Raw genomic sequence first — 72,089 nt, 5'->3', positions numbered from 1 at the left:
CACACTCGTGTTGATCCTCAGAGTAAAGATAAAACTTCATCCAGTTTTTATGAGTCTAAGTAGTGAAGATTTTCCAATACCACTTTGATGTTAGTTAACCATAACTCCGAGTCTATGAGAACTTCATCTTCTTCTCCCCTAAATTCGGGTACTCCCAGGCTTTTCAACTATTTCAGCATTGACATCTGAGGCACTAGAAGAACAAGGGAAGGTGGAGGAGTCTGATATCGAGCTAAAATTGCATCTAATGCATATAAAAGGATCTCTAATCTTGCACTGGCAGTCCCTGATGTGACAATACACTATCATGTCAAGACTGGGCAGGACAGTCACTGTTGATTTCATTGCTCCCACTGTCAGTATCTTTTCAAACTTTCTGATGTATTTCTCTACGAGAATTATTGGATCCCGACGTCAAATATGGCAAATAGTTTTAACAACTTATGTTAGTAAGGAGTGACATCAATTATATCATACCATATCAGTAACATTTACATCCTAGTGGCATGTACACATTTTCTACATAAAATACACTCATTTATGGTCGAGAATCAGCTAAACATGTACCTCTGATACCGATAAATGTTACACCCATTTACCGTATACGACCCGATACACGAGTTGTATATGACACATAACTTTTAAAACATTTCAGTACTTTAAAATTATTAAAATTTTGTTTCTTTAAAATAAAATAGTTTAATTTTATAAAAATAAAAACATCCAGTAACTACTAATATGTAAAATAGTATTTAAGTCCATCACATAGTAGTTTAAGTTTAAATATAATATAATGCTACAAACTATTTATAAAACACCATACTAGAGCATCATAATATAACTAATACATGCTAACTAGTAATATCAAAATAAACATCTAAAGATGTCATACTGTTACTGATAAGGCAATCCTTCATAGTTAATATCAGCTACACTCTTTAATTTGATCTTACGATATTACCTACGCGTGAAACAATCACACGCTAAGCATTCACATAGCGAGGCATAATAAAGTAAGGCATTTTAAAACATTGGTATATCTATAAAGATCAAATATGATTTGAAATCGTATAATATATAAACACTTAAAACTGACTTGGTAAGCCATGTTTCCGTCAAATAACTTGCGAAATATTATTTCCACATGCATAACATACTGTCAATCGATGTATTCAAAACTCCATTCACAGTCCAATGTATGACAAATGAGAATGCAAGATACCCAATAAGAACCTAAATGAAACAATAACATATAGGTATTGTTGTATACAACAACACTATACTAACCAATTTCGGACTAATAATCCCATACGAATACCATCCTTGCACACAAAGTGCAGAAAGTACGCAAGGTACTAACATGAATATACAAAAATATGCATTAAACAAAATCGATTGATAACCATCATAAAATAAGTATGCCAATTACATACATAGTGCTACAGTACACAAAGTACTACTACAATACTACCTTATTTATGCTATTAAAATTGCACCTATGACTCTCATGTACATACAATCAGCTTTAAAATCCAAATCGTATGTTAAACATTTATTTCAAACCGTGTATAAATGATAAATTGTGTGAAACATATCCATTCTATCTAGGGCAATTCATACCCTAAAATAATTTTCATAAATTTTATGAAAATATTTATATATCAAAATACAATAAAAAACATATTTAATAAAAACACTTGAGGTTGACTCATCGTAAGTTGTCCTCATATCATATAAGTACATAATAAATGCACTCACCTGGTATGCCTCACTATTATGCCTTACTGTTAATATCCAATTACTCTTGAACTTTTCCCATGCCTTTGGTTTTCTTATAACTGGAGTTTGTTCACGATCTACACAAGCATCCATACAAGCACATACAAATATAAAATTACATGTTAGTATTCAAACTAGCATTTTATACATAATAATAATACTCAAAAGTACTATTATTTTTCAATTCTTCTAAAAATTCATCTTAACTTTTTCTTTTTACTCGTAATAAGCCCTTGTTATTGATTTTTCAATTCAAGGCCTAAACAAGCCCAATAAATTCCCAACATTTAAATTCTATCCCAATACCTCTACAATACCATAATTGCCAGTCACATTATAATCTCAATTTCAACACCCAAACAGTAATTTCCAGAATAGTAAATCAACTATTGAGTAATTACACATTCATCCCATAACTTTTCAAAATTGTTAAATAGGTCCCCCAACTTTTTAAAAAATACAAAATAGCCCAATTTGTTTTCTAAGGCTTGTAAAACCTTCCAAATAACATTTCTAGGCCTCATGAATTTATTTATAAATTTTCCCCAACATCACCATAAAGGCTGGACACTTTAGAGGTGTAAATCTCATGATTTTCGCTTGATTCAAGCATGAAATCAACCTCTATTCAACATTTCAAGCCCTCAACAATCAAACCCCTAAATAAATTTCATCAAAACATAACTTTCCTCCTATTATAGGGTTAGGTCGAAACTTTATAAGCTCATATAGTCATGTACAAGTGATTTTAATCATGAATCAGGCTTGAAAATAATTATACAACCTCAAAAACATCAAAATCCTTCAGCAAATCCTTAAACCCTAATATGAAAATAAAACCTAGAATTTTGGATATTTGAACACAAACCAAATTAACATGCAATAATGGTACCAAATGATAGCATTTTTTTAAGAGAATAATTTTTTATTTCACGGCTCGATCCAGAATCCAAAGGAAATTGCTCAAAATTGAAAAATAATTTTTTTGTTACCTCCAAATAGGGTACATGGACATAGGATATGAAAATGAACAAGATTCAAGAAATTTTCCTTTAATTTCATGTTAATTTTGCATTTATTTAAGCTTAAATGAATTTAATATTCGTTTAATTGAGAAATGTCAATTTTTCCATTAATGAATTTTTATATTTGCCATAATACCAAGCCACATAACACTTATCATCTTCATAAAGTCAAAGGTGAACAAAATATTTCATCCTTTACAACTTTCCCCATGCAATATTTCCAAAATTTCAATATGGACATTTTTCATCCAATGGTCCAAATTAAACATGGCAATAATTCCTCAAATCCAATGGTAAATATTATTTTCCATCATTTAAACATGTGAAAATAATATTTTTAAGCTTAATTTATCATTCTTCAAATTTTTACAAAATGTCTATTCGACCTTTTAAAGTGCAAATCAAGGAGAAAATAAAGATAAAATGCAATAAAATATAAATATGCAATAAAATATAAATATGCGATGCATCGATAATTCTATTCTAAATGTAATACATTGAAAATGAATACAGAGACATATGTCATTACATGTTTGACTTAGGGAGAAAAATAAACTTAGAGTATGGACATATTTGTATGTTATTTTCAATACTATCACACCCCCACACTTGAACGTTTTCTTTTCCTCAAGTAAACAGAATATTGCAATCACAAGAGCACGTTTAAAGAGGCTTAATATATCCACATTCTTTCTACCTAGGTTAGAGAAGTTTCAAACAAATAATTCACATGAATCAACCTGACTATTGCATTGACATTTACTAGAGTATATCCTATGATGCGTTTTCATAGAATCGAAGTATTATACTCCATATTTAACTTATTCTTACCCAACACAAATGGCTTATTCTTAGTGCATATATATGGCATATCATGAAACAATGGTGTACCTTTAGTCCTGAGTAGTAATGATGGGCTGCGACAAACCCCCATGAGGTTCTCTTTCGTTACCTCTATTGCAACCACATTGAGTTATTTTTATTTATTTGTATATCATTCAGTCAAATTTCAGAAAATTTCATTTAGAATACATCAACAAGGTTTTTTTGTATTTAATATATTATTATAATGTCATCTGAAACAAGGCATCTCGAACAAAGCATTATACTAATAAAAGTTACTATTGCATTCTTCTAGATTCACTAATTAATTTTCAGTGCAAAAGTTGTTTTGATTTCTATAACTTATTTCCCTAAATTATCATTCAACTTAGGATTTATGTATCAAATACGATTAGCACTTAGTCTTAACTCAATAGATTACACTATCCTATTCTACAACTAAGGTCAAGAACATGCAAGGTGAAGTCTAGATTTCCTTCAATTAGTATACAAGTCCCCTTCACATTTAAAGCTTCCATTGCCCCAATGCAATGATACCTAAATGCACAAACATCACATATATACGACACACAACAAAATAATTTATACATAAAAGAATGTGTTGACAATAGATGCAATGACATACCTATGTAATGACAACATAAATAATGATAAAATAAATGACGCATGGAAAAATAAAATGTAGAAAAATAAAACAAAACATTTTTCTCCTCATTTGCATCCGATATGGATGTCCTCTTCTCTTTCCTTGTTCACCTTCTCACGTGCACTTTTGTGAAGGGCCATCAAACTTTCAACAACATCATGGGCTACTTTCTAAATCATGGAAAAGGCAATAACAAAAAGAAAAGAACGGGTATGTACAATGGCTTTCGCTAACCAAATGTGAGTGTAAAAAGTATTAAAGAACATTGACCAACTGAATTGTCTTCCTTATTAGCATATGTCTACCTAATGTATTACTTAAGCCTTTGTCCGTTAACCTTACAGGTACAATCATCCTTCAAATCTTTGTTCGTAACTATCCTATAGGTAAATACTTCAACTACTTCAAAGGGTTTTGACCATCGTGATCTTATTTTTCCAAGATGCTGCTTTAGTCGTGAGTTATATAGTAGGATAAATTGTCCCACATTGATTTACCGGCATAAGATCATAATATCATTCCATCACTTAGTCTTCTCTTTTTAAATTGCAACTTTCTTGTAGGCGTCTGACAACTCTCCAACAGAGTTATTATGTAGGTTCTTTTAACCTAGGTTTAGTTTGAACTGCATCACTATTAGGAGCATACTAGGATCATTTTTATATGTTTTTACATTATTTGCATCATTGGGATGAGTTTATATCTTTTGGGCTATTTTATGATATTTTGCTGAAAACCGATACATTAATGCTGTGACATTGTTTTATGTTGTACTGGATTACTAAGATGAATCTGCGGCAATTGATTACTCAACAGGGAATTTTGGGAAATTCTAGTAAGGGATAGTTGGCTAGGTATTTGTCATTTTGCCAAATTAACACCTGAAACGTGGAGCATTTCATTTGGTTAAAGGCTTGACTTTTTAGCTATAAAAAGGAGAGTTATTCACATCATTTGGAAAAAGATTTTTTCATCTCCAAAAATTCCTCTCCAAGTAAATCTTTAGTAAGACATGGTGGACTAAGCCCTTCGTTAGGAAGCGCAGTAGTAGTTGGAGCACCAACGCCATTGTAGCATCGGTGACCATTTGGGGTTCAAGCTTTCACAATTTCTTTACTTGAAACATGGAAGAACTTTAAAGTTTTAGAGTAATACCCTAAAATTTTGACAAGTGGCCAAAATGTAAAATTTGAAAGTTTTGTGGCTACAGTAGAAACTTGGGAAATTTCTAGACAAAGTGGTAATTTTCTCAAAATGAATTTTTATTGTATAAATGAATAGTTCATCCTTAAAAATTGAGTTGTTATGGAGTTCATGTTTTTATTCAGAAATTTTGTTAAAAAACTTTTAAGTGATAAAGTTCAATAAAGTATTCGGATAATCATATTAAATCATAAGTTTATGAAAAATTAAAGGAAGATAGTATGGGATTTCTAATATTATATTTATATTTTTAATCGATATAAGTTAACATGGATAAGTGGATTTTCCACGTTAAATTGGGATAGTTGAATTAAAGTGACCAAATAGAAGCTTTTCGAAAAGTGCAAGGTAAAGATGGTAATCAATAAATATGATTTTTACATTAATATAATGGAGTGATGGAATGGCAAGGTGGTAATTATCTTGATTCATTAAGGGTAAAAATGACATTTGGACTAAAATGAATTTTAGATGAATTTTAAATTAGATTTTAAGTCGTGTGCGCTTAGATTTTTATTTTTTGAGAAAATTTAAGAAACTCTTCTTCTTCCTCCTTCCATGTCGTGAGCTCTCCCGTGGCGAGGAGTAATTTTCTTTTTCCATTTTTTGAGGCATTTTATTAGGATTTTGGACTAAGATGTGAAATAAAAAATATTCTACATTGAATTCTCTTTTATCTTGTGTTAATATTTTAATGTTTATTTACTTGAATTGTTGGTGATTATGGCGGATGAAAGGGAAGTTAGAATTCATTGAAATAAGGTTAGATTATGATGTTAGGAGTGTTGTAGAATCATTTCCAAGCTTATCTGATGATTGGAATCACTTGGAATTCTTTATATAAGATTTGAATACCTTGGTTATTCATGAATAAAATGTTGAATTTGATATGGAAATGATTAAGATTATATGGAAATGATGCTATGACATTGAAATCACGCTTGAACTGAAGTGAACATTTTGCTAGAATACTATATATATAGTCAGCCATGATGAAGTTTATTAGGGAAAATATACAAAAATTTTCTAAGTGTTAGAATGGATAGGAGAATGATTCTACATATTTTGGAATATGTTTTGGACCTTTTTGGAACTTAGTTAAGTTGTAAGGACCTTTTCAAAAATTTAGGGAAAATGAAAAATTGAAAAACAATTACTTGAAAGTTGATATACTATGCATAAATTAAATTTTGGAATGTTGAATTGGAGTAATTTGGAAGGTTGTATAAGTTTAGGGGCAAAATTGCAAAGTTTAAAGAAGTTGGGAATTAAATGGTTATTAAGTAAATGTTAGTGTACTACATTGGAAAATATTACTAGAAAGGAATCAAAGTGAAGAATGGACCAATTTGAAAGTTTCAAAACATATGGAGTGATTTTAAAGAAATGTTTATTGTCGGCTAATTATGAAATTGTGAAAAAAGGTTAGATGAATTATGGTTAATAATTTTATTTCAAGGACTTGAAAGGGTGTTTTTAGGAAGATAAGTAGTATTGATTAAGTGAAAGAAATTAATATTGATTAAGTGAAAGAAATTAATATTGATTATGTGCAATAATCATATTTTTAGAATTTTTATACGAATATGAGCTTATTATGTTAGTAAATATACTAACATATGTTTGAAATTTTATATATTGGATAATTAATTTTCGGGTAGATTGTGACCGAAATTGAGACTAAAATGAGCAATAAGGAAATGACAAAGTATGAGAGTGAAAGCAATACTATAAGTAAAGCACACTAGTTAGGCATTAGGTGAGTGCATCACACTTATAACGGTTTGTGATAAGCCAACCTCGAATGTTTTCAAATGAAAAAGATTTGAATTAGTTATGATATATTTTTATACTGATTAATTAATTAATTTTTAAGTGATTTTGGTTATGAAGTACCCAATACATTTTTATATGTTTTTACATGTATGTGACTTAAGAGTTAGTGGTACAATTGGCATGCCACGGGGTGGAGTGTTATTGATCGATCATACAAAGGAACATTCGTGTACAACATAGTTACCAGATATATTTATGTATTTGGGAACATAGGTATAGCGTTGTTGTGCTCTACAGTACTTGTACATTTACAGTGCACCTATGGTGTAATTACAGTTACAAGGCAATAAATGTGACATATAGTTACATGCATATATACTGCATACATTATATAACACTTGATTATAGACTCACGTACCATATATTCTCAGGATTATACATTGGACTATAAAATGAACTGAAAAGGAATAGTATAAGAAAATGAACAGTGCAATAAAAGATACAGTACATGAAAAAGGAACCATACATGTTTGATTTTTATGTTTTACAGTAAAGTTCTATTATTGAAGTTTGATTTAACACAAAATGATTTGAATAAGTCATGTTTATTTTATAAACGATTTTTAGACAATTTTTATACGATGTTTTATACTAACACAAGTGTTATATATTATTATAAAAATATTATATTAGTTATTTTGAATGTTTCACTAACTGAAAATTTATTGTGTGATAGTCTCACACGTAGGTATGATCAGGCGAGAGGAGTAGAGAGCGAGCCATCATCATTTATGAGTAATCAAATCTGCCTCCAGAATCAGTAAGGACACATACAAAGTTACTTTTGATTAATTTAGTAGCATGTATATTAAAACGATTTTAGCTGCTCTAATATCAAAGTTATAAAATTTATTTTGTAACATAAAAGTTAATAATATTTTAAATATGGAAATTTAAAGTATAATAATTAGTATAAATGAATATTATTTTAATAAATCATGTTTTAAAAGCTAATTAATTAAGTTTTAAATTAGACAATTTTAGGTAGTTTTATTTATGATATGAAATAGTATCGAACAACCTAGTTTCTTCCTAGAATCGAATTCGATTTTGATATTAAAAATATTAAATTATGATTTTGACCCATTACAAGATTTAAAATAAAGACATGCTTTGGCATTTTTTTTAAAGAAACAAAATTTCATTGATTTTGAAATAACAAATTTTTTATACGACTGACGTGACATCTTTAACTCATATACGATTATATATATGGGTTAGGGGTGATACATTGAATGATTTATTTTCTTATGGTGTTGTTTGGATTTGAACATAAGGTTTTGTTAAAATGTTTGTTTTATGATTTTTGCTTGAATCGATACTTTTCTGTGCTAGAACTTCATTTGATATTTTTAGAAATGAAAATATCTTTATATATGTTAAACTTTGTTATTTTTATAAATGAAAATTATCAAGGTTGCATGCTACTTATGTACAAGGTTAATATTTACGAAAGTAGGTTTAAGCATGTGGAGATGTATACCATCGATGGCCATTGCTTTGCTAACTGTTTGATTAATGAAATTGGTGAAAATTGATTTTCATTGGTTAAATATTTAATCTTTGAAAGGGGATTAATGTGTTAACCATTGCATGTTGCATAATTTATTTGCCAAAACATAATCTTTGAAAGGGGATTAAGTGTTTAATCTTTGAAAGGGCCTATTTGTTCTCCTGATTGCTACTGCATTACCTTATATTTTTAACATGTTTGTAATATCTCTGCTATATCTCTGTTACAACCCAATCACAACATTTACCCTTTAATATTCAAAGTTAATATCTCTAAGCTGTAATTCTTGCTCTCTATGGATTCAAAATCTAATAAACCTTATGTATCCACTTTATTACTTGATATACTACACATGCACTTATGCTAAAAGCTAGAGTAAAATACGTAGCATCAAGTTTTTGACATCGTTACAGGGAATCAATGGTTTTGAATTAGAGTTGCTTATTTTGTTATTTTATTTTTCTAGGTACTTATTTCCTTTTTAAATAGTATTACTGGTGTATGTCCCACCGAGACTATCGTGACCTAAAGCCTTTTCATCCTCAAGTCGAATGTATATTTTGTCTTCTCCATAAAGAAGAAAACAACAATAAACTAAATATGAACTAACAATATATTGGATATACTTTACCACCGTCTTAAGGTGAAGAAGCATTGTCGAGTGGAAATGGGCTCAATCAGCAATAATTTTATTACATGGATGACTGCAATAGGCTCATCAGAGAACAAGTGGTGCCAACTTTAGACGATTGAAATCATAGCACCGTTAGGCCTGCCATCCTTTTTGCCCACTTTGAGCTGCAGCCTGTGATGTTTCTGATCCTGCATCAATAGGGTAGTATAGCAGCTCATTTACTGAAGATCCTAGAGTACACCATAGAGCATTCATGGAAGTGTAGTACTCTTTTGTTCAACAAGGAGTACATAATGAAGCACTAAAGATGAAGTTGTTTTCTTACTATCTCATTGACAAAGCTAAAGCATGGCTCAACTTGCTATCGCCTGGTGCTATAACATCATGGATGAATTGACACCAACTTTTTGATGCGGTTCAACCCTTCCAACATGAATGTCAATAAGGGGAATGATCTCACATAGTTCAAGTAATTGGAGGATGAGAACTTGTATGAAGCATGGGAACATTTCAAGGATTTACTGTGTAAATACCTAATGCATGGTTTTACACATTGGATGCAAATGGAGATGTTTTACAATGGATTGAATATGTAAAAACATATGGTTATTTATGCTTCTTCAAATGAAGCATTGTTGGATAAACTTAAAATGAAGCTTACGATATTTTGGAGAGGGTATCCAACAACGAATACCAATACGCCAACACGAGGAACATGTTTGGCAGATGTACTGTTGCAATAGTTGATAACAACGCTTTCAATTGAATGGTTTCTCAAATAGAAAAGTTAAAAGACATGGTAAAGAAATTGTAAAAATCGGGATATATGTATGAGGTAAAAGCTAGATCTTTTTTTTATTGAATTTATTGTGGTAGTGATCATAACTTTGAAAATGTCCTCAAAACCACAAATCTATCTACTATGTGAGGAACTACGATAGAAATGAAAATGCAAATGTGTTTGAGAATACTTACAATGAAAACATCCAAAACCATCCCAATCTTTCTTGGAGGGGTCACAATGTTACAAGTACCAACATGGCATTTCCGTTAAATTATGGAAATATGCAGTAGCACTACCAACAATAACAACAATACAATCAACAGTAGATGATACCCCAACATCAGTCACAACAATACGTAGCATAAGCACAAGAACATAAGAATTATCAATGACAACATTTTAATCGACCTACCACTTTAACCTCTCTTTAGTCTCTAATGAAGAAGTACATTTCAAGGGTAAAATCAAATAGGAGAAATGGCAAATACTTTAAGTACGAGACATCAAGGAACACTTCCTAAATATACTGAAGTTCTAAAGACACATGGAAAGGCTCAATATGATGAACATTGAAATGCCATTATAACTTGAAGTGATCTCTATACTAGAAAGTTTGCTGAAGAGTCTAAGATGAATGATAAAGAGAGGCTCAGATAGTAAAATAAGGGTAAAACAACGAAAGTAAATATTGAGACGCCTACTGTGGATGCTACAAAAAAAAAGGACTGGATAGTGTATTAATTCTGGAACATATCCAACAGTAATGTCGATAACACTTTCACTTACACTGCCATCAATGATTTTTAAACAACATATTCTAAGGCCTACCTCAACATTTCCCTAAAGGTTTAAGAAGACCAAAAAGGACCAATAATTCAAGGCACTAATTGATGTGCTTAGATAATTGACAATCAACATTCTACTGATTAAAACCCTAGAGAAAATTTTGAATTACATCAAATTTGTGCGAGAAGTTCTTTTGAAGAGGAGAAGACTTGGAGAATTTGAAATTGTTGCACTCACTTAGAGATGTAGTGCCATTGATACAAATTGATTGCCACCAAAACTCAAGGATCCAGAGATTTTTACTATTCCTTATATTATTGGTGATCAATTTTGTAATACCCCAAAAATTTAGATAATGACCAAAATGTAAATTTTGAAAGTTTGATGGTCAAAGTAGAAAATTAAGAAAAGTTTAGGGAATTAAGTGATCATTTCCTAAAAAGAAATTTTATTCCATTAAAAGATAGTTTACTCTTGAGAGTGGGGTTTTATAGAAATCATATTTTTGGATTTGGAATTTTAGTAAAGAAAAACTAGAAAGGGTTAAAGCCGATAAGGAATCAGTAATTCAGATTGAATTGGAGTCTTACAAAAATTTAAATGATTTTATAAATTGGTTGGAAATATTAGTTTAATAGTTTGGATCAGAGAAATTTGGTTTGGAAATGTGCAATTTTTCAGATTTGACCGAAACAGTGGAATTTAGTGACTAAAACGCAATTTTTGAAAATTCATGGGCAATTTCGTGAGTCAAAGTCAATTCATCTTTGACTTTGAAAGATGATAAGGATGAGTTGTCATGGTTTTATGGTGAATATGAAGATTCACTAATGGAAAAAATGGAATTTCCTATAGAATTGAATAAACAATTCAATTATAATATATTAAGCCATGTGCTAGATTATTTAACATTAGAATATCAATGATGGAGGAGGATTTTCAGCTCATCTTCATCTCCAAGCTGCCGTGGGTGTTCTTTAAAGGTGAGAGAAAACTTCAACTCAATTTTCAATCATATTTACTTAGGATTTTGAGTAAGTTGTAAAAAGAAAATTGTTATATGTGAAAAACGCTTTCTTTTGGTACCAATATTGTATGATAATCTTGTTGGTGTTCAAAGATCCCAAATCTAAGGGTTTGTTTTCATATAAGGGATCACAAAATTGATGATGAATATGGATGTTTGTGAGGTAGTAGATTCATATTCAAGCATGTATGATGATTAGAACATGTTTAATCTTTCTAGAACTTGTTCTTTGAATTTCGGCCATGGATTGTTGAGTGAGAAAAATTATGGAAAAATTATATATGGGCTGGAAATGATAAAGGATATGTTGATTCTTGTATTTTATGGGTTATGAAGAGTTAAGTGATTTTAAAGAATTCGTTTTAAGAATTGATGAATAACCTAAAGATGAGGTGAAAGAAAACAATTTATATTTTGAAATTAGCAATGGGTTTGAAAATTCACCATTAATTATATAAAAATAATTTGGAGGTTATTTTTATATATTTGTGTTCATATATTTATCTAGTTTTGTTCAAAATAAATGGGGATCAATTTCAAGGTGTATACAAAAATATATGAATTTTTAACCAAGGAAGGGTCAGAAAAAAATCGGACAATAGATTCTGCAAAACAGATTATGTTGGTCAACTTTGAAAATTCGCCATAAATTGTACATAATGAATTAGAAGGAGTTCTTTATATGGATAGATTTTTATTCGAGTCTAGTTTTTAATGGAAGAAATGGAATTGAATTCCAGTGTGTATATCAATACAGAATACTGATTCTTTAAAGGTAGTGCGAGTTGTCTGAATATGGAAAATTGATGGGTTGTTGTGTAAGTGTTAAAGTATTTGGTGGTGAATAGTTCAAGTATGATTATGGAGTTATTTTGGGATGTGTTTATGTTAGTACAATACTAACATATGTAATTGTTGTGAATTATGATTTATACAGATTATGATTGAATTGAAAGTGAAGCAAGTCAAGTATAAAAAGGGTTTATTGTGGACAATAGTGAGGCACATATTTTGGAAATTATAAAGTGTCAAGGTGAGTGTCATACAAGCATGACATTATACATGGATGTTTTATACATCATCAGGAAGACTTGCGATAAGTCGACCTTGTTTATGTTGACATGATATTTATATCATTTACCATATATTTGACATATTTTAAAAAAATATCAAAGGTTGAAAATATAATGCATTGTTTATGAAAATTGTGATATTTTACCATGAATATTATTTTGGGTATGAAATGCCCAATGTTAAATTATGATAATATACTTTGCCATGGATGGATTGAATAAAATAGACTATATGGTCAAGTAAGTCATTGAGGGACAGGGTATAGTTGGCATGCCATAGAGTATAGCAGCTGCAGGTTTATAATACACTTTTGTGTATATGGTGGGCACGACCTTATGTGTAATACACTTTGGTGTATATGGTGGACACGACCTTATGTGTAATACACTTTGGTGTATATGGTGGGCACGACCTTATGTGTAATACACTTTGGTGTAAATGGCGGGCACGACCTTATGTGTAGCACTACGGTGCAAATATTACTCGAATACCCAGGGTCCTCAGGGTTGTATATTGGGCTATTGTCTATTGTTTATGGTTATTGTCTATGGTATATGGTTATGGAATAATGGCAAGTGTATTGGTAAAATAAGCTTACGAGCTTATGGTATTAAATGGTAAGTATTTGGTAAAATAAGCTTACGAGCTTATGGGATAAATGGTAAAAGATTTTATATTATTTAGATCATGGTAAAATATTGGATATGAAAATAACATGATTTTATGACATTTTGAATTTGTCATTGAAATTCATGCATGAATTGTATTGCACTGTATATTGTTTTAATTGCTTCACTAAGTTTATACTTAGCGTGTGATGATTTTCACGCGTAGGTAAAAAGCCAGTAATGGAATAAAGAGTTCAAAGTGACATCAAGTATCGAGGAGTATATTTCAATATCAGTAAGACATCCTATGATGGAATTTGACTTAGATAGTGGCATGTAATTTAATAATGTTCAATTTATTTTGTTTAATTAATTTGGAAACAAAATGGAAACTTTATAGTGATGAAAGGTTAATTTTTGTGAATTTTATGTATTTTTCAGAAAATACTGTAGCAGTGCATCAATACACAATTTTAATTCGATGTTTTTGTGCATTAGTACACTGTTCACGTCACTGTAGCAGTGCATCGATACACTGTTCACTATTCATAAAAAAAACTTTTGTTTTAAATTTGTTATAATGAAACACACTTTATATGATATGATACTTTTATAATATCATTTACCATTTTAAGAAAATAAATTTTAAATCACTTTTGAAATTGGAAATGGTTTTATAAATTCGGGTGACATCTATAATCTGTATAGGTATAATTATACGGGTTATTGGTGTTACATTTATTGGCATCAGAGCTACAGGTTTAGCCGAAGGACTAAACCAAGTTTGTTTTGAGTTAAAAAGTATATACATGCCACTAGGATGTCAAATGTTACTGATACTTGTATATATATTGTGATGATGCCTTTTGGAAGTAAATTTATTTATTTTATTAAAGTATGATGATTCTGACTATATTCAGATTTTGTAATTAAAGACAAAGGTAAGAAAGTCAAAATTGTTGAAAAGAATGTTGAGATTGAAAATGAAAAAAAAGGACCCGATATGACCTATGTAAAACACCTTAGAAGGGTGGATGTTATTAGGGATTTTCCTCCAGTTTGTGGAAGAATGCCTAATTTTTAACAAAGTTTCTGAATGGGGTGAATTGATTAAAAATAATTTGAACGACTTACAAGAAAAGTCGAATTGGATGGGGATCCAGAGGAGATTTTTTAATCTAGTGATGATTATGAGGTTCTCTAGGTAAGCTTAAATAAGTGAGAAATATTTAAGCTAAGTATTAAATTGTGTAAATCATTGTTGATTTGAATAAGAAGAAATAAATAAGCGGTAATAAGTTGTTCGCTAAAAGTTTACATAAAGTTGAGTTATTTGTGAATCAAATGATTATTAGTTGGGTTGAGAATAGATATCAAGTCCATAAAACTAGATAAAGTTACCTTGTGAAGGTAAATATGAGAAAATGGATTGTCTAACCTTTCAAGCTACAATGAATTATTGTTTAGATTGAGATGGATTCTCAAGAACTTGAAAAGTGTCAAGTTCATAATGATAAGAAAAATGAGTAAATTTGTTTACTAGTGTTATTTTAGCATTAACTGTTAAGAAGTTATTGCTACAAAATTATCTAGTTTTCTTATTGAACGATGTTGACATTTAGACTTTCATTTGAGATGGAAAATGTATCAACTGCTCAAGAATATTTTCTTTGGATCTGGAAAAGTTATACAGATTTCCTTAAGAGTGAAATAAGGAATTCTAAAGTAGGGATATTCAATTCTACTTGATATCAAGTGATATTATTGTGGAAAACCCATAGGTCACGGTCATGATATAAGCGTTAGTTGGACAAATAGTAAATGTCCAATAAAGATTCAAGAGTTAATGTTTATGTTGAATCCGATGAGATTATCATTAATGAGTTTAAGATCATTTTGATCATGAGTTGGTTGTCTCTGCATTAAGGTTGGGTTAATGGTCGCAAGAAGCGATTAATTTAGAAAAATGCTGAGAAATTAAAAAATTTAATGATTGATGGAAAAGGTGAAATCATAAATAAGTGATATAAAAAAATGGTTGTGATTAAGATTATGTAAAAAGGATGCATAGCTTTTGTAGCTAAAGTGATAGATACTTAAGTATTTGAAGTAAAATCATATGATATTTTCATAACTTGGGAATTTCCATATTTCTTTTTATATTTACTATAAATTGGGTTACCTCCAGATTGAGAGGTGGAATTCAATATTGATGGTTATCAAGGCATTAATCATGTATCTATGGGTTCGTATCGAATGGTTGTGATTAATTTAAGAGAATAAATAACCAATTTCAAGAACAACTAGATTGATAATGCATTAGACCGAATATTTTACCTTGGGGTCAACCAGTGTTGTTAAAAAAAGGGATATATGCAATTATGCATAGATTATCGATAGTTAAACAAAGTAACTATCGAGAACAATTATCTTATTTTGAGGATTGATGACTTGTTAAATCAACTTAAAAGGAAGCAACAATTTTCAATAAAAAAAATTGATATTCGAATGGGATATCATCAGTTAAATATTACAGAGGAAGATGTTCCACAGATAGTTTTCAGAACACGTTATAGACACTATGAGTTCGTGTTAAAGCTGTTTGGTTTGAAAAATACTCTGGCAGAATCATAGACGTGATGAATCAAGTATTTAAATTTTACTTGGATTAATTTGAGGTGGTCTATATCGATGACATTCGGGTATACTCGAATTCAAAGATAGAGCATGATGTTCATATTCGTATTGTGCTTGAGATAATTAAGGGTAAAAAAAGTTATATGCCAAAATGTCAAAGTGTGAGTTTTGGCTATAAGAAGTTGCTTTTCTTGGTTATGTTGTCTTGACAGAAGGTATAAAAAAATTCAAGTAATATTGGAGTAGAAACCTCCAAAGAATGTTCAGAGGTCCGAAGTTTTTGGGACTTGTTGGTTATTATCGAAGGTTTGTGAAAAACTTTTAGATGGTTGTTTCTCCTTTGACCAAGCTTTTGCGAAAGGATGTTTCATTTGCTTGGAATGAGAAATGTCAAGAGAGTTTGAAGCTCTAAGGAAGATTTTTAATAGAAGCACCAGTGTTGGTACAACCAGAATCGGACAAAGAGTATGTGGTGTATAGTGATACATCTCATAATGGTTTGGGTTATGTACTTATGCAAGAAGGTAAGGTGGTAGCCTATGCTTCTCGACAATTAAAGACTCACGAGAGGAACTATCCTACTCATGATCTTGAGTTAGCAGTGGTAGTTTTTGCTCTAAAGATTTGGAGTCATTATTTGTATGGTGAGAGATGCCATATTTAAAAGGATCATAAGAGTTTGAAATATTGTTGACTCAAAAATAGCTCAATTTGAGACAGAGAATATGGATAGAACTTTTAAAGGACTGTGATTTGATCATTGATTATCATCCAGGTAAAGTAAATGTTGTAGCAGATGCACTTAAACAGAAAACTTTTGCAGCTTTGCGAGCTATGGATGTGCGGCTATTGTTGAAAGAAAATGGCACACTATTGGCTAAAAAAATCGATGATTTTAGATCGGATAATAGAGCTATAAAAGAAAGATGACAAATATGAAAAAAAACATTACTAAGTTTGTTGCTTCATGTTTGATATGTCAACAAGTAAAAGTTGAGCATAAAGTGCTTTCGTAATTGTTGCAAATGATATCTAATCCAGAGTGGATATAGTAAAGAGTCACTATGGATTTTGTTACAAGGTTATTTTTGACATCAAATAAAAAGGATTCCATTTGGGTGATAGTGACCGGTTAATTAAATCAACATATTTCATTTTGATGCAAATAGACTATCCATTGGGTAAATATACAAAGTTAAATATTAAGGAGATAATTCGATTACAAGGAGTATCAGTATTCATTATATCTGACATGGATCTAAAGTTCACTTTAAGATTTTGGAAATAATTGCATAAAGTTTTGGGTACTTGATTAAATTTCAGTACAACTTTTATCCATAGACGGATGGTAAGTCAGAAAGTACTATTTAGATATTAGAAGATATGCTGAGTGCATGTGTGATTGATTCCAAGGAATCATGGGAAAAGAAAAGTATTTGTTTGTAGTAGAATTTTTTTCTACAATAACAGTTATCAATTCAGCAATAAGATGGCTCAGTATGAAACTTTATATGAGAGAAAATGTCGAACACCATTGAATTGGTTCAAGTTAAAGGATCGAAAATCTTGTTGGCCCAGATTTATTGAAAGAGGTTTATGATAAAGTACAGTTAATTGAAGAAAGTCTCAAGATGGCATTTGATCGACAAAAGTCTTATGCAGGCTTGAAGCAAAAAGAGATTGAAATTCATTAAGGTGATAAAGTTTTTCTTAAGGTATTACCTTGGGAAAAAAAGAAAGATTTTGCGGTCAAAACACTAAGGAAAACTAAGTCTAAGAGTCATTGGACCTTATGAGATATTAAAAAGAGTTAGACTGATGGCTTATCAGTTATCAATAACTCTGGAGGTAATTGAGATCCAGAGTTGAACAAAGTGTACAATGTTTTTTATGTGTTGATGCTTAGAAAGTATCGATTGGATCTTTCACATATCATTTCATCAAAGGAACTTAAGATCCAACCATATTTGACTTATGAAGAAGAGCTAGTTCGGATATTAGCTCGAGAAATCAAAGAATTGCGTAACAAGATGATTTCTCTAGTCAAACTGCTTTAGCAAAATCATAATGTCGAGGACGTTACTTGGAAAAGAGAGGATGATAGGAAGGAATAATAATAATATATTTTCATATCAGGTTGAAAAATTGGATTAAACAAGTACAAAATCTAATGTTTTGCATGATCTTCACTAAATCCTCAAATTAAGGAGGAAAAATCGGAATTCAAGAAGTTGGTAAAATTGGAAGAGGTTTTTATAAATGGTACGGGCTCAAATTGTTTATCTTGAGTTATCGCAAAAGAATTCTACAGTTAAGGCGTGGGCATGTCTTTTCAGTTAGTATAACCTTAAATTAGGGTTATGAATTTTCAAGGGAAAAGGAAGTTAGGGTTTTCATGGAAAGTTTTAAAATTCGAGGATGAATTTTCTTAAGGAGAGGAGAATTGTAATACCCCAAAAATTTAGATAATAACCAAAATGTAAATTTTGAAAGTATTATGGTAAAAGTGGAAAATTAGAAAAGTTTAGGGAATTAAGTGATCATTTTCTAAAAAGAAATTTTATTCCATTAAAAGATAGTTTACTCTTGAGAGTGGGTTTTATAGAAATCATATTTTTGGATTTGGAATTTTAGTAAAGAAAAACTAGAAAGGGTTAAAGCTGATAAGGAATCGGTAATTCGGATCGAATTGGAGTCTTACAAAAATTTAAAGGATGTTATAAATTGGTTGGAAATATTATTTTAATAGTTTGGATCAGAGAAATTTGGTTTGGAAATGTGCAATGTTTCATATTTGACCGAAACAGTGGAATTTAGTGACTAAAACGCAATTTTTGAAAATTCTTGGGCAATTTCGTGAGTCAAAGTCAAAATAATTCATCTTTGACTTTGAAAGATGATAAGGATGAGTTTTCATGGTTTTATGGTGAATATGGATATTCACTAATGGCAAAAATGGAATTTCCTATTGAATTGAATAAACAATTCCATTATAATATATTAAGCCATGTGCTAGATTATTTAACATTAGAATATCAATGATGGAGGAGGATTTTCAGCTCATTTTCATTTCCAAGCTGCCGTGGGTGTTCTTCAAAGGTGAGAGAAAACTTCAACTCAAATTTCAATCATATTTACTTAGGATTTTGAGTAAGTTGTAAAAAGAAAATTGTTATATGTGAAAAACGCTTTCTTTTGGTACCAATATTGTATGATAATCTTGTTGGTGTTCAAAGATCCCAAATCTAAGGGTTTGTTTTCATATAAGGGATCACGAAATTGATGATGAATATGGATGTTTGTGAGGTAGTAGATTCATATTCAAGCATGTATGATGATTATAACATGTTTAATCTTTCTAGAACTTGTTCTTTGAATTTTGGCCATGGATTGTTGAGTGAGAAAAATTATGGAAAAATTATATATGGGCTGGAAATGATAAAGGAGATGTTGATTCTTTTATTTTATGGGTTATGAAGAGTTAAGTGATTTTAAAGAATTGGTTTTAAGAATTGATGAATAACCTAAAGATGAGGTGAAAGAAAACAATTTATATTTTGAAATTAGCAGTGGGTTTGAAAATTCGCCAGAAATTATATAAAATAATTTGGAGGTTATTTTTATATATTTGTGTTCATATATTTATCTAGTTTTGTTCAAAATAAATGGGGATCAATTTCAAGGTGTATAAAAAAATATATGAATTTTTAACCAAGGAAGGGTCAGAAAAAAATCGGACAATAGATTCTGCAAAACAGATTATGTTGATCAACTTTGAAAATTCGCCATAAATTGTACAGAATGAATTTGAAGGAGTTATTTATATGGATAGATTCATATTCGAGTATAGTTTTTAAAGGAAGAAATGGAATTGAATTCCAGTGAGTATATTAATACAGAATACTGATTCTTTAAAGGTAGTGCGAGTTGTCTGAATATGGAAAATTGATGGGTTGTTGTGTAAGTGTTAAAGTATTTGGTGGTGAATAATTCAAGTATGATTATGGAGTTATTTTGGGATGTGTTTATGTTAGTACAATACTAACATATGTTATAGTTTTGAATTGTGATTTATACATATTAGGATTGAATTGCAAGTGAAGCAAGTCAAGTATAAAAAGGGTTTATTGTGGACAATAGTGAGGCACATATTTTGGAAATTATAAATTGTCAAGGTGAGTGCAATACATGCATGACATTATACATGGATGTTTTATACATCAACAGAAATACTTGCGATAATTCGACCTTGTTTATGTTGACATGATATTTATATCATTTACCATATATTTGACATATTTTAAAAAAATGTCAAAGGTTGAAAATATATTGCATTGATTATGAAAATTGTGATATTTTACCATGAATATTATTTCAGGTATGAACTGCCCAATGTTAAATTATGATAATATACTTTGCCATGGATGGATTGAATAAAATAGGCTATATGCCCAAGTAAGTCATTGAGGGACAAGTTATAGTTGGCATGCCATAGAGTATAACAGCTGCAGGTTTATAATACATTTTTGTGTAATGGTGGGTACGACCTTATGTGTAATACACTTCGGTGTATATGGTGGGCATGACCTTATATGTAATACACTTTGTTGTATATGGTGGGCACGACCTTATGTGTAATACACTTCGGTGTATATGGTGGGCATGACCCTATATGTAGCACTACGGTGCAAATATCACTCGAATACCCAGGGTCCTCAGGGTTGTATATTGGGCTATTGTCTATTGTTTATGGTTATTGTCTATGGTATATGGTTATGGAATAATGGCAAGTGTATTGGTAAAATAAGCTTACAAGCTTATGGTATTAAATGGTAAGTATATTGGTAAAATAAGCTTACGAGCTTATGGTATTAAATGGTAAGTATATTGGTAAAATAAGCTTACAAGCTTATGGGATAAATGGTAAAAGATTTTATATTATTTTGATCATGATAAAATATTGGATATGAAAATAACATGATTTTATGGCATTTTGAATTTGTCATTGAAATTCATGCATGAATTGTATTGCACTGTATATTGTTTTAATTACCTCACTAAGTTTATACTTAGCGTGTGATGATTTTCACGCGTAGGTAAAAAGCTAGTAATGGAATAAAGAGTTCAAAGTGACATCAAGCATCGAGAAGTATATTTCAATATCAGTAAGACATCCTATGATAGAATTTGACTTAGATAGTGACATGTAATTTAATAATGTTCAATTTATTTTGTTTAATTAATTTGGAAACAAAATGGAAACTTTATAGTGATGAAAGGTTAATTTTTGTGAATTTTATGTATTTTTCAGAAATTACTGTAGCAGTGCATCGATACACAATTTTAATTCGATGTTTTTGTGCATCGGTACACTGTTCACGATATTGTAGCAATGCATTGATACATTGTTCACTGTTCATGGGTATTGTTCACTATTACTATTCACTATTCACTATTCATAAAAAATCTTTTGTTTTAAATTTGATATAATGAAACACACTTTGTATGATATGATACTTTTATAATAGCATTTACCATTTTAAGAAAATAAATTTTAAATCACTTTTGAAATTGGAAATGGTTTTAGAAATTCGGGTGACATCTATAATTTGTATAGGTATAATTATACGCGTTATGGGTGTTACAAATCTTTTGGTAAAGCCTTATGTTGTTTATGTACTAACATTAATGTTATGATATTGTCAATTTTTAGTAAATTTGGAAGTGGACAAGCATGATCGACCACGGACACCTTGCAACTGGTTGACCACTCCACCGTAATCCTAGTAGCTATTTTATCATATTGGACTGTGAGGTTGACAAAGATGTTCCAATTATACTTGGTCGACCCTTCCTTCCCACCGGTCGAGCGTTGATTGATGTTCAAAAGGGATAACTCACTATGCATTTGAATAAAGAACATATCACATTCAATATTTTGAACAACATTTCATATTTAGATGATAATGTTGAATGTTATTCAATTGATATTTTTCCACAAGAACAATGTGATGAATGCTACAACAATGATGTTGATACAAGTAATGTTGTGACCATAGAGGACCTAACTGATGATGAGGAGGTTGAAGGAAATTACTTGCAACATTTTAAGTCATTAGGACTTTCAAACCAACCAAGTAAAGCTCTAAGACCTTTAATCAAATAGTCACCCACACATCAATTAAAACCATTGATCGAGCATTTAAATTATACATTTTTAGGGAAAAGAGACTATGGCTGTTATTTTTTCAACAAAGCTCAGGGCATCACAAGAAGAATAATTGATGGTTGTTCTGAGGCAACATAAGCGAGCAATTGCCTGGAGCATTGCTGATATTAAAAGCATCAACAGAATGATCCCAACAGTAGTTTCATTGAGTAGAAAAGAAGACTCAGCCTTATCATTAAAGAAGTAGTTATAAAAGAGATTATCAAGTGTTTGTATATTGGCTTCATTTACCCTATTTCGGACAATAAGTGGATAAGCCATGTTCAATGCATTCCAAAGAAGGGCAACATCACTATGGTGACTAATGAGAAAAAAATATTTGATTCATACACGTACTGTTACAGGATGGAGCATCTGTATGGACTATAGGAAGTTAAACACAGCTACAAGAAATGATCACTTTCCCTTGCCATTTATTGATCAAATATTGGATAGGCTTGCTAATAAGGTTTTTTATTATTTTCTTGATGGGTATAATGGCTTTAATCAAATAGCTATTGTACATGAAGACCAAGAGAAGACTACCTTCATCTTCCCTTATAGAATATTTTCCTTCTAAAAAATGTTGTTTACTATATGTAATGCTCAAGCAATATTCTAGCGTTGTATGGTGGTTATTTTCTCTAACATGATTGAAAATTTTCTTGAAGTATTTATAGATGACTTTTTCAGTTTTTGGCAATTTTGACTAATTCTTGTTACTTTATCCACAGTGTTGTAAAGATGTGAAAACATCAACTTTGTGTTGAATTGGGAAAATTTCATTTCATGGTGACCGAGGGTATAGTGTTAAAGCATCACATTTCTCACCGTGGTATTAAAGTAGACAAAGTTAAGGTAGAAGTGATTGAGAATTTACCAACCCCACAATTATAAAAGACGTGATGAGTTTCTTATGACGTGTAAATTTTATCGAAGATTCATTAAGGATTTTTCTAAAATTGCTCAACCATTTTGTTCATTGCTGGAGCAAAGTAAAAACTTTATGGTAGACGATGAAGTGTTAAAATCCTTTGAATCACTCAAGTAAAAGTTGATTAATTCCATTATTGTAAGGATCCAAAATAAAGCATTCCATTTTAGCTGATATGTGGTGCTAATGACCACGCTGTTGATGCAGTGCTGGGGCACAAAGAGAAAGTTTTCTATGTTATACATTATGCCAGTAGGACATTTAAAGAAGATCAAGTAAACTATACAACAACCATAAAAGAATTACTCACTGTTGTATTCACATTTGACAAGTTCAGGTCTTATTTAGTGGGAAGGAATGTCATTTTCTACACAAATCATTCAACATTGAAATAATTATTTTCCAAGAAAGACACCTAACCACTTCTTATACAATAGGTATTGCTACTTAAAGAATTTGATATCGAAGTAAGTGATAAAAGAGGCTCTGAAAATAAAGTAGCTGATCATTTATCTTGATTGGAATCTAGTAATGAATATGGTAAAATACTGGTGTTTCTTGATCATTTCCCTGATGAACAATTTCTTATTGTTGAAGTATTACCTTGATATGTGGACTTTATCAATTATTTAGTGAATGATATGTTGGCACATAACATAAATCGCTAAGGAAGAAAGAAATTATTGTGATATGTACAATAATACAGTTGGAAAGAGCCATACCTTTCCAAGCAATGCAATGGTCAACTTCTAAGATGATTTGTCCCTAAATGTGAGCATCAAAGCATTCTGCATCACTACCATATGCTTAATATGGTGGTCATTTTGGAGGTATGTGCACTACAGAAAAAATTATTCAATGTGGTTACTATTTTCAATCGTTGTTCAAGGATGCCAGTGAATTTGTCAAGTTTTGTGACTGTTGTCAAAGAACTGGAAATATTTCTCACCACAATAAAATACCAATTGATGGAGTTATTTTAAGTTTAAGGGTTGGATTTTATGGTAGTGTATCCTTTATCTTTTGATAACCTTTTTATCCTAGTTGTTGTTGATTATGTGTCTAAGTGCGTTGAAACTATAGCATTACCTTCAAGCGATGTAACATGATTTTGAGATTTCTTCACAATAATTTCGTCACTTGCTTTGGGACACCTAGGGCATTCATTAGTGATGAGGGCTCCCAATTTATAGGAAAACATGTTGCTAATTCTTTGTAACATTATGGAGTAAATCAACACATTTCCACAACATACAACCCTCAAACAAATGGTCAAGTCAAGGTCTCTAATTGTGAAATCAAGTAAATTTTAGAGAAGGCTGTAAATCCTTTAGGGAATTATTAGCTTTTTGCCTTGATAAATCATTGTGGATATATAGGATATCATATAAAACCACATTGGGTATGTCTCTGTATCGCCTTGTGTATGGAAAAGCTTTCCATCTATCCATGGAGCAAGAGCATGAATCGATGTAGCCTTTGAAAATGTTGAATTATGAACTAGATGATATTGGAGAAAAAAGAATACTGGACTTCAATGAATTGGAAGACCTTCAGAATGATGCCTATGAGAGTGCTAGAATCTACAAAGATAAAAGGAGGAAATGGAACAACAAACATATTTTACCACGACAATTCCATGTTGGGCAACATGTGTTAGTTTTTAATTCTCATTTGAAGCTCTTTCCTAGGAAACTTAAATCTAGTTGGTTTAGTCCATTTGAATTTCTCAAAGTTTATCCTCGTGGAGTAGTGCTTTTGAAGATTTTGATAGATGAAACACTTTCAACGTCAATGGGCAATGTTTAAAACATTATTGCCTTAAACAAGGGCCACAAATTGCTTCTATTACACTAAGCGAACCTCTATCTTTTTAAGTTTGTGTTGCTTTCAATAAGTCAATTTTCACATTAGATTATTTTGCTTTAATTTTTGCATAATCATTTTTCGTTCACTTGTATTTCTCAGCAATCAATATTGTTGTGTATGGATAATGTCGTTTCAAATGCCAATACAAAAACCAATTGGGTGGTAACTTTTAATGGTAAAAAGGTAAAAGTGAGTTGTCATCCACTTTTTCACCCAGCTCATCCTAACCATCCATCTACAATTATCTCCACCATCCATTTAAAATTTTAACCTTACATTCATTTATCGTTATATACTCATCCAATCAAATAAAGTGATAATTTTTCTCCATCTTTAAATACAAAAATTAATACCCTACATTCACCCTACTCTAAACTCATATTTACTTTTTACTTTTCCCCTTCACTTCACTCTTCTGTCATTTTTCTCCCAAAATCTAAAAGGTTTCGTTTTTATTTTCCCTCATTCATCTCCTTTCTTCCATATACATTCTCCCTCAAAGAGTTTCTCCATGGTTCTTAAAATAAAGACTACTGTCAGAGCTTCTCGTCGAACACCGAGTCCACTACTGCGAGCACCACTAACACTACCGTTAACTATTTCTTGAATAGGCCTGATGAGATTTATTAAAGTTGATAAGAAACATCATTATAACAAAGAGTTTTCTGATCTTGAATTCTGATATGAGCAAGGGTTTGACCTATCATAGGTCGATGACCCTCATGCATTCGCCTATATTACTGACACAATAGCTAAGCTCAAGTGGGATACTTTTTGTACCCACTCTGGTGACATCGCTCAATTAATTCTTTGGGAGTTTTATAGAAATCTCACTATAGATCAACAAACCTTAGTTTATGTACGAGAAAAAATGGATCATTGGTGGGAAAAACCATAAATATGTTGTTGGGTATTGAAGAGACTGAAAGTGAACATACATAGTTCATTGACAATCTCATGAATGATGATTTGGATAATCTAAATGATGATGATTTGTACTGCATCAGTGCTAATTTATGTTTACTTGGGCATTCATATATTAAGTATACAACCAGAGCACACACTATTCGAAGGCTCGATCTTAACATACCAGAAAAGGTATGGTTCAACGAACTCGTTTATTCCTGCCATGCATTGTTCTACCATTACTAAGGATGAAATTTCTTTATTGTATTTAATCATTCATGGTTAATACATTAATGTTAGTAAACCCATCTCTACTGAATTATTTGTATGCACCCGAAAGACAACTACATCTAAATTTTTCTCCCTCCCTAATCCCTGCACTATGAAGTAAGCACAAGTGGTTTTCTTTGCCTCTAATCATATTTTTTTAAAATTGTAGTACTATTACAACTGTATATATGAAAGGATCAATGATGTGATAAGGGTTTGATCCTGAGCAATGCGATGAGATAACAAAATACACCACTACTACGACTGATGTTGCACCTACCATGACCTTACGAGTAAGACTAGCCTTGCAAGAGTTGTATCATACCTTGGGTTCGATTGCAGAAAAGCGATAAGGGATAATGTCAATGTTGAGTCATACTTTACAAAACCAATCCCAAATGCATCATGAACAATGTAATACCCTAAAATTTTGGTTAGTGACCAAAATGTAAATTTTTAAAGTTTGTTACCATAGTAGAAAATTGAGAAACGTTTATGGACCTAAGTGGTATTTTTCTCAAAAGGAATATTTATTCCATAAATGGATAGTTTATTCTTGAGAGTGAGATTTTATTGAAATCATATTCTTGATATGGAAATTGTGTTTAAAACTAGAAAGTGTTAAAGTCCGGTAAAAATTCGGTAAGTCAGATAGAATAGAAATTCTGAAAAAATTTGAAGGATGATAAATTAAGCTTAGAAATTTTATTTCCACATTTTAAAATGATGGAAAATAATATGGAGCATTGGATTTGAGAATTTATTTCCATGTTCAATTTGGACCGTTGGATGAAAAATGGCAAGATTGAAAATTTGGGAAAATGGGATGGGCAAAGTTGTAAAGGGAAAAATAATTTGTTTACATTTGACTTTGTAAAGATGATAAAGGTTATGTGGCTTGGTATTAAGGTAAATATCAAGTTTCATTAAGGGTAAAATGAACATTTCTCATTAAATGAATATTTGTTATTTAAGCTTAAATAAAAGGTAAATTAACATGAAAGGAAAGGAAAATTTTCATAAAGTTTGTTCATTTTTCAGCTCCATTTCGTGCCCCCCGTGACCAAGGTAAGAGAAATTTTAGTTGGTACCATTACTAAATGCTAATCTTTCTTGAGTTCAATGATCCTAAATTCTAGGGTTTATGTTCATATTAGGGTTTATTGAATTGATGATGGATTTTGATGTTATTGAGGTTCTAGAATCGTTTACAAGCTTGATTGTTGATTAAAATAACCATACATGTCTATATATGCTTATGTTGATTTCAACCTAACCCTATATTTGGGAAAAGATAATGATTTGGTGAAATTAAGTTAGGGCTTTGATTTTATATATTTTATAAGGTTGAATAGAGGTTGATTTCATACTCGAATCAGATCAAAATCAAGTAAAATCATGAAAACCCTAATCTTGAACATAAAAAGCATTTATCCTTGACTATAAAGGATGAGAAAAATATTTGGAAAAAAAAATTTAGGGTCTGGAAATGATGTAGGATATATTCTACAAGCCTTAGAAAAATTGGGGATCATTTTTTTATTTTATAAAAGTTAGGGGACCTAATTGGTAATTATGGAAAAGTTATGGGTTGTTGTGTAATGGTTCAGGTACTATTCTTAAAATTAGTGTTTGAGTGTTGAAATTTGATGTTAGAATGTGAAATTATATTATTTTGGGAACTTAGTAAAAGTTGAGGCTTAAATAAAAAATATGAAAAGTTGGGAGATTAAGTGAAATTGTTATGTGAAAATTGGATAAAAAGGGACTTGAATGGTCAATTTTAAAGTGTTATGGTTAACACTTATGTTGTGACATGGAATTAATCTCGAATGAGCAGCAAAAGATTTTTTAGGAAATTAGTTTCTATTGTGTGCCTATGTTAGTAAGATTATAACATGTGGTTTGAATTTGAATATGTTTGTAATGATGCTCCTTTAGATTGTGTGCTGGAAATCAAGATCAAGCAATATTAAAGCTAAGGAAAAGCTTAAGGATGTAATGTGAAATCCTAAGGGAACTTTACAAGCTAAGGACACCATGTGAGTGCAAATTTAATTTGCACTTATGTTATCAAATGAACATTTGCTTGCAATGAGCCAGTGAAGGAGTTACTATGGTAAGAAGTAACTCCTAATTGCTATGTGATTTGTGTTTTATGCATACATGTTCATTTGGTGAGCTAATAGAATTAGTGAATAAGCTGAAAATACAAATTGGTGAAATCTGCCTATATTTGTGTTCTGAATAGTAAGTCTAGAAAATAATCATAAGTTATAAAAAATTTATTATAGTATATTTTTAATATTTTGGGATTAGTATATGAGTATAGTTTTGTTTAGAACAAACATAAATTGATTTTTAGGTATATACAAAAAATTTAACCGATGATAGGTCAGAAAATCAAGCAGCAAATTATGTTGAAAACAGATTATGTCAATCAAATTTTGAAAATTCACCATAAATTGTAAAAATTGAATTAGAAGGAGTATCTTATACAGATAGATTCATAATCGAGTATACTTTCCAGTAATATAAATGAAATAATGTTTGAGTGTGTAGATTAATATAGAATAATATTTCTTTGAAGGAAGTACAAACTGTCAGGATATGAAGTTGTGAGCAATTTGGGGATTCAACCGAATTAGAAGAAAATGATCAAGTTAAAGCTTAGTGAGGCTTATATTTTGACTTGTATATAATATAAAAATGAGTACAGTGCATGCATAACATTATACATGGATGTTGTATACATCATCGGGTACGACTTGCGATGACTCTACCTTATTTATGTTGGGATGATATTTATGTCATTCATCATATATTTGACATATTCTAAATATTTCAAAGGTTGAATATAAAATGCATTGATAATTGATTATTACATACAATGTTTATCATGAACATATATGATATTTATCATGAATGATATTTTGGATAGGAATTGCCCAATGTTAAATTATGATAATATACTTTGCCATGGATGGATAAAATAAAATATATTGTATGCGCAAGTAAGTCATTGAAGGACAAAGTGTAATTGGCATGCCATAGAGTCTAGCAGCTGCATAATTGGATTACCGCTATAATGTGTAAGGACACTTAGTGCATATGATACTATGGTGTGTAAGGACATTTAGTACAATATTATAGTGTGTAAGGACACTTAGTACAACACTGTAATGTGTAAGGACACTCAATGCAACACTATGGTGTGTAAGGACACTTAGTACAACATCGTAATGTGTAAGGACACTCAATGCAACACTATGGTGTGTAAGGACACTCAGTCTATATAGTAAGCACTTCGGTGTATATTTGACTCGAATACCCATGGTATTCATAGGTTTACGCTTGGGTGATGGTTTATTGGTTAATAAATGATAAATATGTGAATGATCTTATGGAACATATGACAAGTATATTGATAAGAAATTTATATGTGATTCATATCTTGTTCATATTAGTAACATGATTGGAAAATACAGGTAAAGTGACTGTAATGCATTAAATATTATTGTTTACGTTTATGTATTGTATTTCCTTGAATATATTTCTATTGATTGCCTCTCTAAGTGTATACTTAGCGTGTGATGATTTTCATGCGTAGGTAAAATGAAGAAAAAGGTGTAAGGAGTTGAGATTGACATCAACCACCAAGGAATATTTTCAAGTAAGAGTAATGACATCCTATGTTGTTCTGAAGTTTTTTTTATTATAGTTATTATTAAATAAATTTATAGTATAAATAAATATTACTATATTAAATTATATTTCAATTGTTAATTAAATTGGATTTTTAAATCATGCAGTTTTATTTATTATATGAACAAAACAGAACTACTTATTAGTACATGATATCATACTTGAATTAGAAGTTGAAATATTATATTTTGAATTTCTCTGTTTATTTATTTTATAATATAAATGGTTAAAAATATGGAATTCTTACCTATTTTGTGTTGAGAAATGTTTTGCTTATTTGATGTGACATCTATGAATCATGTATGGGTCGTATATGGGAAATGTTTGTTATATTTATTGGTATCAGAGTTGCAAGTTTAGCCTATTCTAGGACTAAATTGAGCTTTATTTGAGTAAAAAATATATACATGCCACTAGGATGTTATTGATATTGATTTGGTGATTGTAAGATTCGATTGATGCCACTCCTTGCTCATAAAGGTAAATAAATGTAATATATAAATAAGATGTGTGTAATCGAGGGTTTGAAGTACGTGAATGAGTAAGAGGTTAAAAAATAAGCTAATAGTGATAATAAAGCACTATCTACAATACTTTTGTTTAGTCTAATAATGATGATGCACCAACACAATAGATATGGCTAATGTAAGTTTAAGAAAACCCTCGTTCATGCATAAAAACAATATTGATTGAAAAATGGAACAGTCTGATAGAATTGATCCTAATTGATATGTGAGACTAAACCTTTAGGCCATAGTGCGAGGGTGAGTCGTATTTGTAGACAATAATTTTCTAGTAAGGATTAAATGTGTTGATTTATAATAGACTTGATAAAATTACCTTTCGAATGTAATTTTTTGAATAGATTGATTACCCCCTACCATGTTACAATGAATTACCCCTTAGAGCGATTTAATTTTATATAACTCGAAAAGTTTTGAGATATTTGTGGTACGGAAAAAGAGTACATTTTTTTCTAATATGATTTTAGCATCAACTGCTATAAAGTTATTGCTACTAGTTTGTTAAATCTTCTTAGAAAAAGAGGTGGATACTCAAACATTCTTAGTTAAATTGAAAGATATTCCAATTTTTGAGGGTATCCAAATGTGTATCTACAAAAGTTATTTTGATTACCTCTAGATTATGATGTAGAAATTGAAATAGAGATGATATCCGGTATTGCGTTTATCTCTATAGCCCCGTATTGAATGGATCCAACTAACCTTAAAGAATTAAAGGCATAGTTAGCAAAATTTTTAAAACCAATGATTTACAAGACTAAGCGTGTCATCTAGGATGCACCAGTGTTATTGTGAAAAAGAAAGACGAGTCTATGCAATTAGGCATGTATTATCGTCCGTTAAATAAGGTAACAATGAAGAACAAGTATCATCTTCTGAGGATTGATAATATTTTGATCAATTAAAATGGTGCATTGGTGTCTCCCAATTCGGATGTTCCTACAACACTTATGGATTGGATAAACTGAGTATTTCAGTTATACTTGGATTAATTGGTGGTAATGTTCATTGATGTTATTGTGATATATTGTAAGACTAGGGAAGAAGACGATGCATGTCTTTGTATAGCTCTTCCAACTATTCGAAAGAAAATTGCATGCTAAGTTGACCAATTGTAAATCTTGGTTATCTAAGGTTGTATTCCTTGGCCATGTGATCTCAGCTGGAGGGGATAAGAATAGACCTCAAGAAAGTACAAGCCATAGTCGAATGATAAATTCCAAAAAGTGTTTTCGAAATTTCAAGTTATTTGGGAATTTGTTGGTTACTATCGAAGGTTCAAAAATAACTTTTCGATGATTGTCTTCCCTCTGGCCAAGCTATTAACAAAAGTTAAACTATTCGTTTAGACTGATAAGTACCAACAAAACTTTCGAGATGTTAAAAACAAAACTGACACAAACTCCATCATCAGTGTAATCATAATCTAAAAAGGATTATGTGATTTATAGTAATGCATCTCATAATGGTTTGGGATGCATGCTCATTCATGAGAAAAAAAGCTAGGTCTTATGCTTCAAAGAAACTAAAGAATCATGAACGAAATTATTCGACTCATGATATCGAGTTAGCAATAGTTGTGTTTACTTCATTGATATAACGCCACTATCTATATGGTGAGTGACACTATATCTATACGGATCTTAAACGTAAAAAGTATGTGTTAGCTTAATGAAGTGAAAATAAAGAAAATAGATTGAATTCCTTAAAGAATGATAATATGCTTATCAACTGCAATCAACAAATGACAATGTGGTGGTTGATATGATAAAGGTAAAAGACATTTCTATTATGGGAAAGTTGAATACGTGATTATCTCTAAGGAAAGATGGTGCTCTGATTGTAGAATTAAAGTTAAAAACCTGTGTGGATAGATCAAGTAAAGGATCTTCAAAGAAAATATGAAAATTGTTGTGTTTGTCAAAGATAGAACCAGTAGAAAAAAAGTGAACCAAAGACTTAGAAGTTAAGTCTGATGGATGCTTATATTATAAAGGACAGAGTCGATATTAGTAGCATATATGAAAAGAGCTATTATCAAGTTTGTTTCTAAATGCCTGATTTGACAACAAGTTAAAATAGAATATCAGGTGCCTTTTGAATTATGGTAACTGATTGCCATCCCTCAGTGGGAATAGGAACAAGTTAAAATGGACTTTTTCACAGGTAAAGATCATTAAATAATCTCAGGATAGTTGTCGATCAATAAAAGTCTTATTCGTATTTAAAAAGAGAATAGTTATTCTATTAAAGTAATGATAAATGTTTCCGAAAGTATCGATCAGATCCTTCTCATGCTGTCATATTAGAGGATATTAAGGTTCAGTCAGAAATTGACCTATGAATCGATATATTAAAGATCAATAGAGAAATTAAAGGTTGAAAAAAGCTAATTGGAAAAAAAGAATAAGGAGTGAAAAAGCAGCATCCTTGTCTATTTACATCAAATGCGTATTGAAAATTTGAGGATAAATTTTCTTAACGGGAAGAATTGTAATACCCCAAAATTTTGGTTGGTGGCCAAAATTTAAAATTTGAAAGTTTAGTGGCCAGAGTAAAAAATTAGGAAACATTTAGGGACCTAAGTGGTAATTTTACCAAAAATAATATTTATTCCATAAATGGATAATTTGCTCTTAAGAGTGGGGTTTTACTGAAATCAGATTCTTGATCTAAAAATTGTGTTAAAAATTAGAAAATGTTAAAGTCCGGTAAATATTCGGTAAATCAGATCAAGTAGAAATTTTGAGAAAATTTGAAGCATAATAAATTAAGTTTAGAAATATTATTTCCAAAATTTTAATTTATGGAAAATAATATGGATCATTGGATATGAGAATTTATTTCCATGTTGAATTTGGACCGTTGGATGAAAATGGAAAGATTGGATTTTTTGGAAAATGGCATGGGCAAAGTTGTAAAGGGAAAAATAATATGTTTATATTTGACTTTGAAAAGATTATAAGGGTTATGTGGCTTGGTATTAAGGTAAATATCAAGTTTGATTAAGGGTAAAATGGATATTTCTCAAGAAATGAATATTTTATTCATTTATGCTTAAATAAAAGGTAAATTAAAATGAAATGAAATGAAAGTTTTCATAAAGTTTACTAATTTTAAGATACATTCCGTGCTCCCCATGACCAAGGTAAGAGAAATTTTATTTTTCATGTTTGAGCAATTTCTTTTGGTTTATGGATTAAGCCGTGAAATAAAAAATTGTTATATTCGAAGAACACTATCATTTTGTACCATAATTGCATGCTAACCTTGCTTGAGTTCAAAGATCCTAAATTTTAGGTTTTATGTCCATATTAGGGTTTGTTTAATTGATGATTTATTTTGATGTTATTGAGGTTGTAGAATCGTTTACAAGCTTGATTGTCGATTAAAATCATCTATACATGTATATACAAATGTATGTTGATTTTTGACCAAACCCTATATTTATGGAAAGATAGTGATTTGATGAAATTAAGTTAGGTCTTTGATTTTATAGATTTAATAAGGTTGAATATAGGTTGATTTCATACTCGAATCTGATCAAAAGCGACTAAAATCATGAAAACACTAATCTTGAACATACAAAGAATTCGACCTTGACTATAGAGGATGATACAAAATTATGGAAAAAAAATTAGGGACTGGAATTGATGTAGAAAGTATTCTACAAGCCTTAGAAAAATTTGGGGACCATTTTGTAACTTTATGAAAGTTTGGGGACCTAATTGGCAATTATGGAAAAGTTATGGGTTGTTGTGTAATGGTTCAACAATTGAGGTACTATGCTGGAAATTAATGTTTGAGTGTTGAAATTGATGTTAGAATGTAAAATTGGATTATTTTGGGAAGTTGGTAAAAGTTGTTGCTTAAATCACGAATATGGAAAAGTTAGGAGCTTAAGTGAAAATATTATTTGAAATTTGGATAAAAGGGGACTTGAATGGTAAATTTTAAAGTGTTATGGTTAACAATTATGTTGTAACACGAAATTAGTATCGAATGAGCATCAAAGAATTTTCAGGAATTTTTTTTCTATTTTGTGTTTATATTAGTAAAATTATATTATATGGTTTGAATTTGAATACGTCTGTAATGATGCTCATTTAGATTCCGTGATTGAAATAATTATCAATCAATATTAAAGCTAAGGAAAAGATTAAGGATGAAATGTGAAATCCTACGAGAACTTTGCAAGCTAAGGACACCAGGTGAGTGCAAATTTAATTTGCACTTATGTTATCAAGCGAACATTGGCTTGCAATGAGCCATTGACGGAGTTACTATTTTAAGAAGTGACTCTAAATTTTTATTTGATTTGTGGTTTATGCATACATGTGCATTTGGTGAGCTAATAGAATTAGTGAATAAGTTGAATATGCAAATTTGTGAAATCTGCCTAGATTTTTGTTCTGAACAGTCATTTTAGAAAATCATCATAAATTATAGAAAAACTTATTAGAGTATATATTTATACCTTTGGATTATTATATCAATATATTTTTGTTTAGAACAAACTGAAAGTGATTTCGAAGTATATACAAAAAGATATGAATTTTTAACTGATGATAGGTCAGAAAACGAAGCAGCAGATTCTCCTCAAAACAGATTGTGTCAGTTAACTTTGAAAATTCACCATAAATTGTGCATAATGAATTAGGAGGATCACCTCATACAGATAGATTCATATTTGAGTTTACTTTCCATTCGTATAAAATGAATAATTTTTGAATATGTATATTAATACATAATAATATTTCTTTAAAGGTAGTACAAACTGCCAGGATATGAAATTGTGATGAATTTTGGGATTTAATCGATTTAGAAGGAAAGAATCAAGTTAAATCTAGTGAGACATATATTTGGACTTGTATATAATGTCAAAATGAGTGCAATGCATGCATAACATTATAAATGGATGTTCTATACATCATCGGGTATGACTTGTGATGAGTCTACCTTATTTATGTTGGAATGATATTTATGTCATTCATCATATATTTGACATATTCTAAATATGTCAAAGGTTGAATATAAAATGCATTTATCATTGATCGTTACATATGATAATTATCGTGAACATATATGATATTTATCATGAATGATATTTCAGATAGGAATTGCCCAATGTTAAATTATGATAATATACTTTGCCATGGATAGATCAAATAAAATAGATTGTATGTACAAGTAAGTCATTGAAGGACAGGTTGTAATTGACATGCCATTGAGTCTATCGGCTGCATAATCGGATTAACAGTATATTATGTAAGGACACTTAGTACATTTGGTACTATGGTGTATAAGGACATTTAGTACAGTACTATAGTGTTAGGACACTTAGTACAACATTGTAGTGTGTAAGGACACTCAGTGAAGCACTATGGTGTGTAAGACTCAGTGTATATGGTAAGCACTTTGTTGCATTTTTTACTCGAATACCCATTGTCTTTATAAGGTTACGTTTGGTCTATGGTTTATTGGTTAATAAATGATAAACATGTGAATAAGCTTATGAGCTTATGGAATACATGACACGTATATTGGTAAGAAATTTATATGTGATTCATATCATGTTCATATTAGTAGCATGATTGGAAATACAGGTAAAGTGATCATAATGCGTTGGATATTATTATTGTTTACATTTTATGTGTTGCATTGCCTTGAATATATTTCTATTGGTTGTCTAACTATGTGTATGCTAAGTGTGTGATGATTTTCATGCGTAGGTAAAATAAAGAAAAAGGTGTAAGGAGTTGAGCATGGAATCAATCATCAAGTAATATTTTCAGGTAATAGTAATAACATCCTATGTTGTTCTAAAGTTTCTAATTTGGCATGTATACGAGAATGAAATATTTGCAAATTTTTATTATTATTAATATTATATAAATTTATAGTATAAATAAATATTATTATATTAAATTATATTTTAATTGTTAATTAAATTGGATTTTTTAAATCAGGAAGTTTTATTTATTATATGAAAAAAATCAAAATCGCTTGTTACTACCTGAGATCATACTTGAATTAGAAGTTGAAATATTATATTTTGAATTAATCTGATTATTTATTTTATAATATAAATGGTTTCAAATATGGAATTGGTGAAAGAAACAAGATTTTATCTATTTTTGGTTAAGAAATGTTTTGATTATTTGTTGTGAGATTTATGACTCATGTATGGGGTCGTATGGGAATAGGGTTTTGTTGTTGTTGTATGGGATCGTATACGGGAAATGGGTGTTACACACAAATAAAATATTGGGAGTATTCACAAGAGTGTGACAAGGCAATCCAAAAGGTGTTTTACAAGAAATTCTACAAAGTAGTGGTCAAGTTTACAACATCCCCAAGAAAAAATTTGGAGGATCTAACTCCACCCGCAATACTAGATGTTGAGAACATTTCTACTAGCATTGATGAGAAAGAAACTAAAGAAGAGGAGGAGGATGCTAACCATGGTGCCTAGACAGATTAAGGACGATGCTAAGGAAAAATATGATATTGCTTAAAAAGAGAAAGAGGCTAATTATGAGATGTCTACTGATGTAGAGGCTACAAACTTTGAGGATGTCAACATCATCGAAGTTGACATGGAGAATTCTAGCCAACAAGAGGAAGATTTGAAGATCAAAAAATAAATTACCCTACAATTACTTCATTTAAACAATGATAAAGCTGCTCACGATGTTGTAGCTGTGAAAGAGTAAAATATTCATGTTGAAAATGTTGTTCGTAATCTTGTTGAAGACAAAGTGAAATGAGCCGAAGATAGTCTACCTTAGGAAATTGTTGTTATGCCAGTTGGTGACTCACTAGGATAATCAAATGAAGCTGAAGATAAAGATGTTGTTATATCATATACAACTCCAGCCCCTGTTGTTGTTGTGTCAAGGTCACATCAACAACAACTACAAATAAGTGTAAGATTTTGATGAAGGCCAAAATTCATCCAAGCAAAGTCGTCCAAGTCTACTAACCCCAAGGAGAAGCCCAAGAAAGACGAACTATGAGAGTATTGTTTGTATATTTACTTTGTTTTTATTGTTGTTTTCTACATGAATAAGGGACAATGCAACCCTTAGGTTTGGGGTGTTTGTCCATTTGTGTTTTTTTATTGTGACATTTAGGGTATTATGTTACTATATTTTTGCATTTTGTGTTACATTTTGTTTTACATTATTGTGCATTTTGTTAGCATTTTGTTTACGCATTTAGGAACTTTATATGCAATGGTGTATGTTTAATTTCATTTAATCAATGAAGTTTTTTAGTGAAATTTGATGATGCCTTAGGATGAAAAATTTTAAAATGATGAAATGCTATGAGAATGTTTTAGATGCTTGTTAGAATTAGGATATATAGAAATTTTTATACTATATGTGTATGTTTTCAATACTTATAGAAAATAGAAATTTTTGAACTTTAAATCTTATATCATTCTTAGATTCTATAACAATCATGAAAAAATTTCTGAATAAGATGGAACCTCTAGCATCAATAAATTGAATAAGCTGGAATCTCTAACAATAGTGATAGGAAATTAAATAAGTTGGAACGTCCAACACTAGCTTTAGGGTGATAGCTACAACATTGAAAATCATTAGTTGATTAGGGATTTTTTTTCTAATTTGGCTATGTAACACCTTTAATCCATACATGTACTTAAATACGAGTTAAAGATGTCACATTGACTTTTTATAAAATTTCATACTTGAAATCCCGTAAAATTTTGTTCTATTTTAAAATTTCAATTTATCAATTAAAATCAATTTAATTAATTATGTAAAAACATAAAATAATATTTTTTCCATTCAATTTAAATTTGAATTTAGGAAGCAACTAGACAGTTCGATACTGTTTCATAACATTTTTAGAATTGCCAAAACACAGCCTAATTAAAAATCCATCAATTAACTTTTGAAACATAATATTATTAAATACTATTAGTTAATAGTAGTACTTATAACTACTACCAACCATTTTAAACTAGTCTATCAGAGAAACCATAACGTTTATAAAATACATACCACTAATAAGTCAAAGATGCCTTACTCATATTGTAGGTCGGTATGATTTTTCAAGAAGAGATTGTCTCAGTGCTCCTCACTTCTCGTCCTTATCATTTTCTTTACCTACGCGTGAAAGTCATCACATGTTATAGCGAGGCATTATAAACAAACTAAGGTGAAATAGGATATAAAAATATCTTAATAAAATCATAAAAGTTAAATTCATTGTATAAAACTTTTGAAATTCAGAAACCAACTTTAATAAGTCCTTTCCTAATCTTCAAATCCTGTCAAAACCAACATTTTAAATATTTTTAAAAATCATGAAAATCAAATACCAGATCACAATAATCAATAAAATATCCATTTCCATTCAATCACATTTCTTTATATTAGATTCATAACTCATTTTCAGACTTATAAATCATTTTTCAGATTCATAGCCCAATGTTTATATATAAGAATGCAAGGTACGTTAGTCAGATGAGTGTGCCCAATAAGCACTCCAAGTGCTATCATCAGAAACAAAAATATGCACTCTAAGTGCCTCTTTTAACTTGCATCAACAGTGTCATAATAATGTACACGAATATACCATATCAGAATCATAATTACTCCACCTTATGGTATGTTAATTGTACCTTTGAATCTCAATGCAACATACAATGGGTGTTTCTATAAATTCACATCATTTATGATTCCAACATTTCCAATCAGTAGCCTTTTGGAAACATCATTTATCGAAACCAGTGCATTGAGCAATTCATACCCGAAATCATACATAATTAAGATACAAATATCATATAAAATACTTTGGGCAGTTCATGCCCTAAAATCATTTTAGAGAATTCATTCAAATATATTTTCAGAAAATATCATATAAAAACATATTAGGTAATTCATACCCAGAAATAAATCATAAATCATTTCGATAACTGTTATGGAAATATTACATAGATTAATTTAAATCTTTCTTTAAAAATAAATCATCTGAGGTTGACTTATCGCAAGTCTTCATCAATTAGTATATTTACATAAATAAATGCACTCATCTTATTTGCCTCACTATATCCTTTTACGATGCTAATCTTTTAGTCTTGTACTTTATCCTTCACTTTTGATTTGCTTTGCTCACGATATATGTCGTAGTCTAAATCAAAACATATACACAACATAAAATATTCAAAGCATATGTTAGTATTGCACCAACATATTCTAAATCCAATAATAAAATCTATAATTTATATTTGATACTTATTCGATACAATTTCACTTTACTATTCAATAACAACTTCAATACCTCCAACATAACACTTCAATCCTTTATGTTTCCATATTCATCACAAAACTATTCAACTTTCATAAACTTTACAATTTAGTCACTATTTCTGGATTCTTTTAGAATTTATACTAACTTTTCCAATAAATTCAAAGCGATCCTTCACCTTTAATTCAACCTAAACTTAATACCAAAATTTCCATAATTAAAATAATATATTCGATCTAATACAATCACGTTTGTAAACTTGTCATTTAACCCCAAAAATTTCCAAACTTTTTGAATAAACCACTAAACTTAATCAAGTTTGCAATTTGGTACCAAATAATCATTCTTATTTCAAATTCAGCATCCAAATATTAATTTCCAACATTGTAATAGTACACTTAATCTAAAACTTTAACATTTGAAAACTTAAAATTACATCCCCAACTTTCTAGCATAATTCAAATTAGGCACCAACTTTTTTAAATTGTTGCAATTTCATCCAAAACAATATTCTAACTTAAAATCGACATTCAAATAATATTTTCCAGTATAGTACATCCATAATTAAGCATTCATAATTCAATGTCCCGTAAATTCCAAAACTTGTAAAATAGTTCTTTTACTTACACAATGTTCCAAATTGATCCAAATCAATTTCCAAAGCATTTAGTATCATTCTAATATTAAATACAAACCATAGGAAGTTTTTTGAATTTCCCCCTTTTAATTTATCCATGGCCGGAACTAATTAAGAAATTTGGGCACACTTTTCATTCAATTTCATGCATGAATTAAACCTCATATGACCAATTTTATGAAATTCCAATCATCCTAACATCAAATTCAATCCAAATTCAATAAATTATTAACAACCCTAGCTTTGTTGAATTTATTATATGTTTTTTCTAGATGATTTTAATCATCACAAATGCTTGAAATTAATATACAACACTAAAAGCATAAAAATAATTCTTTAATTCTTCAAAATCCAACATGTTTTTCATCCACCAAAATCATGTAGTTCATCATACAAGCATGTTTTCCATGAAATATTTATACCAAATGATAGAAATTTTCAAGTAGATTAATTCTCTCTCTAATAGCTTAACCCAAAAACCAATCAAATAAGCTTAAAATCAAATTAAAAATCCTTAGCTTATAAAAATGGTGGTTCACGTCCAAGCTTAAAGAAAACTGAAGGTTTCTTAAATTTTCTTCATAATTCTCCCTATGCATATGGCTTTATAATAATTTATTTAAAACATGATGATTTCAATCATGCCCTTGCAATATCTTCCAATTTAATATTCCAAAGTCAAATATAAACCAACAAAAATTAACTTTCCACCTTTAAGCAAGCAATTTTTGAAAATTGCAATTTAGTCACTAAATTTCACAAATTTAGCTTAACATGGAAAATCAACCTTAATTCCACTTATCTATGTTAAATTTCACTATTCTAAATTATTTAAATAACATTTCCAACCTTTTTTCTATCATTCTTCAAATTTTTGTAAATTTGTTGTTTAATTTGATTATCCAAATTCTTATCAAACTTTATTGCTTTATAGTTTTAATACATATCCTGAATCAAAATTCTTATTCCCACAAAATCATCAATTTTGTAATAAACTATTCATTTATGCGACAAAATAGATAACTTTTAAAAATTATATTTTTGGACCCTAAACCTTTTCTAAATTTATACTTTGGTTATTAAACTTTCAAATTTTACATTTTGATCACTAACAAAAAATTTGGTGCACTATAAGCTAGGTATTGGTTGGATACACCTAGCTTGTACACTACTACACTACGTGGATTTGATTTTAATAAGTTGACATTGCATTCACTAATTTAAAGTCATGTGTATAATGTACTTAATTCTTCAACAATAATATGAGGGATGAAAAAGGAAGTTAAAAAGTTGAAATGGTTTAATGACGTTATTTTGTGGTATTATTGTTTAGATGTAGTTGCATTTCATGCATTTTGTTGCTTGAGGAAAAATAAACAATTATGTTTGTGGTGTGATAACTCTCCAAAAAAGTTATCATTTAGGTTATTTTAACCTAGGTTTAGTTTGAACTACATAACTATTAGGAGCATATTAGGATCATTTTTATATATTTTTATATAATTTTATCATGGGAATAAGTTTACATCTTTTGGGGTATTTTATGTTATTTTTCTAAAAAATGGTACACTAATGTTGTGGCATTCCTTTATACTATAGGAAATGTTGTGAGACGATAGTATACCGGATTGATGAGATGATTTCGCAATAACTGATGAGATGAGTTCGCAATAATTTATGAGAATGGGACAACTAGCTAGGCAAACCAAATTAACACCTTTTTTTCTATGGAAATTACTATCCACGTAAATCTTGAGTGAGCGATTGCCGTATAAGCCCTTCGTTAAGAAGTGCAGCAGTAGCAATTGGAGCAACAACATCGTTGTAGCAATGATTACCATTTGGGGTTCAAGCTTTATCAGATTCTTTACTTGAAAGAGGGAAGAACTTTTAAGTTTGAATGATTTATTTCTTATGGTGTTTGGATTCAAAGATAAATTGTTTGTTAAAATGTTTATTTTATGATTTTTGCTTGAATAAATACTTTTATGTGTTGTAACATCATTTGATACATTTAGAAATGAAAATGTATTTATATATGTTAATATTGATTATTTTTAGAAATAGAAATCATTAAGGTTGAATGTTACTTTTGTACAATATCAGTATTTGTGAATGTGGGTTTAAGCATACGAAGATGTATGTTACCGAAGACTACTGCTTTGTTAACTGTTTGATTAATGGAATTAGTAAAAATTTATTTTCATTGGTTAAGTTTTTAATCCTTGAAAGGGGTTTAATGTGTCAATCATTATGTTGCATGCCACAACATAATCATACTGACAACAACTAATTGAAAGCAACATTTCGTTGTCCAGTGGTCTATTTGCTCTCATGATTGCTATTGCATTACCTGACATATCTATCATGTTTTTAATAACTTTTCTCTATCTCTATTACTACCCAATCACAATATTTACCTTTTAATATTCAAAGTTAACAATTCTAAGTTGTAATTCTTTTCTCTTTATGGGTTCGACATCTGATATACATATAAACTTTATTACTTGTTATACAACATGTGAACTTGCATTAAATGTTGTAGCAATATGCGTAGCATTAGCTCCACAATGTTTTTTCCATCTCACTGATATCAAGCGTTCAGTTTTTACCACCAGTAAAATATTCCATCTGCACTGGATTAATAGCCCACCCAACTTTATATTGAAGCTTGACTAGTAAGTGACAAGCTTTTATAGACAAGTTGAAAGGAGGATATTCATAAAGGTGTTTTATATGCTATTCGAAGCACTCACAATGCATCGTCCAACCTAGAATACTAGTCCTTATGATGAGGGTCTGCCATCTTTTCTAAGATTTACTTAAATACTCCGTTAGAAACTTTATCTTGATCATTGGATCAGGGATGATAAGTGGTAGTAAAACAATGATTTATTTCATAATGCTTTTAAGCGGCTACCAGTTTCTTGCTATGAAAGTGAGTGCCTTGCTCACTAAGCATAACTCTTAGTGTATCAAACCTCACGAGAACATAATTGTGGAAAAAGTTAATATCGAGCTTGGAATCATCAGCTGGTGCTTCTATAACCTTAATCAATTTAGAGACGTAATCTACTACTACCAAGATGTAAAGATTGCCAAAATAACTAGGGAAAATATGCATGAAATCTATTCCCTAAACATCAAACAATTCAACCTTCATTTTAGGTTATTGTGGCATTTCGTTACATCAGGAAATGGAACTTGTGTGCCAGAATCGATCACATTGCTTAACAAAGTTGTGGGCATAACTAAATAGTGTGGGCCAATAAAATCTTTATTGAAGTATTTTTGTTATAGTTCTCATCCCACTAAAATTCCCACCATAAGGTGCATCGTGATAATGTGCATGATGGATACCACTTATTTCACGAGAACACATTTACAAAAGATGTTGTCGTTACATACCTTCAAAATATATGGCTTATTCCAAAAATATTCCTAATGTCTTTATGAAATTATTTTTTACTAGTAATGGATTTGGGAATGTGCCCACGTACGAGATAATTTACTATATCTATGTACCATAAAACTTTATTGATATTTAAAAGTTATCAGGAAATGCGTCAACAATAGGTAGAATTCTTTAATTTTTTCTACTAACTTCAAGCCTAGATAAGTGATCCTCAACTTGGTTCTTAGATCCCTTGCGATCTTTGATCTATATGTCAAACCTTTATAGAAGCAAAATCCTTTGTACAATCTAGGCTTAGCAACCTTCTTGGAAATAAATAGCGTAATAAAACATGGTCTGTGAAGATTGTAACTTTTTCACTAACGAGATATGATCAAAATTTATCCATTGAAAAAACTACAACTAACAATTCATTTTTCTTAGTGGTGTAACTGATTTGGGCTTCTTTTAGAGTGCAACTGATATAATGTATGACATGGAAAAATCTGTCTTTGCATTGACCTAATACTTAGTTAACAACAAAATCAATTACAACACACATGACTTCAAAAGGTTTTGTCGAGTCTGGTGCTATGACAATTGGGCGCTTGTAAGTTTTCGTTTGATCAAGTTGAAGGCATGCGGTGAAAAGTTTTAACACGTGGCAAGATGGCGAGGATTGGATTTCAATTGTAAAGTGGTCATTTTGTAAGAATTTTTAATGCATTTTGTAATAACATGAATTTTTAATTCATCTTGTAATAAGATAGCAAATGGCTTAAAAATAGAATTTTCAAGAAACTTTATCATCTTTTATTTTTCTTTTTCTTTTTCTTTTTTTTTTGTCACGAGTCCCCAATGTAAAAACAAAATTTGTTTCTTTTGTTTTTTTTCAAGCAATTTTGTTATGAATTTTGATAAAAGCATGAAATGCAAAATTGATCTACATGAAATTGTCAATCCTTTGGTACTATCAATTCATGTTTTTCATGGTTAACACCCTGAGTTTTTATTAGGATTTATGAAAGGGATGTTATGATTTGATGTTTTAAGGTTTTATTATGCTGCAATAGATGTTGAATCATTTTCATGCTTGAAAAATGATGAAAAAACATTAGAAATGGTTTCAATAATTAGGATTTTCAAGATTTTGGAAGTTTGAATTGGTTGTTATCATTGGAATGATTTATAATGCTTAGATATAATGTTTTGAAGGAGAATTCATGCTTGAATCAAATTGGATATCATGTCTAACTTACTTCATAATACTCAACCATTATGGAAAAATAAGAAAAAACTATGCAATGTTGTTTTAAGGCTTGACATGACGAATTGATGATTATACAAGCTTCGGAGTGTTGTTTGGACCAATTTGGAAGTATGTTAAGGTTAGGCCCATTCAACATGTATAGAAATATTAGGTATGATGAGGAAATTAGTTAGAAATTAATGTAGAATACTTGAATGAATTGATAGAAACTTAAATTTAAGGTTTAATGGAAATAAACCATTTTAGAAATTATGAAAATATTTGGATGATATTTATAGAAGGTTCATAGAATTCTTTCTCGTTATGAGCCTATGTGTGGTAAGATACTAACATCAACTTTGAATTGTATGTGTTTTGTAACTGATGTATGTGTAGATCCTGATCAAAATCGAGATCAAACTAAGCTTAAAGTTAAGGAGAAAGTTGAGGAGTAAAGTTTATCGTTAAGTAAGGTTTGCTAGTGAAGTATACTAAGTGAGTGCGTTCTTACCCTATATTGTTATATATAAGGAGTGCATTCTTATCTTATATTGTTATATATATATTTATAGGGAAGGCTTGTGATGAGCCAACCTTGAATGATTTTGAAATAAAAATGATTTGCTTTATATTATGATATTTTTCATAATATTTTGTTAAATGGAATATGAATGATTTCAAGTATGAACTACTCATTGTACTATTATATGATATATATATATATTGATAATTGAATGATAGGTGATTTTGATGAAAATGCGTATTGTATATACATTTAGAGTCGTTGGTATAGTTGGCTTGCCATAAAGGTGGTGTAATAGCAGCTATATTATGTACATAGTAATGTGATTTTGGTACTATTGTACGCAGTTGCATTGAGTATATAGTAATATGATTTTGGTACTAATGTGGTCTTAGGAATACAATACATAGTAATGTGATATTGGTACTATTTTATTCTAGATTATTGCTACATTGATATTGTGTTTTATAGTATTTGTACTTCTGTCTAGCACTAAAGTGCATATTTATACTCGCATGACTCGTGTACCTTTTATTCTCATTTATTTATTTTTGGCTATGATTAGAAATGAGATTGAAAACTGCATGTATGAATGATTTTTTTGAAAGTAAATCTTTCATCAAATACTTTCAATTAATATTAAATGATTTATATCTGCACGGTTGATTTTCAAGTTATACTTGTAAGAAAATGACTTTGACATAAATCAATTTTATATTATCATATGTTATTTTCTGTACTATTATGTATGTGACATTCTTTACACATTGGTATGCTTTATTTTAAAGTTATAGAAAATGTCTCACTAAGTATATACTTAGTGTATGATGATTTTCATGCGTAAGTAAAGGATATCAAGTGGAGTAGGGAGTATTTTGGCATCTACTAGCGATGACCACATCTCCAATATCTGTAATGGTATTAGTCTTATGTTTTTGATTTTGTAGTTTGCGTCTATATATGCATTAATGGTATTTGTTATAACTATGTTTTAATGGGTTTTATAATAGTTTACTCGTTAGTTTTTAATGGATAATATATAGTTATATTAGTTATAAAAATGGATTACACGATACTATTTTGGTGAAACTAGTTTCAAATTTTATTGAGATGAATTTTATTTTAAGCAGCAATTAAGAAATTTTACCTATTATATATTATAGTTCTAAACTACTAGGTTGCTGCTTGAAAATGAATTTCATTTGAATGTTAATTAAATGATTTTGGTTTTACGTGATTAAATTGTTTAAGATTTATTGTTTTGAAATAAATGATTTTAAATAAACAAAATTTTACTGATCTTTAGTAATAATTGTTTTATGAAGTTCATGTAACATCTCTGACTTTATTGTACCAAAGCTACAAGTTTAGTTGATTCTAGGTTTAAACCATGCTTGTTTTGAATTAAAAAAAATTTTATACATGCCACAAGGATGTCATTATTCTCGATATGGTGTTTTTATGTTTGATGTTACTCCTTACTAACGTAAGTTGATGTTGTCCATTTATTAGATGTCTGAGACAGAAGGTTCTCGTAGAGTGACCTAGCAGGATGTCCAAAAAGAGATGTGTAGTTGAAGCAACGAGGTCAATAATAATCCTCATGCTCAGTCTTATCAGGGTGGTGCACCAGCACATCAGGGAGTGCTAGTCCAAGATCAAAGAATATTCTTCCAAACCATAGATGGGAACGTTACAAGATTTCAGTCGTATGTTGCTTCAACTCCTTGCTTATCTATAGAAAAAGAACTGAAAAGTTTAGGAGCTCTTGAATTTGAAAGATATTCATATGAGAATCCACTCTCTACTAACATCTATGTTAAAGATGTTAATATTATGTTGGATGGATTAAACTGCATTAGTGCTGAGAAATTGGATGTAGCTGAGTCATCACTCAGAGCAAGAGCTCGAGTATGGTGGACTAATGCCACTATGCATGTTCCTCCAAAGAATGTAACCTGGTAGTTCTTCCAAGAGGAATTTAAGAATAAGTATATCAAAGATCAGTTTATCCAAGAAATGAAAAAAGAGTTCATCAATCTAAAGTAAGGTACTTGAACTATGTATGAGTACGAGTGTGAATTCAACAAACTAAGCCGATTTTCAATACAACTGATTTCGAATGAGAAGGCTCGTTATGAATGGTTTATCAAGAGGCTTCGACCAAGAATGAAAGAAATATTGTTGGCTTTGAATCTATCTACTTTTCAATAAGTTATGAATAGAGCAAAAGAAATAAAATGAGTGCAGTCTGAAAAAACAATAGAGTAAATATGCAATCATCCAAGAGATTGGGGCCATTTGCAGACTCATCTTAGTCTAAGCGAGGCAAGGGTTACTGATATCAGAATAGATCAAAATTTTTCTTGTCTGCCTTGAAAGAGATAAAATGTTGGAAAATCTAATCAATCTCATACAATTACTGCTGGTACTTGTAGATCATCTCAATCAGTATCAACTTTGTGTGGTGTGCGACAAAATCACCTAGGAGTATGATGAGCTATTACAAGAGCTTGGTTTCAATGTTGAGATACTAGTTATTTCATTCAAGAATGTCCAATGATGTTATAGGAAAGACCAATACAAATTGAGAGATCCACTGTTGTGTCCCAAACAGTCCGAGGTAAAGCTAAATTTAGTAGAAAACCAAAAACTGCTCATCAGTGCGAGTTTCAAACTCCAACAAAGGTGTATAATATTGGAATTGATGAATGCCATGATGATCCAAAGATCATTGCAGGCATGTTCAATCTTTTCGATAAACTTGTATTTGTGTTAATTGATCATTATTATATTGATTCATACATAAGCACTAAGTTAATATGAGAGAGAGAAATTTCATTAGAAATAATATCAAGTGATATAATAGCAACTATTCCTCTAGGTCAGAGTGCGAAGGTAAGTCAGATTTTTGAAAGTGTCCATTAAAGATTCATGGGGTTGAATTTCCAGCAAACTTGATGGAATTACCTTTTGAAGAATTAGAGACGATTTTAGGTATGGATTGGTTATCTACCTACCATGTCATTATGGATTGTCACTTAAAGAGATTGATTCTGAAAGAACCAAAAGGTTTTGAGATTGTATTGGTTGTTGAAAGATTAAATCCTTTGTCTAATGTGATTTCGACAGTAACTACTAAGAAGTTATTATTACTGCAAGGTTGTCAACCTTACTTAGCTAATGTAGCGGAAACTCATGACTCAAAGATTAAGTTAAAAGATATTTCAACTGATCAAGAGTATCCAAATATGTATATGGATGAATTACTATGATTACCTCATGATCGAGAAATCGAATTTAAAATAGAGGTATTATCAGGTATTATGCATATATCTATGGCTCCAAATAGAATGGCTCCTACCGGACTCAAGGAGTTAAAGGCATAACTACAAGAATTGCTAGATCGAGGTTTTATAAAACTAAGTGTGCCACCTTAGGGAGCTCCAATATTATTTTTGAAAAAGAAATATGGATCTATGCGATTATGTATAGACTATCGTCAGCTGAATAAGGTGACTGTGAAGAATGAGCATCCTTTACTAAGGATTGATGATATTTTTATCACTTAAAAGGTTTAGTAGTGTTTTTAATTATTGATCTTTGATTTGGATATCATTAGTTGAAGATTTAAGAAGAAGATATTCCAAAGATAACTTTTAGGGCTCGTTGTGGCCATTATGAATTAGTGGTGATGCCAATTGGATTAACTAATGCTCATGAAACATTTATGGATTTGATGAACAAAGTGTTGCAACCATATTTGGACAAGTATGTAGCGGTATTCATTAATGATATTTTGGTTTATTCTAATACTTGGGAAGAGCATGATGCACATCTTCTCATTGTTCTTCAAACTCTTTGAAATAAAAAAAAAACTATATCCTAATTTATCAAAGTGTGATTTTTGTTATCTGAAGTTGCCTTTTATGGCGTTGTAGTTTTGATAGAGGGTATTTGAGTTGATGCCAAGAAAGTAGAAGCTATTGTGGAATGGAAAACTTCTAAGAATATTGCTAAGGTGCATAGTTTCTTGGGACTAGTTGCTTCTTATCAAAGGTTCATAAAGATTTATCGATTATTGTCTCTCCACTTACCAAGTTGTTAAGAAAAGATGTTCCATTTATTTGGAGTAATAAGTTCTAAGAAAGTTTCAAAACACTAAAGAAAATATTGATGAAAGCCCCTATGTTAGTACAACTAGAATCAAGAAAATATTTTATAATCTATAGTGGTGTCTCATAATGGTTTGGGATGTGTACTAATGCAAGAAGGGAAAGTTTTGGCCTATGATTCAGGGTAACTCAAAACACATGAGAGAAATTACCCGACATATTACTAGAGTTGGCATCAATTGCATTTGCTTTGAAAATATGGTGTCATTATTTATATGGTGAGTGATACTATATTTACATTGATCATAAGAGTTTGAAATACATGTCGACTCAAAATGAGCTGAACTTGAGAAAGAGAATGTGGATAGAACTTCACAAAGATTATGATGTTATTACTAATTACCACCCAGGAAAGACTAATGTGGTTGATGATGCTTTGAGTCAGAAGATATTCTCAGCTTTAAGATCATTGCATATAGAAATGTCAATGAAAAATAATGGTGTATTAGTTGCAGAACTTTAGTTGAAACCTACTCTACTGGATCGAATTAAAGATCTTAAAAGGAAGGATGAAAAATGTTTGTCAAATATAAAGAAGGAAGAAAAAGGAGAAACTAAAGTCTTTGAAGTTAAGTCTGATGGATATCAATATTATCCATAAAAAAATTTATATATCGAATTATGAGGAATTAAAGAAATAGTTTCTAACGGAGGCACATTCTTTCTTTCCATCAGTATCAAACTTAAGATTATCTTAAATGATATTATCTTTATCTTCAATTTCCTTGATTAAATCAGGGCCCACAATATTATGATTCTTAAGCTCATACCATTCTCCTTCAAAGGAGTTCGACACTTTATTCCATATAATGCTTCATATGGAGTCATCTTGATACCTGCTTGATTACTGTTGTTATAAGTAAACTCAGGTAAAGGTAAATACTTCTCCCATGAACCTTTGAATTAAATTACATGTGCTCTAAGCATATCTTCCAAAGTTTAAATGGTCATGTCAGATTGTTCATCTGTCTGATAATAAAAATCAGTGCTGATATTAAGTCGAGTTCTCAAAGCTTTATGCAAAGATTCCCAAAATCTTATTGTGAATCTCGAATCTCTAGTTGAAACTATCGATATAGGCACTCCATGCATTTGAAAAATCTCTCAAATGTATTACTCAACATGTTTATTCATAAAATAATTTGTTCAAATTGGAATGAAGTGTGCTGACTTGGTTAGTTTATCTGCAATCACCCAAACTGAATAATTTCTATAGTCCTAAAGGCACTTGATGTTCTACTTTAACTTGTTGGCATGTTAAGCATTTAGAAACAAACTCGGTTATGGCTTTCTTCATGCATGTACAATTTATAGTGAATTTTCAAAGTTTACTTACAAAAGCTGTGTTGAGCAGAATCTTCTGCCCTATTTTATGACATATCCTCGATTAAAAATTCATATATTTTTGTATACTTCTCGAAATCAATATCCATTTGTTTTAAACAAAACTATAATGATATATGAATCCAACAGTACAAAAATCATCCTCTAAACATATTTTAGAATTTATGGTGATTTTCTAAACTTAATGTTCAAATCACAACTCTAGGCAGATTTCACTAATTTGCATTTTCAACTTATTCACTAATTCTATTAGCTCACCAAATGCACATATATGCATAAATCACAAAGGCATACAACATTATGAGTCACTTCTTACCATAGCAACTTCATCACTGGCTCATCGCAAGCAAATCTTTATTCGATAACATAAATACAAACTAAATATGCACTCACCTGGTGTCCTTAACTTTCAACCTTCCTTAGAAATTCACATTTCATCTGATACATGCATAAAAAGGCTCACATCAAAGGAAGAAGTAATAACTCTTCCAAATGATCCACTAGTCCAATCCTTGGAAAAGAAGACCAGAATAGTAACAGAATTATGACGACTTTTTGAATGGAATACTTATCTTATTTTGTAAACATGTCTTCTAGAGATACAACTGTTTGTCTCTTATATTTCCAATGGTTCTTGAATTGAATCAATATGATATTGGGAACTCAAGATAAATTCATTTTACTGAAGACATCACATGCAGAAATTCCTATACGAGATTAATACGTGATTTTTGTAAATATTACGAATTTTCAATATTTATATTGATTATTTGCAATATAATTTAATATAGGATGATGCATTATCTTTTAGGATTAGAGTTATTATTTTATTAGGGATAAACGTTGAGTTAAAAAATTATTTTTAGTTATTGTTATTTTATTAGAAAATAGAGTTAAGACATGTTTAGTTTGTTATTATTTTATTCATTAGTTATTTAGGACCTTCAAAACTCACCCCTTATATAAAGGAGGCTTCACTCAACTTTGTAAATCAGATTTCTTTAATGAATAATACAATGAGAGATTTTTTTGCAAGTGTTGATTGCCTTGTGCCTTCGAAGCTTCTTCTCCTGGAGTTCTTTCAAGTTCTTGCAAGGGAGATTAATCTTCACACTCCAATTTGCCTTTTCATCGCGGCAGGGTTGGTTACAGCCATTTATTTAGTTTGCCTTTTCATTGAGACTAGGACAGTTCGATTGGACACTTATTCAACTATTTTTTTTAAAAATCCATTCGCACCATCAATCATCTTTACCGTCTACCTTAATAAGAGTTATCTTTTGATTTATTTATTATCTTATTTTATTTTCAATTTATTTATCTTTTGTTTATTTTGTTCTAATCTTATTGCCTTGATTCCAGTACCTAAAAGAAACCCTAAAGAATCCTAGCTATTATCGCCACCTTCCCCTATTTATCCCCATTGTTCTTCACCAAGTCTACAGCTTTTTAGGTTTGATTCTTCAATAAGAGCAACAATCATTAATCCGCCACCACTTCCCTATCATTTTGTATCATATTTGGGCTAATTCTTGGAAAGAAGCAAGCAATCTTGCTTGTTTTTGCATACAAAACTGTCAAGGTACCCCAACAGAGCTAGTTCACAAAAGATATATCGTTTCAGGTTCTTTTTATTTAATTTTAATTTAGATTCGATTTCTTCTTGCTAGTTTGCTATTTTTTTCAACAACAAAAATGAAAAAAAAGCCAAAATTTTAAAATATTGCAAACGAATAAACTTAGGGCTTATTTTTTTTTCAGATCTCATATTCATCATAAGAGTAATCTCCAGTCTAAAATTCACCCCAATTGGAGTTCATTAGAGCCTTCAAATACATCATTCAAGTTTCATCAGCAGATTCGATCTAGAATCTTGTCGAATTTCTTGAAAATTATACAAGAGGAATTTCTTGGTGAAAATATCCATATTGAAACTTCATATATTGAATATTATTAAAAAATAGAATTTGTGGAGATCAAAAACACATTCGAACAAAGTGATCACGAAAAACAGATTGTTTGAGGACTCACCGTTCAACAGAGTCTACTGGACACTACTGAAGGTATTTGGTTATGAAATTTTACAGGTGGTTTCTCGATGCATCGAAAGACATTCAAGAATTATTCAAAAAAAATTGGACATCGGTAAGCCCCTTAAAAATATTGCTCAAGTTGATCCAGCGTTTTCTAGGTTTCTGGTTTGGTTCTTTTTTTTTTCTTTAACTCTTAGTGCTTTAGGTTCTTTTTTTTCCTTTTTATTGTTCTTTTGTATTATCTAACACATTATCTTTCTTGTGTTAGTGTGAATAAAAAGTTTGTATACTTCTTCCTTCTTTGCATTTTCGTTCTCTTGGAGTCTAACCCTTGTTTGGCCTCTTAGAGCTTTTAGGTTTTATTATTGCCTTTTCTAGTAATTAAACTCCGATACGAACTGTGGAAGACTACTTCGTAAAGTGAGTTTTAAAGAGTACAAGATCGACCTACTTTCCTCTCACTGTGTTACTTTCTTGGAGTGACTTGTGAGGTTTCTTACTTTGTTGAATTTTCTTTCTTTCATTTTTATTTTACTTGAAAAATTTCTGTTGAGTTTTATGATTTTAGGATGGGCGACAATAACAACAAGACACTTACGGATATCTTAGCCGCACTTGCCCTACTCACGACTCAAATTAAAATATTTGATGAACTTAACAATACCGTGAGAGAACGATAATAACCACAACTGGATCTACCAAACCATAATCCAAAACCAAACAATGCCGAACTTTTGGTACCCCGGTGAGAACAACCACGTTTTCAAGCATCTGAAATATTTGCAAAACCAAATTTCATGATCCCGTCTTTCAAAGAAGACAACGATCCAGAAAGGTACATCGGTTGGGAAGGAAAGTTTGATATCATGTTCACATACCATGACTGCCCCCAAGCTAAAAAAGTTCCCCTCATCACCATGCAATTCATTTCTGAACTCTCCTTTGTTGCCTGAAAGCTCACTAAGGAAGACTCACAAAGCCTATGTCATGGTTCCGTAGTTGTTCCTTGATTGGTTGATTGGGAAGAAAGATAACTATATAAGTAAACAAGCTAAACATGCCAACTGCGAATAGGGCTAGTGTTAGCAAACAAGCCTTTTATGGAATTCATTTTCCATGGGTCAAAGCAGTTAGTGATTTTGTTTTTCAATACAACTTATTTTAATGCTTTACACGGGCACGTACTTTCACAATAGTTTTATTTGTTTGCTTACAGGAGCGGATTTGGGACCCAACATTGCCTATGTTGTTGTGGAGGATATGCTCAAACTTGGTGGATACAAACAAGGAAAAAGATCGAGAACTTCCAAATTCAAGCAATCACTTCTTGGACAGACCTCAAACAAACCATGAGGAAGTGATTCTTAATAACACATTATACAAGAGAGGTTAAACTATGACTACACCGACTTCGACAAGATAGAAGTTCAGTTGAATACTACTACAAGGAGATGCAGTCCTTACTCAATAGGTCAAACATAACCGAATAAGAAAAGCACAATGTGTCAAGATTCGTCTTCGGCTTGAACTCAAACATCACTGATCTACTTGACCTCCATGGATACAAAAACCTTGAATATACACTAAAGAAAGCAATGACAATCGAAGCACAAATCCAAAGGAGATTCCGATTTAGAGAACATTACCAAGGTACTTCATCCTCTTACCAAGGTAATCTTTCAAATCCTTCCTCATCTTCTACTCCACCTTCTTTAAAAAGGCCGGAGAGATGACAAACCTGACAAGGAGAAACAACGATCAGCAAATAATGACACACCTCTAACCCCTTAAGATCAAATGAGAATTTATGAGGAGGTAGGGAAAGCAAAAATTGAAAAAGTTGAGAAAGAGGCAATAGCAAAAGAGGTCACTAGTTACAAAAGCCAAAAGAATAATGTCCCATAAGAGGTGAGTGAACCTAATTGTTAGAAGAAAAAAGTGACTCAAAATCTATGTGTGAGCATAAAATAATTGAGATAGAACATTCTTTACAAATAGTCTTCCATCCTTGTTCACTTTAGGGAATCAATTGTTTCGATTCCTAATATTAACAAGAATTTGCCTAGTGTGATTTCATATTTGTTACAGGATTTTCGAGAAGTTTTAAGTGATCTGCCTGAAGGAATACCATTAGAGAGAGAAAAATAACACCAAACAAATCAATTCAAGGTTCCATCATACCTCACCAAACATACAATCTCGAAGAAACCAAAAAGTTAGATTTGTTACAAAAAGGCTACATCCAGGACAACCTTAGTCGTGATGTCATCTTAATGAGAAAACAAGATCTGAATAACTCCATACGCTTTATAGTTCGTGCACAGGGAATCCATGTAAATGATGAAAAGTAAAAATATCACGAGACTAGCCTACACCATCCTCCATCGCCAAGAGTTGACGAATTGTGCTAAGTAACCTTCCTGACGGGTTACCACCTGAAAGCCATAATCACTATGCCATGTCAATGAAGAGTCACGATTTATGAGAGTCTAAAGGTGAGTATTTTATTACTCATTTTAATGTTATTGTAACGCACTTCTTCTCCTTTTTATTAGGTAAGACTCTTGAAGTTATCACCCATATTAAACACAACTCTTTTAAGTACGTAACAGACCGAGGTAAGCAAAACACAGTAGATGATGCACTACCATGAAAGTTCTACAGTCCAAAAATCTCCTCCCAAGAATTCTTAATTCATGAACCACACTTAGGATACTTAAGGGATTACTTTAACAAACCAGTTGACAGGTTTTAAACACTCATTCTCGCCACACACGAATAAAACCATGGAGAAATTATTTGAAGCAATCATACAGAAAGCCAACAGTGGTCGGCTCTATGTTGAATTTCAAGCTAAACATCATATTACAAGACTTGTATACAAAAAAGGTTTTTAGAACTACAAGAAATCAGTTCCTACAAAGAAGAAACCTCAACTAAAACGCATAAAGACTCATCACATTGATCCTGGTAAATGTTTCACAAGTTTTCCTTTCAACACGTCTAATTCTCTTTCTCTTGGATTTTAAAATTCGAGGATGAATCCTTTTGAGGAGTGGGGAAATGATACATGCACCAGATTCCATAATACATGCTTCTTTGGACTAATGTTTATACTCGAACCTATTAGAAGAACAAAGTATCAAAGATTCAAAACATATCTATTCGATAAGCATAATGTGAATGAATCATTAAAAGATTCTAGTGTTGCTTCCTTTAATGTTTTAAATTTGAGGTTGAATATTTTTAAGAAAGGGATGATGATATATGCATCACAAGGGTCACATCAAAGGAAGAAGTAATAACTCTTCCAAGCATTGAAAAAGAAGACCAGAATAGAAACATATTTGCGATGAACTTTTGAATGGGATCCTAATCTTATTTGGCCAATATGTATTCTACAGATACAACTGTCTGTCTCTTATCTTTCCAATGGTTCTTGAATTACATCAATATGATATTGGGAACTCAAGATACATTCATTTTACTGAAGACAACGCATACAGAAATTGTTATACGAGATTAATACGTGATTTTTGTAAATATTACGAATTTTCAATAGTTATATTGATTATTTGTATTATAATTTAATATAGGATGATACATTATCTTTTAGGATTATATTTATTATTTTATTAGGGATTAAGGTTGAGTTAAAAAATTATTTTTAGTTATTACTATTTTATTAGGAATTAGAGTTAAGACATGTTTAGTTTGTTATCATTTTATTCATTAGTTATTTAGGACCTTTAGAACTCACCCCTTATATAAAGGAGGCTTCACTCAACTTTGTAAATCAGATTTCTTTGATTAATAATACAACGAGATTTTGTTTTTGCAAGTGCTAATTGCTTTGTGCCTTTGAAGTTTTTTCTACTGGAGTTCTTTCAAGTTCTTGTGAGCGAGATTAATCTTCACACTCCAAGTTGCCTTTTCATCACGACTAGTAGGATTGGTTAGAGCCATTTATCGAGTTTGCCTTTTCATTACGACCAGGACGGTTCGATAGGACATCTATCCATCTATTTTCCATAAATCCATCTGCACCATCAAGCATCTTTTGTTTTTTTTTGTTCTAACCTTATTGCCTTGATTCCAGTACCTAAACCATACCCTAAAGAATCCTAGTTTTTGCTGCCATCTTCCCCTATTCATCCCCTTTGTTCTTCATTGAGTCTAGAGCTTTCTAGGTTTGATTCTTCAACATGAGCAACGTTCATTAATTCACCACCGCTTCCCTATCATCATCCTTTATATATTCCTTAGCTTTAATATTGTTTGATCTTGATTTCAAGTACACAATCTAATTGAGCATCATTTACAAAACTATACAATTCAAACCACGTTAGAATTTTACTAACATAAGCACAAATTAGAAAATACATTCCTACAAATCTTTCGATGCTCATTTGATACAAATTCCATGTCACAACATAAATGTTGACCTTAACACTTCAAATTGACCATTCAAGTTCCTTTTTATCCAAAGTTATCCAAACTTCACATAAAAGTTTCACTTAATTTCCCAACTTTTCCATATTTGTGATTTAAACCTCAACTTTCCAAAATAATCCAATTTCACATTCTAACATCAATTTCAACACTCTAACATTAATTTCCATCATAGTCCATCAACTTTTAAACAATTATACATTGATCTCATAATTATCCATAATTACTAAATAGGTCCCTCAACTTTCATAAAATTATAAAAGGATCCCTATAACTTTCTAAGGCTTGTAGAATCCTTTCTACATCATTTCCAACCCTTATATAATTTTCCATAATTTTTCTCACCTTTTATTGCTTAGGTCGAATGCTTTAAGGCTAGTGTTTCATGATTTCACTTGATTTCAATTTGAGTCAAACATGAAATCAACCTCAAGTTAATATTTCAAAGCTTCTATAATTAAACCCTTAACCTAATTTCATCAAATCATAAACTTTCCCTAATTTAGGGTTTAGGCCAAAAATCATATATGCATTTCTAAGAGTTTTGATCATAAAACAAGCTTGAAAATGATTCTACAACCTTAATAATCTCAAAATCCATCAATTCATAAAACCCTAACATGAACATAAACTCTAAAATTTTGGAACTTGACATTCAAGCAAGATTAGCATTCAATAATGGTACCAAATAATGGTGGTTTTTGAATAGAATAATTTTCTATTTTAGTGTTCGATCTAAAATCCAAAAGAAATTACTTAAAAATTAAAAATTATATTTCTCTCACCTAGGGTTGGAGTGGACGGAAATGGAGGATGAATATGAGCTTGGTCTCACGAAATTTCTAATTAATTTAATGTTAATTTGTCATGTATTAAACTTAAATGAAATTAAAATTTATTTACTTAGAAAATGACAATTTTACCATTAATGAAACTTGATAATTACATCCATACCAAGCCACATGTTGGTTATCATCTTCCAAAGTCATAGATGAACAAAATATTATACCATTGACAACTTTATCCATGCAACTTTCTACAAAGTTCAATCTTTCCATTTGTATCCAACGGTCAAAATTAAACATGAAAATAAATTCTCAAAACCAATTATCCATATTTTCCATTATTTTAAAATGTGGAGATAATATTTTTAAGCTTAATTTAATATCATCCAAATTTCCTCAAAATTATTATTCGTTCCGATTTATCGAATTTTTACCGGACTCTCACTTTCTAGCTTTTAACAAAAATTTTGGATCAAAAAATATTATTCCTACCAAAACATCATTCTTGGGGTGACCTATTCACTTATGGGATAAAAATTATTTTGGAAAAATAACCTCTTAGGTCCCTAAACTTTTACTAATTTTATATATTGGCCACTAAACTTTCAAAATTTATATTTTATTCACTAACAAAAATTTTAGGGTATTAAAAACTCTATTGTGTAAAAAAGGTAAACCCAAGTACTACCCAAGATTCTCTATACATGAGAACTAGAAACCTTCATTTATATCCACTTTTGCGTGTTCCATAACTTTCTTAGAAAAAAATTCATTTTTGCCAAACTCGCCTGATGTGCCGAGCTATAATAGAAATCAAGTAGTTTCCGAATAACATCAAGTTTCTTCATAACCACCTCCGTGAGCAATAAAAGATCATTAGTAAAAAAAGTAGATGTGATAGAAGGGGACCATTCTGAGAAAGTTGTATCGGTTTCCAATCTCAATTTTCTATCGCCAAATGAATAGATTGTGACAACCGCTCCATACACAAGAATTTGAGTTGTCTTAAATGACACACAACTCATGATAAGATGATGGAGACCATCTGGAATTCCAATATCAAGTAGGGTATAATAAATGAAATCCCATTCCATTATATCATAAGCTTTCTCTATATCAACTTTAATTGCCATACATCCGCTTCTACCCTTCTTTCGTTGCATAGAATGAACAACTTTTGATAAATAATAATGTTATCAGTGGTGAAACTTGTTTGACTTTCAGATGTCTAATCAGGAAGATAAGGCTTCGGACGATTAACCACCACTTTTGATATAGCCTTTAAAAGGACAGAACAAAGGCTTGTCAGTCTAAATTGTGTAAAATTCTCCGGGACAAGCACCTTTGGAATAAGAATTAGCAGAGTACGGTTACCTCATTTGGAACTTCACCTTTCATAAAACAATCTCAGAAAAGCTGGATTACGAAAGCCAAACAATATCCCAATTTTACTGATAAAGGAAAGCATCTAAACCATCTCACCCCGAAGCTTTAGAAGGGTTCATTGAGAAGATTGCTCATTTAACTTCCTCCTCTAATATATCATGCAAAACTCAAAGAGACACTTTAAATTCAAAGGATTTAAACACCCACAAAATGATTGAAACGTATCTTTTTAAATAATGATTAAAACTAGATAAAATTAAAATGAAGGTGACTAAACTTTTCGTTTACCCAAACTTTTTATTACACAAAATTTATTTACCTTTTTATAATTGAAAGTTAACTAATGATAATATCTTTATATCACAATTATTTCTTAATATATTTAAAAGAAATATATAGTTTAATAATTATATTTGTAATACCTAAGTCTCACATAATTGAGTGTCACACGGAATAACCAACGTGACTAACCATTTTTTCATTAAAACCATATTCACTTTTAAAACATTTACACAAGGTATGAAACCATAACAATTTACAAAAGTCGAGCCCTAATTTAGAAACTCGATAAATAAAATAAAGAAATTAATTATTATAAGTTGACTCATTTTATATCGTGAACTCTACATGGCCACTAAGCCGTCATCACTGTACTCAGGTACTCTATTGTGACTTCTTTGGTGATATCATTGTCCCATTGCACTTTACGTAACTTGTAACCTACAAACAAAAACACATTATAGATTCTGATCTCGTAATCCCTGTGCCACACAATTACTCTACCATACTACATGTATTCATAAAATAAGCATACAAACAAGTATAGTCCACTCCTCGGACACCTAATGGGTCACATAGCATCGAAGCCTACACTCGAATAGCATTTTAAGTGCCTTGGTACTAACTTGGATATATTCGAATATTTCTAGCAAACAAGACGATTGTCAATTACACATAACCATACAGTGGTACCATCTATCCAAAGTACATCAACTATCACCATGGTATAAGTCTCATGCTTTCCTTAGTTCATAAATGAGGGAATCTCCTTGAGCATGCATATAATAGGTCTTTAACCACAATATCATGCAATTATGCATCATCATATGCAAAACATAATCATTAAATACAAACATGGGATGGCATCATGGTGTAGTTCATGTCACTTAATATATAGGACTTACACTTCTCTAGCCTACCCAAGGTAACCAAAATAAGACTTATGTCACTTAGTATCGGAATCTTCATCCTGAAGGGCCCTCATTGCTAATACCTAGGTCTCTTTTGAGGTCACATAGCATTGGTGCCTACGTCTGACTAATCTACTACTTTAGAGTACTTAGGATATCTCTGGGATCACTTAGCATCAAAGTCTACTCTCGAATAGAATTTTAAGTGCCTTGGCACTAAATTGGATATATTTTGATATTTTTAGGAAACAAAATGATCGTCGTATACACATAAACTTAAAAGGATGCTCGTAGGCCAAACACTTCAATAAATTGTACATTAGGGCATTTAAAGTATTTCAGCTAATAACTAGCATTATGCAAGGGTTTGTTAGTCTTTTAGTGTTTTATGACCTTAAGACAATTATATTCATCGCTACCCACTTGGTATATGATTACTACCCAAATACTTGACTTGCAGCTGGTTAATAAATAATAACTCTCTTGTCGCTCTCATCGTACTTTCCCTCAACTCACCCTTGAATTGGAGGAATGACTTACATGTTATCATCATATATGAGTAAATACGGTGTCCTTATTGTTTCTTGAGTATCAAACAATGTATGTCTTATGGAATCTTACTTCATAAGGTTCTTATGATTATCACATAATTTAATCAATGTTTTCACTTGTCAGCTTTATTGACAGGTTTTGGTAGACTTAGACTACATCTTTAGTTCTTAAACTGAAACGAGGCGTCTTGCCCATTTCAGTCTAATAATACCGATAATATGCCTTTTAGTATCGATACTGACCGTTGGTTAACAGTACTCACCCTTGGTACTGATACCTTTTTTACATTCGATGTTTGGGTAGAAATAATCTAGTATGATACTCTTACTTAACGTATTGATACTTATTCCTTAGGGTATCGATACCATGTAAGTATTGATACCAATTTTGGCTATTGATATTTGTAACTTAGTGACATTATATATACCATAACTTTTGGTTTCAATACCTGAGGAACATTATCGAAACCGAATTAGTAGAGTACCAATACTTCCCAACCAAAAAATGTGATATAAGTTATTTAAATTATTCTTACTAGATCTTCCTTATTAAGCTCTCGTTATAGATCTAAGCATCACATATCATTATATAACCCATATGTAACTCAAACTCTTCCTCATCTAGCCTATTTTATTCACTTACACCCATAAGGGAAATTTCACTAGTAGAAAAAACCCCTTTAATGACGCGCATTGCGTGTCATCTATGGGTGCGGATGACACATATTTGCCTGTCGTTGAAGCCACCGACATGAATTTAAGATGACGCGCAACTGTGCATCATAAATTTTTGACGCGCATTTATGACACGCATTTTTGACGCTCATTGCGCGTCATTGAAGCCCCCGTCATAAATGAAGATGTCACAGATTTGTGTGTCATAAATTTATGACACGTATGTATGACTTACATTGCGTGTCATTGAAGCACACGTCATTAAAAAAGATGACACACATTCTTGTGTCGTGATTGTATTTCGTAAATTATATAATATATATACATATTATAGATTGAAAATAATCAAACTAAATCACATTTAATGCCTCATAATACTAAATATATATATATCATATTATATATAAGCAATCCATTTGCATACAATATATTCACATTAAGTTATCAAAAATATTGTAATAATATGTCGATACAAAATATCACGGCATAATAATGTTCTACTAATATGCCCTCGCCATCCGGGCGTGTACACAAGAAATAATTGAAAATAATTGTAACAATTAAAACTAGTTGCAATATATAGAACAAACACATTCCTAATATTCACATTAAACTTCCAAAAACACCTTCCTTGGTCCAGTATATTTATGCACAAACATGCACTCATGTTTCAACAAACCAAGTGATAGCTTACTTTTTGAAACTCTATCAGATTTTTTAGCAACTTTGTATTCTCAATTCCAATGGAGTTGAGGCTTCCTAATTCTAGTTGTGTTTCATCAACCATCAAGTTTGAGTTCGCAGGTAGCTGAAGAACTCCATGAATCAATCTGTAATACAACGTGAAGTTATTTAGAAAAGAAAAAACTGAAGGTTCCAAGCTGCTTTCTTAATGATTGCATACATTAACTTCCCTTAGTTGCAGGGATACGATTAATGATACTTGTTTGTTTGATCATCCTTTTTTGGGGCAAGAGAGGCAGTGTTTAGATATTCCAGTAGAGAAACATATATTTGCAATAAAAAAATGGAAAATAATCAGCCTTGGTTGAAAAAGATAAGAACAAAGCGATTAAGAATCATATATTCCAAGAAGCAATAATCTGATACAAATACACCATGTATATGCAAGAATAATCAACTAGAAATAAGACACATAGATCTAGTAAATGTCTTTATAAAAATAAGCAGTAGATTCTCAAATCATTCAAAAGAATTATAAATGTTTCATATACAAATATAAGAATTGATCTCAGGTCCCACATCCATCCAATTTCTCAGTACTAATGTGGTTTTACAAATAAATCCAAATAAAACTATTGTCATATGGAGATAAGAGGCTGATGGTAATCTACATGCAACTATTCCAGTTTGTGAGCTGCCCAAACTACATACTATATACTTTATAGAGTGGTGTCCATGCAAATGAATTAGAGGAATTACATGATATACAATCTGCTTAAATTAAAATGCTTCATTTTGTTACTCTCTATTGGGGAAGGATTTCTTTTTCTGCCTCGTACTCTTAAATTCTTTCCCCTATGGGTGAGGAAAAAGTTGATTAAGCCAGAATAACCGAACAAACAGAACTAATTTAACCAAAATAATCAATTTATTTGGTTTTTTGATTTATTTAGTAAGCTTTATCCAAATAAACCGATTTAATTTTTAATTAATAAATAAACCCTAAACTTATATTCATACCCATCCAAATATTCAAATATCCAATACCTGTATAAAACCCAACCCAACTATACTCGAAATATAAACCCAACCTAAAAATTAAAATACAAACACAATTGAGTTAACCAAATAATTAATTTAAATATCTAATTAATTAATTTAATCTAAATATGAAATTAAATATACAAACATGAAATAACTCAACCCAATTATCCAATTAATTTGATTAATTACATATATGTTTAATTTGACAATGATTTTTTTTTATTTTATAAATAAATAAATCTTAAAAAGGAAAAAAAAAGTATTAGTTCAGTTTATGCAGTTATTTCAATTTGGTTAGGTTATTTCGGTCTTAACAATAAAATCAACTCAATATACTCGGTTTAGATGGCTTAACCAGTTAATTCAGTTTAGACGGCTTAACCAGTTAATTCGGTTATAGGAGTATAAAAACCAAACTGACCAAACCAACTGGATGCACACCTCTAATCTCTCCTGAAAGTTTTTCAAGGAATTGTTTCCCTGAGTTTTACACTTTAGGGAGAAAAATGATCCTTAGCAAAAAAAAATGATATGTCAATGATAAAATTGTTGAAGACTATGCAGCAGAAAGAAATGAGATTAAAAAAATGATATTTCCAGATCATACTGTGTCTAGTTGCTTGGCAAACCACTTATTTAACTCCATTATGCAGGATGAATCTCCAACCAAGTACGGATGAAAGTCATAATAAGCCAAGTAGATGCCTTCCTCTGCATTTAAACATCATGAGTTAAAGAAGCATGCAACTAGAAAAGTTTCCCTATATTCTTTCATTCCCCTAATGCTAAGCACACAAAATCTCAAGCTCCTATATCCATTTGTTATTTGACATTTTTTCAGAACCAGCAAGGCAACAACATAAATATATTATCACCATGAAAAAAACCAAATACACAGTTACAAACGTAATGCAGAAGACAATGAGATTCAAAGTAACACAAGCAAACTGATGGGCTTCCAAAACGGGTATAAGGGATGAGGCAGAGCATTATAAACCAGGCAGGGTTAGAGGCAGTCTTCATTGACGTAAATCAAACCCATACTGAGATCAGCCTCTTACACAACTAGATCAAAATCAAATGCATCATTTTGAAATGAACATAATAGCATAAAACTTAACATAATAAAAAACAAAAATAGTACCATCTTCAGAATGGTAATGTGCCAGCTCTTGTGCTGTAGATGCTATTTTTCCAAGAACTTCTTTCATCTAAATCATAGAGAAAAAAGAGGGATAAATACTGCTTCAATGTTAAAGCAGATAAACAGTTTCCTATGAGAAGAAAGCTATGAAAAAAATTAAAGGAAAAACTATCTTTTAAGATAAATTTTCATTTAATTCCTTTTATACTTTGTGCTGCAGAACCAAGTCATGCAACATAAACAACAACTCAAAGATATACATTTCATCCCAGTTTGATCAAATTTAAACATAAAAAATTTCAAATATTTAAAGTGACAAGAGATAGGCTAGATTTACGTACCTGCAAGTTCCTTTCTGAGAGACTATCATCTATTGTTGTAAGGTGTCCATTGGTGGTAGATGTAGCAGCAACTCGTGCCCGTCTGCCATGGATCAAAGCTGTAGCCTGACCTGTAAGCATATCAAACTGAGACTGCAAATGCCTAAGATGTTTATGAAGCTCTAAGGCTTCATCTTTATACGCTACAGTTGCATCTCTATAGAAAAAAAGAAATCCAACAGTATAACAAGCTATTCTGGAGTACACTACAAATATATAATCCTCTCTGAAAACACGACATCAAGAAAGATACATCCAGGCGATATAAAAATATCACACCAATACCACCCCTTAGCTAAATGTCTTCAGGGTTATTAGTAGCTTAATCTTGAGTTGCATCATGCTTAATCTCTTTATATAGCAAGAAGAAAAATATTAAAGGAAATGCCAATAATGACACAATGTCGTGTGCTAGTGTTGTAAAATGATAAAGCAATAAAAATACCTAATATCTTTTAATCCTTCTTTAGCTCCAAAAACTGCCTCCTGATTGTCCCTCCTCGAGGAGAATGTTGAAATGCTATCATAAGCAAAGTCCAAGTCTTCCCCCTATTTAATCAAAAAAACTCAGATATTAATGCTCTGCCTCAAAAATTGCAACAAAATAATACGTAATAAATAAAAATTAACCTCCAACAGCTTCCCTTCTTGTACGATTTGCTCGTAGCTGCACAAATTTAGATTGGTTCTATCAATGATAACCTAAATAGAGGGTTTAATCTATCAATTTTGTTTCCTAACCAAAGAGATATAGAGGAGAGTAGAAATGGAGAGGGAACTGATAGGGAGAGTTCGGATAGGGAGAGGACGTTATCCAGTCAGGGATGGGTCGGGTATCGTCGATTTTGTTTCCAAACCAGTGGACTGCTGCAAAGAGAAAAAGGGGGAAGAAGCGGGAAAGGATGAAAATAATGGGGGGAAATTAAAAGATGACTTTTACAGATGACACACAATTAAAATTGTACTCCGTGTTTTTGATTTTTTTTTATTATGACTAATAAATATGACACACATTATTGTAAGTCATAAATCGTCCAGATTTTAAAAAACATGACAATTATTTATGACACACGTGTTTTGCAAGTCATAAATTACCATGTGTCATCGTTCGTATGTCATTAAAGGTATACTTTCTTGTAGTGTTTGGTAATTTCATCCCTCTAAAGGCTTTTTAGTAAATTCACATACTCAAGCTAAATGTTTGATCTCAATCGATATTAAACACCTCACTTTTGAGTCCCTTGGACATCTTAAAGTTACTAAACCACTTTGGGTATTGATACCAAGCCTTTTGTATGCATACTAACTCATCCTATATGGATACCAGTTTATCTGATGTGGATATCAATTTATCTGGTATGGACACCAGCCTATCGATGTCGATACCAAGCATATGGTATTGATACTAAGCTTCTGGTATCGATAATGCAACCCTCAATATCGATACTAAGGGACCAATATCAATAAAAGTTCATTCAATATCAATATCGAGACACATAAAACCAAATTTTCACTTAGAATATGAACAACATTGATACCATAATTTAGAAACACACTGTTTTACTAGGGAAACACCCCTAAACTTTCCCCAAATAATTATTTTAAGGTCTAAGTTGATTATTAAAGTTTATGAAAGTCATTAGGAGCATATTTCATTTTCACACAAATCTAACTTAAAAACATCCTAAGAACAAATTAGGCTCCCAAGCCCCCACATATTTTTTTCACCCCATACAAGTAAGTTAAGCTAGATTATATGTACTAAAAGTAGTAGATAAGAGTTAAAGTGTGTTATCTCAGCTCGTAGATACCTAAATATCTTTCTAGATCTTCCAAGAACTAATATTCTCAATTCTTTGCTCTATGGGGGTGCTTGCACCACTCTTCACCACCCAAAACCCACCAAACGGTTCCAACATGAACATGAAAGAGAATATATGTTAAACAATGACTATAATATATAAAAACTAGATATAAATCATGGAAGAGCCATTGGGGCTCAAAACCCCCAAAACTTCATGAACACCATTTTTGGAGATGGTGAGCTTTTCTTGAAGCTCAATACTCTAGATTTAGAATCTTACCTCTACATTTTTTGGATTAGAGAAGAAGATGAAGAAAGGTGAAGTCTTTTTATTTTGTTATTCCTTGAGTGGGTAGGAAGGGATAAACAAGAACGAGATGAAATAGGAGAAAAGTTAAGGAAAAAAAGATGAGGAAAAAGGTGTTCTTTATGATACCTTACAATCCCACGTGAATCAGCTGAAAATCCTCCCAAAACTGTCATGTTTTCCAAAATGGTGAAAATACACTCTATGTAACACCCTAATCCAGTCTGACATGAAGATCCATGGATTATGATGTCATATGGAACCACCAAAATGGTCAACCCAAAAATTGCTTTCAAAATATTTGTAAAGCATCAATAATCATTCATCATAACGTAGATAAAAAGACCATAATCCAAGATTACAAAATATGGGAGTCTCCCAAATAGTACAAATACACTTATTGAATTTAAATCAAAATAGAGTTATGACTCGAACAAACACAAGGTTCATTTAAAATGCATGCCCTCTAATAGAATCAAGACATACTCTAAAACGACTGATCTGAAATATATATGTACGACTCCTCGTCGATCCATTATTGACCAGTGCACGAAAAAACATTCAATAAACTGAGCTCACAAGCTCAGTGCAATGATAATAACTATAAAATACTGCACACATTCATTACATGAACATGTCGGTGCATAAAGTAATGGGTATGCAAAAGTACATCAACAAACATGACATATGTTTAGCGATGTGGTCAGAGGAATTTTACGTGCATCTTAGACCACACACTAGTTGATATTGAGATAGAATAGTCTCGGGGTAAGAACTAGATTTTTATATACATCAGAACTTATCTCTGTCACCTATCTCGCCTACTCGAGAGTTTCAGGGTGAGGACCATAATTTTATGTGCATCAGAAGCGCACATCCCGAACCCATATATAGGCTCCAGAGTATTGGTACTATCTGGAATTTTATGTGTATCAGATGTGTACCTGGTCAATAATATTTGGATAGTTCATATAAAGGAATGCTAGAGTAACTCAGGTGTCCTAACCGTTTCTCGAGTGTTAAATAAGAGCCAATCTTATGTTATCCTAACATTCTTGATTTCTAGGTATTATTTTAGTTAACTTGATTGTTTTCACTTGTGTCGAGTACTTAAAGCTTATATGACCCTAAAACACTCAAGTCTGAACATCCAAACTAAAATAACCAAACCGTTCAGAACACATAACGATGGTATCGATAATGTGCCAGTAGTATCAATATTAATGGGTATTAATACTTACCATACGTATCATAACAAAAATAGTTTCAGTGTTTGGGAAAATCCTTCAGTATTTATACTCTTATGGAAGTATAAATACTCCCGTAGGTGTCTATCGATAATACCCCAAGTACCAATACAAAAATGGCTTTGATTATTTTGAAAATACCTCAGTATTTATACCCCTATGGGGAGTATCAATACTCTACCCTTGGTATCAATACTCCCATGAGTATCGATACCAAAAATGTATTCTATAATCCTTAACTTACCACTGGTATCGATACTACCCTTTCAGTATTGAAACCAGAACACGAATATCGATAATCCTTAAGGGAGCATCGATACTACCCTCACAAATTGCTCTTATTTTTACACTACTTAAAGAATTGTATCAGCATTGTTATTGCAATACCAATACTTATGACCTGAAGTTCCCTATTTTAGGCACAAAATTGCATCTTAAACTAACCCATTCACTCCCCTAAGTCTACAAAATATATTATTAGAGTTTTATTTGATGTCTTATAGGTCAAATGGAGTCACCTCTCATGCCTGCGAACATCAAACATAAAATTTACCATGGATTTACTCTAGAATGCTTCATGAGATAAACCAACCATTTATACACATTTAATGATCTACATATGGTATGGACAAGATAAAAACATATTACCTTGTTGCTAGGTTGCTGAAAAATGTCCTTGACTCACCCAATAGTTAGCTTCTCTTTTCCTTTTGCCTTAGACCTTTCACATTTCTCTTTCACAAATCAAAACAATGAAAAATGATTTATTAACCCATTTTGGAACTTAGGGTGATGCTAGAACAATTTTTAAAACATAAAACTCCCTTAAAATAGATTAAAACCATAAGGTTTCCTAAACCCCACTTAAACCTATTTTTTGCTAACTCAACCAAAACTAGTAATTAGGGGCTTGAATTGAATCTTGGAATGAATATATTATCGTTCTTACCTTTGTAGTTTCATAAGGTGCTTGAAATATTCAAAGTTCAAGGGTTTGCTTGATGCTTATAGATAAAGAATATAATGAAGATGAGAGGACGATGACAAACTTGTGTGAGAAAAAAGAGATAGAAACAAACAATGATATCATCCCAATTAATGGGAAATCAACCTTCTTTTGAAAAATGGCGTAATTACTCCTTTAGTCTCTCCCTTTCCATGCTAAGATTAAGAACCCCTTTTCATAACTTAATAGGCTTAACCGAAGCCCAAACACTAAAATTCTTGGACTAAGGTTTCCTTGCAACTAATAGACTTACCTAAAACCTCTCTCGGGTTAGCCTGAAACTCCTATCCCAAAATTTGGGGTGTTACAACTCTCCCCGCCTAAGAAGAAATTTTATTCTCAAAATTTACCTAAATAGAAGAGGTGAAGATGCTGAAATTATATGTCCTTCTCGACTTCTAATGTTGCCTCCTCAGCACCATGGTTTCTCTAAAAAACTTTCACCAATGGTATTCTTTTGTTACTCAATCCCTAGACATATCTGCCTAAGATTATGATCGATTCTTCCTCAAAATTCAGCTCATGACTCACTTCAACTTGCTCAAGGGGCATAATGTGGGACAAATTAGATCGGTATCTCCTAAGGATGGACATATGAAACATGTTGTGGATGTGCTCTAATTTTAGAGGACATCCCAACTAATAAGCTACCGGTCTAACTCTCTTCAATACCTCGTAGGGTCCTATGAATTTTGGGGTCAATTTCCCCTTACACCCAAAGCATAGTACCTTTTTCCAAGGGGAAACCTTGAGAAATATTTCATCTTCCAATATGAACTTAATATCCTTACTCTTTAGGCTGGCATATGACACTTGTCTATCTGAAGGCTCTTTTAACCGACTCTAAATCAACTAAACTATGTCCTCAATTTCTCATATCAAGTATAGACCTATGATCTTACCATCACCGAGCATTGTCCAACATAATAGAGTCCTACCCTTGCACCAATAGAAGGCTTCATATGGAGCCATCTATATGCTTGCATGGTAACTGTTATTGAATGAGAACTCCACCAATAACCCTCAAGATATAAAATGGTTCACCTAAGCATGTCTACAATGATCAGAAAGACATGATATGATTCTCCCTCTATCTAAGGATAAAACACAGTGCTAAAGTGCAACTTAGTACCCAAGGCTCCATGTAATGCTTTCCAGAATCAAGAGGTGAAACGTGGATCTCTATCATATATGACCAAGGTAGAAACTCCACGTAACCTCACTATCTTGCGAATGTACAACTAAGATAACCTATCCTAGGTGAAATCCATCCGATCCAGAAGAAAATGAGAGAATTTGGTTAAACGGTCCACTACAACCCATATTACATCATGCCCGAAACTTGTCATCTGTAGACTAGTTAAGAAGTCCATGGTCACTCTATTTCATTTCCATTACAATATCTGATTGATTACATTAATAGTGAGAGAACCTAATGATTTGCCTTGACTTGCTAGCACACTAAGCACTTAATAACAAACTCATAAACTTTTCTCTTCATGCCCAACCACCAATACAATGGTCAAAGCTCTTGATACATTTTGTTTCTACCAATAAAGAAAGAAAGGGGGACACAATGCACTTCTTAGAAACACTTATCACACAGTTTCTTGTATGCAGGAACATATAATTAACCTCTAAAATATAGCATGCTCCAATAGCACAACTCAAAACCTGAAGCATCTCCTCGAAGGACTTGCTCTACTAAGCCTTCAATCAATTGTCCATACTCTACAACCTCTTAACTACGCAACTGACTCAGGTTCATTCTACATATCGGCTAACAAACTACCCAAGTCAGTCAAACTCAAAAATAATAGTAAATCTCACAAATCCGCCTCGGTTTTCCTGCTCAACATGTTTATAACAATGTTCAATTTACCAGGATTAGAGTCGATCATACAACCATAGTCCTTCAGTAGTTTTACCCATATACACTGCCTCAAGTTCAACTTCTTCTAAGTGAGTAAGTACTTAAGGCTC

General features: G+C 31.1%; 1 long non-coding RNA gene across 1 annotated transcript; it reads left to right on the top strand.

Annotated features, from left to right (window-relative positions):
• Positions 1-40,402: 40,402 nt before the first annotated feature.
• On the top strand, positions 40,403-63,717 carry LOC120207320. The gene is made up of 3 exons (XR_005524188.1): positions 40,403-40,413; positions 55,384-55,389; positions 63,584-63,717. It is a non-coding gene; the product is annotated as an uncharacterized LOC120207320 (long non-coding RNA).
• The last annotated feature ends 8,372 nt before the right edge of the window (positions 63,718-72,089 follow it).

The sequence above is a fragment of the Hibiscus syriacus genome, unplaced genomic scaffold (genome assembly GCF_006381635.1).
Source record: "Hibiscus syriacus cultivar Baekdansim isolate YM2019G1 unplaced genomic scaffold, ASM638163v2 tig00014444_pilon, whole genome shotgun sequence".
Classification (NCBI taxonomy): Eukaryota; Viridiplantae; Streptophyta; class Magnoliopsida; order Malvales; family Malvaceae; genus Hibiscus; species Hibiscus syriacus.
Note: the sequence above shows the minus strand (reverse complement) of the source record. Positions and strands in the feature narration are given on the sequence as shown.